This window comes from Schistocerca serialis, chromosome 12 (assembly GCF_023864345.2).
Source record: "Schistocerca serialis cubense isolate TAMUIC-IGC-003099 chromosome 12, iqSchSeri2.2, whole genome shotgun sequence".
Taxonomy (NCBI): Eukaryota; Metazoa; Arthropoda; class Insecta; order Orthoptera; family Acrididae; genus Schistocerca; species Schistocerca serialis.
The window spans coordinates 14147248-14219336 of NC_064649.1; the positions used below are offsets into that span (position 1 = coordinate 14147248).

The window sequence follows — 72089 nt, forward strand, 5'->3', positions numbered from 1 at the left end:
AGGGAACTGTGGCTGTGGCTGTGACACAGCAGACAGTGGTAAAGAGGCGAAAAAAGAGATCATGACAGGAGTTGGGTTGAATGAGTGACTGAGAAAGGGCAAGTGGGAGCGACTTACAGCGGTAGACTAGTGGGTGTAAGCGAGTTACAGTTAGGGGAGTTTGAGGTGAGTTGCATGTTAAAAAATGTACAAATGTGTTCACACGACAAAATTTCTGGGAAAATTTTTAAAGAGGCTAAGGAAGGTGAACTGAGGTAGCTGCTACCCACTTTTCAGGCAGTCTTTTGAATAGGCGGGAAATTTATAATTTTTTGTGCTCCTGTAGGAGCATTTTTCCGCTCGTTCCTTCCTTTTCCCGGCTGCAGCAGGGCGTGTAAGCAATATGAAAACAAATTTATAGGTCAGTAAAAGTTATATCATCTACTTATGTGAAACTGAGATAACGCAAGACTAATTTTTTACATCAAACAGGATATTATGTCAAAAAAACATTCCTCCTTGCTACGTCACTTCGTAAAGAACGTTTCCGTCTCACGCTGCATTTTACGTTTACAAGTAGGGCAAATTTGAAGCTCTGTGTCGCGGGAACGAGTACATACATCAAAAAAATTTTCAAGTTTAATCGAGAACGGAATCTTAGGAATACATCGTAGAAATTACAATCATATGCTGTGCATGCCAGTCTCTGAATCCTCGACTGGGTTTTGGTCCGCTGTTGTAAGTAAAAATAGTATAGTAAGAAATAAAACACATTTTTTCAGTTTTCCGATGAACAGCCCGTGAACTAATGGTGCCTTCATAAGCCCCATCAAACCCACCGCAGACCACATAAAATGCAGAAAGAACCAACAGATTTGCTCCATTTTCCAAAGGAGGAGGAAGTGTGTAGTATTCAAACTTCGACCCTGAACTGTAGGATAGTGACACTGAGGCGATCATTGTTAGTTGTACAAACGGTCCCTGGCCCAAGGACTGTCCAAAACACTTGACTCTCCCTTTTTATCACCAGTAGAACCCGAGGTGTAAGCACCGGAGAAGTCCCGTTTTTATGGATTGCGTTATGAGACACATTACGTACGCGTGCTTACACATGCATACCGATTAATATACTTCACTGCTCGGTTTCGGGCATGTCGCACGCATTTCAAAGCTAGCGACATTTTGTAGGAAGCATCTCCCATAGACGGAAAAACCTGTAAGTGCTCCATTTTCAAAACATAGGCTTGGATGAAATGTCAAGCCAGGCATTTTCCAGGTGTGTCCAGCCTGCCTATCTTCAGATGCTGGACCATCCACAAAGAGACCAGAAGAAAAAAAATGAGCACGTTGGAGGTAGCAGAATGGCAGGAAAGCATCAAGATTGGTGCATCCAGCTATAATGAGGATTTAAAAAGGCTTTGATACTGCAGCGTTCAGGAATTGAAAGATAAAGTTAATTCAATATCTTTACAGAAGAACTGGGTAAAAACAGTGAAAGAAGACTATATTGTTACTATGTGTATAGATCTGTGTGTGCAGTGCATTACTTAGTGCATGTCGTGACGGATAATGATTTTAAACTGGAGGTCTATTCAAAAGGAATTCCATTAAAAAAATTCAAGTCACTCAATTTGTTCTCCAAGTTATGCCGGAACCAGAAAATTGTGTGAATATAACCGACTGCGATGTGCGTGATTCAGTGTTTGTGAACAAAAATATTACTTGGAAATCTGTGCATGCTTTACTAGAGAACTAGTGTACATTTGAAAATGCACCAGGTGTCCCTAGCAGTTCACACGCAAGAAAACAACCTATTTTTTCAAAGACGTCAGCAGCTATGTTTACTAATGTTCTGGTGATGATGTACACTACTGGCCATTAAAATTGCTACAACAAGAAGAAATGCAGATGATAAACGGGTATTCATTGGACAAATATATTATACTAGAACTGACATGTGATTACATTTTCACGCAATTTGGGTGCATAGATCCTGAGAAATCAGTACCCAGAACAACCACCTCTGGCCGTAATAACGGCCTTGATACGCCTGGGCATTGAGTCAAACAGAGCTCGGATGGCGTGTACAGGTACAGCTGCCCATGCAGCTTCAACACGATACCACAGTTCATCAAGAGTAGTGACTGGCGTATTGTGACTAGCCAGTAGCTCAACCACCATTGACCAGACGTTTTCAATTGGAGAGAGATCTGGAGCATGTGCTGGCCAGGGCAGCAGTCGAACATTTTCTGTATCCAGAAAGGCCCGTACACGACCTGCAACATGCGGTCGTGCATTATCCTGCTGAAATGTAGGGTTTCGCAGGGATCGAATGAAGGTTAGAGCCACATCTGAAATGTAACGTCCACTGTTCAGAGTGCCGTCAATGCGAACAAGAGGTGACCGAGACCTGTAACGAATGGCACCCCATACCATCAAGCCGGGTGATACGCCAATATGGTGATGACGAATACACGCTTCCAATGTGCGTTCACCGCGATGTCGGCAAACACGGATGCGACCATCATGATGCTGTAAACAGAACCTGGATTCATCCGAAAAAATGACGTTTTGCCATTCGTGCACCCAGGTTCATCGTCGAGTACACCGTCGCAGGCGCTCCTGTCTGTGATGCAGCGTCAAGGGTAACCACAGCCACGGTCTCCGAGCTGATAGTCCATGCTGCTGCGAACGTCGTCGAACTGTTCGTGCACATGGTTGTTGTCTTGCAAACGTCCCCATTTGTTGACTCAGCGATCGATACGTGGCTGCACGATCCGTTACAGCCGTGCGGATAAGATGCCTGTCACCTCGACTGCTAGTGATACGAGGCCGTTGGGATCCAGCACGGCGTTCCGTATTACCCTCCTGAACCCACCGATTCTATATTCTGCTAACAGTCATTGGATCTCGACCAACGCGAGCAGCAATGTCGCGATACGATAAACCGCAATCGCGATAGGCTACAATCCGACCTTTATCAAAGTCGGAAACGTGATGGTACGCATTTCTCCTCCTTACACGAGGCATCACAACAACGTTTGACCAGGCAACGCCGGTCAACTGCTGCTTGTGTATGAGAAATCGGTGGGAAACTTTCCTCATTTCAGCACGTTGTAGGTGTCGCCACCGGCGTCAGCCTTGCGTGAATGCTCTGAAAAGCTAACCATTTGCATATCACAGCATCTTCTTCCTGTCGGTTAAATTTCGCGTTTGTAGCACGTCATATTCGTGTTGTAGCAATTTTAATGGACAGTAGCGCATAATTAATCGCAGTTACGCGTTCTTAATCGTTTTTGCCTCATTTCCACATACAGAACTATGTATGTCTTGTCTGTTAATCTCGTTCACGTATCAACTCAAAAATCAGTAATTTTACCAGGCACACAGTTTGTTGTGCTGTTGGCTGCTTTGCTGTCTGGGCCGGGGCCGCTGCCGGTCGTGTCGATGCTTGTTTGTTTCGCTGCGAACCAACCCACTTCCAAAGTCGAGCTGCTGCCGGTACGTCCTGCACGGCCGAGTGAACAACGTGGCCGTCCTCTCGGGGGCTAGTCACGTGGGGCTGTTAAGATCCTGCTCCGTGTCGACTGCCGTTCTACCGAACCCACAGATTCCGTACTCCAACGACAGTGGTGCGGCAGCGACAGCATCGCAGTGTGACTACGCCGCCGTCCTTCCGCTCTGGAATTCCGCAACGTCGGACGATTCCCCTCCTCACACGACGCGCAACGCTAGCTTCTCACAAACAAGCGACGTTCAAAAATGAGGAACCTGACGTACGATATTTCGTTATGTACAGGACGTAGGTTTACTTTTTGCCTTGGCACAGAAATAAATCTTTAGTGTGTTAGAGCACGTGGTACATTTAACACCAACCTGACGTCTGTTGCACGCCGCCTTCGTCATGTCACAATTTTAAACGTTGGCAGTGCTTCTATGCGTGACGTCTAGACGTGCACACTAACTCGTTTATTGTAATCGAAAGGGAGAAATAGCGTTGCAACAACTAATAAACATCAACAAAAGTTCTGGCCGCCGCAGGCAGCGCGGGGACGCCCCGCCGCAGCTGGGCGCTCCGGGAAACCCCGCCGTGTCTCGCTACTTCGGCGGTTTCGCATCGTTTTTACCCAGCGCCACTTCCCTCTCCTCTTCATCACCGCTGCACTTCTCTTCTTTACCTTCGTCTCCTGGAAAGCTGGAATCACAAGTCATACTTTAAGACTCTGCATTTCTGCTTTGCACGTGATCACAATACAAATGATTTACACGCTAACCGTGCTCGCACCATTCCAGTAAACACCAATACTCATCTAGAATAGAGCTAACGAACCAAATATAGCTACGAAACTAGATCAAAACTCTGTAATGGTGTACCGCTGGAAGGAATGTCTATATTGCAATAGCCAGCCTACTTAGCAAAAACTATTTTTCAAAAGTTTCAAAAGTTAAAATGTCAATAACGGATTAGGCTAACAATCTTTGCAATAGCCCGCAGCGGAAGTACGCCGTTACTGCACCCTCCCCAAACCGTCATTTATATTAAAATTTTTTTTAAAAAAAACGAATTTTCGATTTTTAACCATAGTAACTGAACCAAGCGCCCAATTGGGTTCATTTTTGCGCCAAATTAAGAATTTACACACTGCTATGGTCCAAACGATAAAATGATCTACTTTAGTCCAGTTTTACTTTTCAAGAAACAGAAATATGTATTCAGCTACGCTTGAAAAAATTGACCTAATATTTTGCAACTTTTGATCGTATGTTACTCTTTGTAAAAAAATTACGAGTAATGTAGCAACGTACAACAAACGCGAAATGCAATGTAAATAATTTACACAAGACTGGAAAAACAGCAACAAAAATACATTGTTTTTCATGAAATTTGACAAAGCTGTTTTAAGCTCGAATTATTCGCCGAAATGATGTTCACTCACTGACTGAAAATTAATTACAGGAAGACATTACCTGCAAAAACTAGCATTAGAAGTACTTCTATAAAAATGAACAATAACAACGGAAAGGATGTTTTATGTCGTACGTTTATTTACCATTTTTATGTAAACACGTCAGTCAAAGTTTCGTCCTCGTCTTCGATGTAAGTCTGGGAAGTGTATCCCATCTGTGTAGGCACGTCTGGAACCGCGCGACCGCTACGGTCGCAGGTTCGAATCCTGTCTCGGGCATGGATGTGTGCGATGTCCTTAGGTTAGTTAGGTTTAAGTAGTTCTAAGTCCTAGGGGCCTGATGGCCTCAGAAGTTAAGTCCCATAATGCTCAGAGCCATTTTTTTGTGTAGACACGGCTAGCGCAGTGGCCGAACATACTTGCACAACTTAACGCCGATAGTCCTTGTTTCCGCAACATACAGCGTTCGATCGTCTTCAATCGGAATTGCTTCAAATGGCTCTTAGCACTATGGGACTTAACATCTGAGGTCATCAGTCCCCTAGAACTTAGAACTACTTAAACCCAACTAACCTAAGGACATCACACACATCCATACCCGAGGCAGGATTCGAACCTGCGCCGTAGCGGTCGCGCAGTTCCGGACTCAAGCGCCCAGAACTGCTCGGCCACAGCGGCCGGCGATCGGAATTGGCTAAAGGGGGAACGACAGGGTGACGGTCCAAAAAACTCGAATTTTTTTTATTACGGAATTCGAATGTAAATACATTGAAGAATTATTGCCCAAAATATTATGCGCGTACTTCAAAAGGCAACGATTCTGTGAACGTTTGAAGCCGAGCGTGGACAGCTTGCCTCGGCGTTAGAGAACGGGTTCCGCGCTCACACTCCCTTCGTTGCGTCAACCAGATGTTTAGGACCGATTCTTATGGTACAAACGTTTATCAGTGTCTCGAACACGTAGTAGAGTTACACTTTTCTTATGTTGACACCTGGCAGACGCTGTCAGCTGTACAGGGTGATTCAAAAAGAATACCACAACTTTAAAAATGTGTATTTAATGAAAGAAACATAATATAACCTTCTGTTATACATCATTACAAAGAGTATTTAAAAAGGTTTTTTTTTTTTCACTCAAAAACAAGTTCTGAGATGTTCAATATGGCCTCCTCCAGACACACGAGCAATATCAACCCGATACTCCAACTCGTTCCACACTCTCTGTAGCATATCAGGCGTAACAGTTTGGATAGCTGCTGTTATTTCTCGTTTCAAATCATCAATGGTGGCTGGGAGAGGTGGCCGAAACACCACATCCTTAACATACCCCCATAAGAAAAAATCGCAGGGGGTAAGATCAGGGCTTCTTGGAGGCCAGTGATGACGTGCTCTGTTACGGGCTGCCTGGCGGCCGATCCATCGCCTCGGGTAGTTGACGTTCAGGTAATTACGGACAGATAAGTGCCAATGTGGTGGCGCTCCATCCTGCTGAAATATGAATTATTGTGCTTCTTGTTCGAGCTGAGGGAACAGCCAATTCTCTAACATCTCCAGATACTGTAGTCCAGTTACAGTAGCACCTTCGAAGAAAAAGGGACCAAAAACTTTATTGGCTGAAATGGCGAACAAATGTACAACTAAATGAAACTTTATAGCTCCCTTAATTCGCCGACAGATAGTGCTTAGCTCTGCCTTTTGTCGTTGCAGAGGTTTAAATTCCTAAAGTTGTGGTATTCTTTTTGAATCTCCCTGTATATGGCAAGGCCGGCCGCGGTCGCCGTGCGGCTCTAGGCGCTTCAGTCCGGAACGGAGCGACCCCTACGGTCGCAGGTTCGAATCCTGTCTCGGGCATGGATGTGCGTGATGTCCTTAGGTTAGTCAGGTTTAAGTAGTTCTAAGTTCTAGGGGACTGATGACCTCAGATGTTAAGTCCCATAGTCTTTAGAGCCATTTGGACCATTTTTGTATATGGCAAAGCTGTTCGTGTTAACGTCGACTCTGCTGAGAATACGTACAATGCTATTTGCGCCACACTACCTTACAAGAGTTCATCGGATGGTAATCCTCAACATCACTTCCGCGCTGCTGGCGAGCAATCCTTGTCCAGTTAGCAGCGCGCTAAAGCAAACGGTGAACTGGAAAGTTATAAACACAAAACGACATTGCCACAAGTCGTTACCGATGCCATCAGTCCTATTTATACCGATTTGAGTAAACCTCATTTGCTGGATCGTTGCTTGGGCGGTTTTATTCAAAATGTGAACGAAAGTTTCAATAGTCTCATTTGTAGATACGCTCCAAAATTAACATCCAGCCGAACCGAAATTGTCAACATTGCCTCAAATTTGGCCTTATGTCCATTCAGTGTAGTCCACACTGCGTTAGTGAACTTGTCAAATGTCCTTCAAATCAAAATCGGCGATGAAATGCCGTCCACTAGCCAGGGCGGTAGTCATTATGGACCATGGGTGACTGGAATTCGTCAGTAGGAAAAGGGAGAGAAGGAAACATAGTAAGTGAATATGGATTGGGGGGAAGGAATGAAAGAGGAAGCCGCCTTGTAGAATTTTGCACAGAGCATAACTTAATCATAGCTAACACTTGGTTCAAGAATCATAAAAGAAGGTTGTATACCTGGAAGAATCCTGGAGATACTAAAAGGTATCAGATAGATTATATAATGGTAAGACAGAGATTTAGGAACCAGGTTTTAAATTGTAAGACATTTCCTGGGGCAGATGTGGATTCTGACCACAATCTATTGCTTATGAACTGCAGATTGAAACTGAAGAAACTGCAAAAAGGGGGGAATTTAAGGAGATGGGACCTGGATAAACTGAAAGAACCAGATGTTGTAGAGAGTTTCAGGGAGAGCATAAGGGAACAATTGACAGGAATGGGGAAAGGAAATACAATAGAAGAAGAATGGGTAGCTCTGAGGGATGAAGTAGTGAAGGGAGCAGAGGATCAAGTAGGTAAAAAGACAAGGGCTAATAGAAATCCTTGGGTAACAGAAGAAATATTGAATTTAATTGATGAAAGGAGAAAATATAAAAATGCAGTAAATGAAGCAGGCAAAAAGGAATACAAACGTCTCAAAAATGATATCGGCAGGAAGTGCAAAATGGCTAAGCAGGGATGGCTAGAGGACAAATGTAAGGATGTAGAGGCTTATCTCACTAGGGGTAAGATAGATACTGCCTACAGGAAAATTAAAGAGACCTTTGGACAGAATAGAACCACTTGTATGAATATCAAGAGCTCAGATGGCAACCCAGTTCTAAGCAAAGAAGGGAAGGCAGAAAGATGGAAGGAGTATATAGAGGGTTTATACAAGGGCGATGTACTTGAGGACAATATTATGGAAATGGAAGAGGATGTAGATGAAGACGAAATGGGAGATAAGATACTGCGTGAAGAGTTTGACAGAGCACTGAAAGACCTGAGTCAAAACAAGGCCCCGGGAGTAGACAACATTCCATTAGAACTACTGATGGCCTCGGGAGAGCCAGTCATGACAAAACTCTACCATCTGGTGAGCAAGATGTATGAAACAGGCAAAATACCCTCAGACTTCAAGAAGAATATAATAATTCCAATCCCAAAGAAAGCAGGTGTTGACAGATGTGAAAATTACCGAACTATCAGTTTAATAAGTCACAGCTGCAAAATACTAACGCGAATTCTTTACAGACGAATGGAAAAACTGGTAGAAGCGGACCTCGGGGAAGATCAGTTTGGATTCCGTAGAAATGTTGGAACACGTGAGGCAATACTGACCTTACGACTTATCTTAGAAGAAAGATTAAGAAAAGGCAAACCTACATTTCTAGCATTTGTAGACTTAGACAAAGCTTTTGACAATGTTAACTGGAATACTCTCTTTCAAATTCTGAAGGTGTCAGGGGTAAAATACAGGGAGCGAAAGGCTATTTACAATTTGTACAGAAACTAGATGGCAGTTATAAGAGTCGAGGGGCATGAAAGGGAAGCAGTGGTTGCGAAAGGAGTGAGACAGGGTTGTAGCCTCTCCCCGAAGTTATTCAATCTGTATATTGAGCAAGCAGTAAAGGAAACAAAAGAAAAATTCGGAGTAGGTATTAAAATTCATGGAGAAGAAGTAAAAACTTTGAGGTTCGCCGATGACATTGTAATTCTGTCAGAGACAGCAAAGGACTTGGAAGAGCAGTTGAACGGAATGGACAGTGTCTTGAAAGGAGGATATAAGATGAACATCAACAAAAGCAAAACGAGGATAATGGAATGTAGTCAAATTAAGTCGGGTGATGCTGAGGGAATTAGATTAGGAAATGAGACACTTAAAGTAGTAAAGGAGTTTTGCTATTTATGGAGTAAAATAACCGATGATGGTCGAAGTAGAGAGGATATAAAATGTAGACTGGCAATGGCAAGGAAAGCGTTTCTCAAGAAGAGAAATTTGTTAACATCGAGTATAGATTTAAGTGTCAGGAAGTCGTTTCTGAAAGTATTTGTATGGAGTGTAGCCATGTATGGAAGTGAAACATGGACGATAACTAGTTTGGACAAGAAGAGAATAGAAGCTTTCGAAATGTGGTGCTACAGAAGAATGCTGAAGATAAGGTGGGTAGATCACGTAACTAATGAGGAGCTATTGAATAGGATTGGGGAGAAGAGAAGTTTGTGGCACAACTTGACTAGAAGAAGGGATCGGTTGGTAGGACATGTTTTGTGGCATCAAGGGATCACAAATTTAGCATTGGAGGGCAGCGTGGAGGGTAAAAATCGTAGAGGGAGACCAAGAGATGAATACACTAAGCAGATTCAGAAGGATGTAGGTTGCAGGATGTAGGTTGCAGTAGGTACTGGGAGATGAAGAAGCTTGCACAGGATAGAGTAGCATGGAGAGCTGCATCAAACCAGTCTCAGGACTGAAGACCACAACAACAACATCGATGATTTCCCGAAGTTTCAAGTTTTGTTGAAGCTAATTGAATTCTCTTCAGTTCACCGTAGCCGATATTTTTTATGTTAATATTTAGGATTTTTTCAGCAAAGTGAAGGTTCCAAAAATGGCCATTTTTTCAAATATCAATAATTTTGCGAATTTTTTCTTGTTTGCAAATCCCTATGATGAAGTGAAATTACATATGTAAGGCTGAAGGACATATGTTGTTTTCATGTTTCAGATAACCACAACGGGAGTTACAGCGACAACCGTCGATCTACCTCCTTTCAGAGCTGCCTCGGGAAAATCCCAGTTACACAGTGAAGATATTAACATTTTTGAATAAAAAATACTAATATAAACTTCTATGTACGCTTTATTCGTTGCAGTAAACCCCATTTGTCTACCGCATTCCAGTACGCATTCCATTCGCCATGCGAGTACGCTATGTACGTTGGTGTCGCCCTTGACCGCATCCTTTCGTGTAAAAGACATCTTGCAAATACCGCTGCCAAGATAAAAACTCGTAACAACATTATTAACACATTTTGTGAAATGACATGGGGAGCATGTCATCCATTGCCCCGGTCTTGTCAGCAGCCAGTACTGTGCCCTGGTGTGGCTGATCAGCTGCCACACCAACCTGATCGACGTCCAGTTGGACCACACTATGCAGTTAAATTACTGGGACAATCCAGCCAGCACCTATTTCTTGACTTTCTCTGCTGAGGAACACATATGAACAAGGAATCCACAGAAGTGAGGCCTCGCTTAGAGAATACTGCAAGCTACAGGAGAATCTGGAACTACCCCAACGACGAAATAGATTCCGTTTAAGAAACCAAGTAGAACAGCTAGATGCCAGAAATATCGAGGTGAGACACCTGTTTGGTCAGAAGCGCCAACTTATTGAAAATCCTGCAAAGCGTGAGTGGTTCCGAAAGTATAGCTGTTGATACTGCTGACACAGAACTCAACAGGAAGCTGTGGGTCTAAGTGAACAGAGCTCGCACTGGGCTCGGTCGGCGCGTGAGATTCACTTTACAAATGGTGTGCTTCACCATCTCCGGTTTGTGACTGTGGAGCTCTGAACCAGACAGTCAAGCACATTAGGGATGAATACCCCTTGCGTTCCTAACAGGGGAGTTGCAGCGACCTCATGAAAGCTGACGATGCAGCTCTTACGCGGCTTAAAAAACTTAGATATTGACATTTAATTAGTTTTGTCCTTCTGTATTATTGTTATATACATACACTAATGTATATTTTACACTACATGTGAGCCTTACGAACTAAATAAATAAATCTGTGAATTGCATTTTCAACTGCTAAGGGACTTTTGGCTGACCCGTCACATGCATGTCAGCATATTGCAATAGATAGTTGTTAAGTTCAAATAAAAAAGGGGCATTGCATGCACAGTGTTAACAGTGAGTCGAAAACTCGCTCCAGTCCTCTTTTAAGGCAGTGCGACCTACACGTCCTCTACGTTCGCAGGTGACTCGCGCCCCCCTGCTACCCCGTGACTGATGTTCCAGTACGTCTGGAGCCCTGGACAGCCGCCCACCTGGCAGGGACGCCGCGCCGCTCCAGCCACTCCGCCTGCCCCTCCTCCGCGCCGTCGCCACCGACACTGACGTCGAAGCCGCCCTCGTTGGCCGACTCCTCTTGCATCGCTTCGATGTCGCCTGCATCCTCTTCCGAGTTCAGCACCAACTGCAAAACAATAAACACCGGCTTTTAGCAGTATTATCGAAATGACTGCTCCCAGCGTGTCCGCAGCGTCAAAACTGGGCCGAGGTTGATAATGCACACCAGCGCGGAAGCAGTGGCCTCAAATCCTGGTGCAGCAATACGTTCTTATCTTCACAATTTACGAGGAGAACACGTGAGGTGCCGTAACCCGATTTCTCAGAAACTTCACTCAGTGGAAGAGGGGTCAAGATAACCAAACTAGTGTCTCGGTTTATCCGTAGATACTCGACCGTTTCTGAGGAAACGACCGTCATCAAAGTTTCCGACGAATTCCAATGCCTTTTAGCGCGCGATAAGCTCAGCCCAGCTAGTCGTAAAGTGGCTAGCGGCGCAGATTTTCACTTTTGCATCCCGAGTTCGAAACCCGATTACTGCATTTTTATGTTATTTTATTTTATTGTTTATTTCATTTATCTACCCAGTCCTTAAAAGATTACTATGCGAATGTTTTCCAGTGCATACTCAAATAAGATTGTTCTTATTCGTTAAGTGACTGTATGTCTGATTAATGAATTTAAAAAAAGGAGGGGGGGGGGAAGTGAATGGAAAATTTATGTCATATTGTTTTCGGTGAAATTTCTCTATTGTGTCTTGATTCTTAATCAATAGGAAGCGTCACTTTTCGGAAAAGTTGTCCGTTATGCGTGGTTTGCCGCGAAATTATTGGCAACGCGTGAAATCTTCAGCAATGTTAACGACGTTTCTTTCCCACGTCAAATCCATACGAAGAAATGTCTCTGTGGCAAACACCCTTGGCGCAGTGCTCGTGCTGTTGAAACTTCTGTTTCGAATGTTTTCACAAACGGTATCATAAAGGGAATGCACCAAATCTTCCTCGAGAGCAGACATAAGAACAAAATATGGCAACTGATACAAGAACGAAATACAAGAATATAAGAATTTCAAAAATGTCGCATCTCCTGAAAATACCGTACACACATGTATCATACAGGGTGTTCAAAAAAAAGTGTTCAAAAAAAAAGTCAGATACTTTGAGAGGTCATCGAAACAAGAAAAATAAGTCCAATAAAGATGGGTCCGGGAAACGCATACTTTCCGAGATAGACACGTGTTTATGGAGGGGCTGCGCGACGCTTGCGTCGGTGCTCCGCCAAATGTGTAGGCAGGGTATTGTGCTGTCATACTCACGGTTCTCTACCTACCATTAGGTGGCATGCAGTCAGTTGTGCGGTTCGATGCTACGTTAGTTTTCGTCGTGTCTATGGCTCTTATTGTATAGTGCTGTCAGCCCTAGGTATGTATCATAGTGTTTTACCATCTTCCACACGCGGATTTACTTAAGTGTTTACTGTTATTGATGTTTGTACGTACGAATAGTGCAGTACATTTACATTTTCTCTCTTCTACCACTTTTAGAAATGGAAGTCTACTACTCGACCAGTGAAATGGCGGATTTGATATTGTGCTATGGTTTAGCAAATGGAGGTAGCCTGTGAGCCGATGCCCCCTACGCTGAAAAAATGTCCACAGCGCAGAGTGCCCTCTGATCAACTGTTTGGCAGACTTTTCCAGCGTCTGAGAGGTGCCCTCGCACCTCGGTAGACTGACTGTGGGAGGCCCCGCCTGACACGGAGGAGCGCCTCCTACGTTCGATGAGGAAACCCCTGGGACCAGTGTGCGACGATCGGCAGCAGCAGAAGGCGTCTCTCACTCTCGTATCTGGGGGTACGTCAGTAACGATTGCTGTACCCATATCACCCACACCTCGTTCAGGCCCTAAGGCCACAGGATCATCACCGCAGGCGGCGGTTCTGTCAACGGCTGTTGCAGAAGTGTGCCGCAGATCCACTGTTTACATCCAACATTTTATTTACTGATGAGGCAGGTTCACGAGAGATGGTGTTGTGAATTTCCATAACCAGCGTGTACGAGCAGGTGTAAATGCGCAAGCAATTCAGGAAAGACGGCACCAAAACCGATTCTCAATCGAGCGTACTTGGCGACAGATTAATAGGGCCATACTACTACCACAAGGTTTAACTGGGACCCATTATCTGGACTTTCTCATTAATGTATCTCCTACTTAGCTAGAGGCTGTGCCACTGCAGCAACAAATACAAATATTGAAAGATTACCGTCAAACCTCCTTGCCTAAGGATGCCAGATGAAAGTTGATGTCATCAAGCCTGCTCGTTCCCCAGACCTCAGTCCCCTAGACATTTGGTTATGGGGAAACTTGAAGGAATTGGTCTACGCCACGACAGTCAACAATGTGTGGACACTACAGGGTCGCGTCTTCGATGTGTGCCAGCTGGCACAACAACAAGCGGGTATACTTCAAAACGTTCGTCATTCCTTGTGCCGGAGAGCAGAGGAGTGCATTGTTATGAATGGACGCCTCGTTGAACACCTGTAAACACGCGTTTATGGCAGAAAGTATGCATTTCCGCATCCATGTTTACTGGACTTGTTTTTCTTGTTTCGATGAGTACTACCTCCTCTCAAAGTATTCTAGACTTTTCTTTTTGAACGCCCTGTATAATATAATATGAATTAGACTTATTGTCAAACCCAGATGTAATTTTACGATTAATATAACGCCCTTGTATCCCCTAACTTGATACGAAATAATCGTGTAGTAACTTGCTGTGGACATAAACGAAAAAAATAAACAAATTAGACAAAAACAGTAACTGGGTTTCGGAAATTGGGCTGCGCTAAAATGCATCTAAATTACGTCGGAATCTCTGACAGTCGTTTCCTCAGAAACGGCCGAGTATCTACGGATAAGCTGAGAGACGTGTTCGCATATTTTGGGTCTACTGAGATCGGGTTACGGCACTTGTGGTGTTTTCGTTAGAGGCAAGGGAAGGAGAAATGGTTCAAATGGCTCTGAGCACTATGGGACTCAACATCTTAGGTCATAAGTCCCCTAGAACTTAGAACTACTTAAACTAACCTAAGGACATCACACACACCCATACCCGAGGCAGGATTCGAACCTGCGACCGTAGCAGTCCGGTGGTTCCGGACTGCAGCGCCAGAACCGCCAAGGGAAGGAGAGGCAGAAGCGTAAGGTTTCTGGTAACCGACAGAGTCAGTGCACTGAGCGAAAAAGCACCGATAGCAGCTCGGATACGTCTACGTCTGCATTCATAATCTACAAGCCACTCTCCAGTGTATGGCAGAGGGTACTTCTCATTGCACCATAGATTTAGATTTCGTGTACGAAGTGCTGGACCGATGACTGCTTAAATGACTCTGTGCGACGTGTAATTATGCTGAACTTGTCTTTCTGGTCCCTATGGATTTGGTACATAGGGAACTGTGTTACACTCTTAGATTCCTCATTTAATAAGGGTTTCCACAAAAAATGAGCACTGTTTTAAGACGGGAAAAAGAAGTGTTCGTAAACAGTCTCCTTTGCAGTCCTACTTGGCACAGGTGCCACACATTTGAGCAATATTCTATGATGAGTCTCACGAGTGTTTTGTAAGCAATCTCCTTTCTAGATCTATCAAGTTCCCTGTTATCCTGCCAATAAAATGAACTCAGCCGCCCGCTTTACCTGCGACTGAACTTAGGTGACCGTTCTATTTCATAACCGCACAAAGTGTTTTATCAGGTATTTGTATGAGTCGACTGGTTGCTAATGTGATTAAATCATATTGTAATTAGGATACAAAGCTTTTCCGTTGTGTGAAGTGCACAATTTTACGATTCTGAACATCTGAAACAAGTTGCCCTTCGAAATCTAAGACCTGACTGAAAATTTGTGCAGCTTTTTCAGATAGTATTTTATTATACATAGTTTCATTGTAATAAAAAAGACACTTGGTTTGAAATTAATGTTATCTGACAGGTTATTAATATACATCACATCAAGCAAGGATGCCAACGCAGTTCCCTGCGGCAGGCCTCGATTTACTTCTACTTCCGTCAGTGACGGGGAACGCGTGGGAACGAGCACCTCGGAAATGACCAATTGGTCAGCTGTTGGCGTGCTGCAGATGTGAGCATCAGTGGAAAGCGGCTGAAGGAGAGTGAGGCCACAAGTGTACGGCAAGGTGTTCGACGTCCGCCCAAGGTCGCGGGGCGGCTGCAGGCTCGAGGCTCGTCTCCTCTGAAAACTGGGACAGGTGGCGGTTGTGGCAGACCTGGAGACAGAGAGCAGCGCTGGAGCGGCCGCCAGTGTTCTGGAAGGCGCCGTCCAACGCGCGGCAGCAGGTGACCCCTGCCCGCTTCCGACTTCACCCAGCGACATCTGCAGTTACGACTGCTGTATTATCTACATATACATCCATAGTCCCCAAGCCACGTTACGGTACGTGGCGGAGAGTACTAGTCACTTCCTTTCCTGTTCTACTCCCAAACAGATGGTTCAAATGGCTCTGAGCACTTTGGGACTTAACTTCTGAGGTCATCAGTCGCCTAGAACTTAGAACTACTTAAACCTAACTAACCTAAGGACATCACACACATCCATACCCGAGGCAGGATTCGAACCTGCGACCGTAGCGGTCGCGCGGTTCCAGACTGTAGCGCCTAGTACAGCTCGGCCACTCTGCCCGGCTACTCCCAAACAGAGGAGGGGAAAAAGACTATGTATATGCCTTCATACGAGCTCTAATTTCTGTTAACTTTCTTGGTGATCCTTCGCGAAATGTACGTTCGCGGCGGTAGAATCGTTCTGCAGTCAGCTTCGAATGCCGGTTGTCTAAAAGTTTCTCGGTAGTGCTCTTCGAAATGAATGTCTTCGTCAGTCCAGCGATTACCAACTGAGCTCCCGAAGAATATCCGTAACACTTGCATGTCGATCGAACCTGCCGGTAGCAAAGCCAGCAGCCCACCCCTGTATTGCTTCGACGTTTTCTTTTAATCCGACCTGGAACGGATGCCATACCCTCGAACAGTGCTCAACAATGGGTAGCACTAGCTTCCTGTACAGATCTACATCTACATCTACGTCCATACTCCGCAAGCCACCTGATGATGTGTGGCGGAGGGTACCTTGAGTACCTCTATCGGTTCTCCCTTCTATTCCAGTCTCGTATCGTTAGTGGAAAGAAGGATTGTCGGTATGCTTCTGCATGGGGTCTAATCTCTCTGATTTCATCCTCACGGTCTCTTCGCGAGATATACGTAGGAGGGAGCAATACACTGTTTCATTCCTCGGTGAAGGTATGTTCTCGAAACTTCAACAAAAGCCTGTACCGAGCTACTGAGCGTCTCTCCTGCAGAGTCTTCCACTGGAGTTTATCATCTCCGTAACGCTTTCGCGATTACTAAATGATCCTGTAACGAAGCGCGCTGCTCTGCGTTGGATCTTCTCTATCTCTTCTATCAACCCTATCTGGTACGGATCCCACACTGCTGAGCAGTATTCAAGCAGTGGGCGAACAAGCGTACTGTAACCAACTTCCTTTGTTTTCGGATTCCATTTGCTTAGGATTCTTCCAATGAATCTCAGTCTGGCATCTGCTTTACCGACGATCAACTTTATATGATCATTCCATTTTAAATCACTCCTAATGCGTAATCCTAGATAATTTATGGAATTAACTGCTTCCAGTTGCTGACCTGCTATTTTGTAGCTAAATGATACGGGATCTATCTTTCTATGTATTCGCAGCACATTACACTTGTCTACATTGAGATTCAATTGCCATTCCCTGCACCATGCGTCAATTCGCTGCAGATCCTCCTGCACCACACTTCCCTAAAAACCTCCCACTGAACCTAAGTCGACGATTCGCCTTCCCTGCTATAATGCTTACACGCTATGCCACGGGGGACAGTCGTGCAGGCTTCAAAAAAAAAATGTTCAAATGTGTGTGAAATCTTACGGGGCTTAATTGCTAAGGTCATCAGTCCCTAAGCTTACACACTACTTAACCTAAATTATCCTAAGGACAAACACACACACCCATGCCCGAGGGAGGGCTCGAACCTCCGCCGGGACCAGCCGCACAGTCCACGACTGCAGCGCTGCAGACCGCTCGGCTAATCCCGCGCGGCGTGCAAGCTTCCATAGGGCCTGTGGTGTTAATCGAAGTCACAGCGACAGCTGTGCACTGTGCGAGCGTTACTGCGAATCACCTGCATCTCTTCACATCGGATGCCTTCCCTGATGGTGATGGCATCTTCCAGCGGGCCAGCTGTCCGTGTCACGAGGCCAGAATCCTGCCACAGTGGTTTGAGGTGCATCGTAGTGAACTGACGTTGATGCCTCGGCGATCAAAGTCGCCTGACGCCAACCCGCTGGAAGACGTCTGGGATGGTATCGGGCAGCACGTGCTCGGCCACAAGCCACTGGCTCTAACCCTGCGGAAACTGCGGGACCCGAGCGCAGCCGTCTGGAGCCACAGAGCCCGAGAAGCCTACCGAGGGCCTGTCGAATCCATGTGAAGCAGAATCGCTGCTGTATTCCGTCTCGAAGGTGAACCGACATGCTGTTAAGGAGGTGGTCATAACGTTTCGGCTCGTCAGCGTACGCAGAGCTTATGTATCACAATCAAAAATGTAACTGTACCCGTCAGAACAGAAAATATAAAACTCTACTACTGGCGTGGAGACAACGTTACCCGGAACTAACTGAAAAGAAAAACATTTTTGGGATAAACAAATGAAGCTAGCAACCCATACTGAAATTTAACTATATAGCTCAAGTAGAACATGCCAACCTGTTACGCTCGTACAAATTATGTTTGTAAATTTCAAGAGTAGGCCGTAAATGTAAACGATTACTACAACATGTTATTACACCTTTTCAAATGGCTCTGAGCACTATGGGACTCAACTGCTGTGGTCATAAGTCCCCTAGAACTTAGAACTACTTAAACCTAACTAACCTAAGGACATCACACACACCCACACCCGAGGCAGGATTCGAACCCGCGACCGTAGCGGTCGTGCGGTTCCAAACTGTAGCGCCTTTAACCGCTCGGTCACTCCGGCCGGCTACACTTTTCCAAGAAGCTAGTGCGCATATCTAAGAGGATGTCCACTAAGGGGGAAGACAGTGTGACGAAATTTTTTTATTGTGGAATTCGAACGTATATACATTGAAGAATTATTCCCCAAAATATTATGCTCGAACTTCAAAAAGTAACGATTCTGTGGGCTAAGGCAAACGGTGAATTGGAAAGTTATAAACACAAAACACCATTGCCACAAGTCGTTACCGATACCATTACCCCTATTTATAACTACTGTATTTGACTAAACCTGATTTCCTGGAGCGTTGTTTGGGCAGTTTTTTTTTTCAAAACTGGAGATACGCTCCAAAAATAACACCCAGCCGAAGTGAAACTGTCTTCTTCAGACTTCGCCGTATGTCTATTCAATGTAGGCCATACCGCATTAATGCACGTGGCAAATGCCCTCCAAGTCAAAATCGGTGACGAAATGCGCCGATGCTGTGAAGATAAGAGAAGATAGCGGCGATGCGATCAGCGAAGAAAAGAGCTTTGAGGACGAAAATGTGGCCTTATCAGGTCAAAGTAGCACAAAGCGACCATCCATTAGCCGGGGCGATAGTTGTTCTGGACCACGCATCGAGGATATCCTAAAAGTTTCAACCTTAGTTCGTTTTTTATATGATAAATGCTTGTCAAATTTTAAACGCGTTTCTATCAAAACCACGTTTTTCGGCATGGTTGTCGTCATATACGCTACAATTTTTATCCAACTTTAATGATTTTTGCTCTCCCTTGAAGCCAATTTTTTTATGTTGATATTTTTTCGGTCAAAGAAGGGAGGTCCAAAAATGGCCAGTTTTTTCAAATATCTATAATTGTGGGGTATTTTTTCCCAAGTCCTTGCGATGAACTGAAATTACAGCTGTAAGGATCAGGGTGATGTGTTAATTGCATATTTCAGATAACCACAACCGTAGTTATAACAACCGTCGACCTAACGCCTTTCGGAGCTGCTTCGGGTAAATACCAGTTACACAGTGAAAATATCAATATTTTTCAATAAAAAAATAGCAATAAAAACGTCAATGTATGTTTTATTCGTTGCAGCAAACCCCATTTGTCTACTACATTCCAGTATGCAGAAAAAAATCCTGAATTTGAGCAATATTTTTGTCCATCACCTTGTAGTTCCCAATTAATTACCTCAGCTCAAAACGGTGGGATTGGAGAGGTGTCTGGCAGAATCTCACCAAATATCATTTAAAGAGGGGAAGGGGAAAATGAAAATCCCAAGTCAACTTCTTAATTCAGAGACCATACATTAGTATAACGGATAAATTTTTTTCAAAGAAAGTTCCGCACTGGCTGTATGAATGATTTTTATTAAATCTGCGACCGGTTTCGCACCACTTATCGGTGCATCCTCAGGCAGTATACGCTATTTATAACATAGTAACGTTGAACATTGCCCCGTAGCCACTCCCCACCATTCATGTCCAATGTACCGTCATATGGTGAAATCAGTAGTTAAAATTAAAAAAAAAAAATTTTTTTAATTTTTTAAATGATGGGAGCGGCAATGACCGTGCAAGTTGAGAGGAGCCGCGCGGCAGAAGAACACGGCCTGACTGACTGGCCGAAATCCAGAAAGCGCTCGCGCAGACAAAACTCATTCATACAGGCAGTGCGGAATTTTCTTTGAAAAAATGTCGAAGTTTGGCTGTGGTTGCCCGCCCTACAAAATAACGGATGACGTTTTGTATAATTAATCCTGAGCGCAGACATCACTGAAGTGCTCATCTGTCTTTATGGCCTCTTCGAAGTGAGGGTTCACGAGTGGGTACAGAGGGTTCTCCGGCCTGAGACAGGCGCCGCGCGAGATGTCGTCTGGCGACTTCCCTGCTGCGCGGCAAGTCCGCCAGCGAGTCAGTCGTGACACTCAGCAAGACGGTCTCACTGTGTTCCACACAAATTTGTATCAAAACTGTTACAGCGCGACAAGTCGAAACACGTGTGCGAGCAAGAAGTGAACCGTTAGTGGCAGGAAGCTAAGCTGAAGTTCACCAAGAATTATCTTAGTGATCACATAAATCAAGAGACTGAAAAGCCACGTAATCATACGGAACAAAGGAAGGTACAAACAATGTTGTATTTCATCTGCAAAGGCAAGTAAAGGTTCTGCGACATTTATATATACACTCCTGGAAATTGAAATAAGAACACCGTGAATTCATTGTCCCAGGAAGGGGAAACTTTATTGACACATTCCTGGGGTCAGATACATCACATGATCACACTGACAGAACCACAGGCACATAGACACAGGCAACAGAGCATGCACAATGTCGGCACTAGTACAGTGTATATCCACCTTTCGCAGCAATGCAGGCTGCTATTCTCCCATGGGGACGATCGTAGAGATGCTGGATGTAGTCCTGTGGAACGGCTTGCCATGCCATTTCCACCTGGCGCCTCAGTTGGACCAGCGTTCGTGCTGGACGTGCAGACCGCGTGAGACGACGCTTCATCCAGTCCCAAACATGCTCAATGGGGGACAGATCCGGAGATCTTACTGGCCAGGATAGTTGACGTACATCTTCTAGAGCACGTTGGGTGGCACGGCATACATGCGGACGTGCATTGTCCTGTTGGAACGGCAAGTTCCCTTGCCGGTCTAGGAATGGTAGAACGATGGGTTCGATGACGGTTTGGATGTACCGTGCACTATTCAGTGTCCCCTCGACGATCACCAGTGGTGTACGGCCAGTGTAGGAGATCGCTCCCCACAGCATGATACCGGGTGTTGGCCCTGTGTGCCTCGGTCGTATGCAGTCCTGATTGTGGCGCTCACCTGCACGGCGCCAAACACGCATACGACCATCATTGGCACCAAGGCAGAAGCGACTCTCATCACTGAAGACGACACGTCTCCATTCGTCCCTCCATTCACGCCTGTCGCGACACCACTGGAGGCGGGCTGCACGATGTTGGGGCGTGAGCGTAAGACGGCCTAACGGTGTGCGGGACCGTAGCCCAGCTTCATGGAGACGGTTGCGAATGGTCCTCGCCGGTACCCCAGGAGCAACAGTGTCCCTAATTTGCTGGGAAGTGGCGGTGCGGTCCCCTACGGCACTGCGTAGGATCCTACGGTCTTGGCGTGCATCCGTGCGTCGCTGCGGTCCGGTCCCACGTCGACGAGCACGTGCACCTTCCGCCGACCACTGGCGACAACATCGATGTACTGTGGAGACCTCACGCCCCACGTGTTGAGCAATTCGGCGGTACGTCCACCCGGCCTCCCGCATGCCCACTATACGCCCTCGCTCAAAGTCCGTCAACTGCACATACGGTTCACGTCCACGCTGTCGCGGCATGCTACCAGTGTTAAAGACTGCGATGGAGCTCCGTATGCCACGGCAAACTGGCTGACACTGACGGCGGCGGTGCACAAATGCTGCGCAGCTAGCGCCATTCGACGGCCAACACCGCGGTTCCTGGTGTGTCCGCTGTGCCGTGCGTGTGATCATTGCTTGTACAGCCCTCTCGCAGTGTCCGGAGCAAGTATGGTGGGTCTGACACACCGGTGTCAATGTGTTCTTTTTTCCATTTCCAGGAGTGTATATACATTGCCATCTCCTATTTCGTACAGAAAGAGATCCATGATGTCCAAGTCCGCAGAGGGGCGAACATTGACTCAGACCACTACTTAACACGCATTAAAGTGAAATTCACCCCAAAAAAATTCTATCCGAAGAAAACACACATGATGAAATTTGACACACGAACAATCAAAGAAACCAATCTGAAGGAGGAGTGGGAAATGGAACCAGCTGACTCTTGGGAAAAATTTCGAACAAAAATTACAAAGAAGGCAAAAGAACTGATCCCATTGAAAAAGAACACAAAACACCCCTGGTGGGACTCTGGATGTGAAAAAGCGCTGGAAGAAAGAAAGAAAGCCTTTCTGAAGTATAACAGTAAAAAATCCCCAGAAAATCTAGATCACTTCCACAACACCAGAAGACAAGTGGCAAAAACAATCAGACAAGTCAAGAGGAAGTACCTCAAGGAACAGTGTGAGTCTATTGAAGAAAATTTCCGTAACTATAATGTACGAGACTTCTATAAGACCTGTGCTGGGAGAATCAATGGATACGGCTCACGAAATCTATGTTTCAGAAAACCAGATGGAAAACTAGCGCTCACAAATCGGGAAAATTGTGAGGAGCTGGCAAGATACTTTTCCGGACTCCTCAATTGCCCTGAACCTTCTTCAAGATTCCCTCAAGAAACTGCTATCTACACAAATCCAGAATCCCCACTACCTACACTAGAGGAGATCCAAAGACATATTCATAGACTGAAAAACAACAAGGCATCCGGAGAAGATAATATCACTGCAGAACTACTTAAAAATCTTGGACCAAATTCCCTCAAAGAACTCACTCAAATCATCACAGACATTTGGCAGACAGAAAAACTACCAGAAGATTGGAAATGCGCCCTAATTCATCCACTGCATAAAAAGGGAGACATGGCAGATATAAACAACTATCGAGGAATCTCCCTTCTCCAAGTCACTTATAAAATCCTCTCAGCTTGTCTTCTTCAACGAACACAAGAACAACTCGAACACAGTATTGGTGAATACCAAGCTGGCTTTCGCCCTCACCGATCCTGTGCAGAACAAATTTTCAATTTGAAGACAACACTAAAATACAAAGCAGTCAGAAACAGTCCGATCATTTGTTCCTTTGTTGATTTCGCAAAGGCTTATGATTCAATCGATAGGCAATCTCTCTTTATTATCCTTGAGGAGCTAGGACTCGGTCCGAAAACCCTAAACCTTATCAAAGAAACGCTCACAAACACAACTTCTAAGATAAAATTGCTGGGTGAAATATCAGAGCCCTTCCTGATCAAAACCGGCGTCAGACAAGGTGACGGCGTGTCTCCACTCCTCTTCAACCTTGTCTTAGACAAAGTCATCCGAGAATGGGAAAAAGAACTGAAGAATCAAAATTACTGGAAGCCTATACAACTAGGAAGATCTAAAGATGGTATTAAAATTTCATGCTTGGCATATGCAGATGACGTGGCCATTCTAGCAGAAAACGAGACCACAACAATTAAACAGATAGACATTCTCAAAGAATGCGCCGAAAAAGTTGGGCTACAAATTTCCTTCCAAAAAACCAAATTCATCTGCTCAAAATTTGAAACTCAAAAACTGACTACAAAATATGGACAAATTGAGAGAGTTCCATTCTTTAAATACTTAGGCGAGGTCCTAGAACGCACAGGGGGAGAGAAAACTGCACAAAAAGTTCGACTGCAAAAACTGAAAAGAGCATACTGGAAAACCCACAACATCTACAATAAAAAGTGTCTCTCCATTCACTCAAAAATACGACACTACAATACAGTAATCAAGCCCGAAGCACTATATGCCAGCGAAACACTCACACTCCATAGAAAAGGCGACCTGGAAGGCATCCTGAAAGAGGAACGCAAAATTATCAGAAAGATTCTTGGCTCAAAAAGAACGGAAGATGGATACGGGTTACAGTCTCGGAAAACTACAGAAAAATTATCTAACCTCGCCGCAGACATCCGGAAAGGAAGACTAAAATTTTACGGTCATATCCACAGACTCCCAACACCCAGACTCTCCCACAAAATTTTAATATACATTGAAAAATTGAAAACCATACCCTGGATACAAGAAACCAAAACAGATCTAGCAAATGCACAAATAAATTCTTCAGAAGTTATAAACAGAAATGTATACAGGCAAAAAATCAATAGTTGGAAAGTACAACCCGAGAATGAAGTTTGCAAGAGACAGGGGACAAAATGGACAGAGGAAAGAAAGAGAATTCATGGGGAAAGAATGAGAGAAGTTTGGAGAATTAAAAAATTGAATCGGAAAAGCTTTGCGTGATCCGTATGGGTCCAATCGCACATAATAATAATAATAATAATATATATATATATATATATATATATATATATATATATATATATATAATAAAATAAAGTGTTTTTAATCAGATGCTAAAAGAGAATGTTTAATGCACTTAGTAAATACAATCCAACATGGTTTTATTAAAGTGTGTCAATCAATGCTTAAAACAAATTTTAAAAAATTAATTTTAACGTATTTTCACCCGGTGATGGGATAAATCTCACATATGGGGGAAAGGGGGAGGGTGGTTCGGACCACATCTCAGCAAGTGGTGGGAGGGGATACAAATTTTGAAGAAAACCCCTCACGTAATCAATCTCCTCAACCGAATTCAGGACAGTGACATGCTTTTGCAGGACGCCACAGCCGACACTTCCGGCATCCCAAAAAACGAGGCAAAATGAGGCGCGCTAGTGGGACTTGCAGCTGGCTTCGTATTTCACAACAGCAATGTGTAATAACTCGACGAAATGTTAAAATTACCGACAAAATAGAAACTACAGCAGAATTTTTTAGGCAGAGCACAATGTTTTTCTGATTCATAGCAGAGCTTAAAAATTTTTTTCAGAACCAGCGAAAATATGAAAACAAATAACGCTGTAGAGCATGGGGCAACACAGTTCAAAATGTGCATCGGCATATCAGAGCAGGCACTACCATCACGTCATCGGTCGAAGCCGACACATCTAGCAGGCTATCGCAAATTCAGATTAGATGAAAATTGCGATACTAGTGACACCTTCCGATGTCAGACGGCACGTTTTGACCAGTGACGGAGTCAACAAGCGTCAGGCGACGTAAAGAACATGGCGACTAACACATCACATCCGTAGCCATATTTTGAAAAATAAACAAAAGAGTCAGTTTTGGTTACGAAACTTACTTTCTTGGGAGAAGAATACTTCCGTATTCACAGATTATTAAGGGACACATTCATCAGAAAGAATACGAATAGAGTAAAGGTATTACAAAATGAATTCTGCAGTGGTAATGGAAACGAAGGAAACTTATTTTAATCTGAAGGTCCGGAAAGAAGAAATGGCTCTGGGCACTATGGGACTTAACATCTGAGGTCACCAGTCCCATAGAACTTAGAACTACTTAAACCTAACTAACCTAAGGACATCACGCACATCCATGCCCGAGGCAGGATTCGAACCCGCGACCGTAGGGGTGGCGGGGTTCCAGACTGTAGCGCCCAGAAAGAAGAAAACCACAGTGTCAAACTACTGGGACTAAAAATAGACTACAGACTCTCATGGGATGATCATATAAGCTCTCTAACAGGCAAACTTGCACGCGTGATATTCCTGCTGTATAAACTAAGATATTCTGCCAGTAAAAGTTGGTTGATGCTCTGCTACTATGCATTTTTTCAGTCTTCAGTCACAGATACAATATTGGACTCTGTTATGGGGTAATTCAACAGGCACAAACTGTGTATTCAAATGGAAAAAAAAGCAATTAGATGTATTCAGGGATTGATTGGGTCCTAGAGAAACCTGTAAGAAGAACTTCAGCCTATTAAACATAATGACCCTCCCAAGTCTCTATATGTATAACTGCTTAATATACGTAAAAGAAAATATACAACAATTTATACAGAGAGTCAATTTACATTTGCACAGCTCTAGAAACAACTGCATGCTTGATATACTGTACTCTATGTTGGCACAGACACACAACAATCGCAAACACATAAGTCTAAAGTTATATAACAAACTCGCACAATCAGTCAAAACCCTCACCCACTTTAAATTTAAGGAGGTATTAGACACATGGTTAAAAATAGAGCATGCTACTCAATTGAGGAATATCTTGGAAGTAATTTGGAAGGAATGTATAAAGAATGAAATAATGTAACTATCATTAAGTAAATGTGTAAAACTGTATAATTAATTCTTGAATGTAAACTACATAATGATTATTACTGAAATCTTCTGATTAATGAGAAGTTTATGTATTTATGTGTATATGTAAAATGTAAAAATTACTATCTACTAAAAATGAGTAGTAACAACTATACTTACATGAATATGTAAAATGTATTTTGATCATCGAAACCGGTAGGGCATAAGCATACAACTGTCTAGCTGACAGGACAAATATGCTTTTCTCAAAAAGTTTCTACGAGGGTTGGAACTTAAATAGTGGCCACTATTTATTCACAACCTGTACAAAAGAGTTACATGTTTGCACCTGTTACTGTCCTTCAAAGTACTCACCAGCGTTGTGTAGAACCCGTTGCCAGCGATGTGAAAGGCGTAGTATACCTTAGCAGAGCCTGTTCTGTTGATGGTGCGAATGGAGCAGTCTACTGCCTGTCGAATCTCTGGAACAGTTCTGAAGCGACTGCCACGAAGTGGTTCCTTCATCTTTGGAATCAAATCAAAGTCGCAAGGACTTAAGTAAGGGGAGTATGGTGGATGGTGCAGTACTTCCCAGTCCCATCGACCGACCAAAGCAGTCACAGCTTGCGCTGTACGCGCCCGAGCACTGCCGTGCAAAATGATGGGTGGCTTGCGTAGAAAGTGTCGCCGCTTCTTTCGGAAAGCTGCTCGCAGGTGATGCTCCAAAAACGAACAGTAATACGACTTAAGTCCTTGTGACTTCGATTTGATTCCGAAGATGAAGGAACCACTTCGTGGCATTCGCTTCAGAACTGTTCCAGAGATTCGACAGAGCCGGCCGTTGTGGCCGAGCGGTTCTAGGCGCTTCAGTCTGCAACCGCGCAGCCGCTACGGCAGGCTCGAATCCTGACTCGGGCATGGCTGTGTATGATATGCTTAGGTTATTTAGGTTTATGTAGTTCTAAGTTTAGGGGGCTGGTGACCTCAGATGTTAAGTCCCATAATGCTGAGAGCTATTTGAAGATTCGACAGGCAGTAGACCGCTCCATTCGCACCATCAATGGAACATGGTCTGCTAACGGTATACTACGCCTTCCACATCGCTGGCAACGGGTTCTACATAAGGCTGGTGACTATTTTGAAGGACAGAAACAGGTGCAAAAATGGTTCAAATGGCTCTGAACACTATGGGACTTAACATCTGAGGTCATCAGTCCCCTGGAACTTAGAACTACTTAAATCTAACTAACCTAAGGACATCACACACATCCATGCCCGAGGCAGGATTCGAACCTGCGACCGTAGCGGTGGCGCGGTTCTAGACTGAAGCGCCTAGAACCGCTTGGCCACACCGGCCGGCGTAACAGGTGCAAACATGTAACTCTTTCGATTGTGAATAAATAGTTGACACTATTTAAGTTCCAACCTTCGTATTTGGCTCGCAAATTTAAGCATAATTTTAATCCTTTTTTTAACTTTTCTCACTTACATGCTTACCGTCAAGAAAAACGGAATTACAGCGCTATTATGATTGTTGCAGTGTACTGGGAAGAGGTCTCGACCGGCCTCGGACGGCGCTTTATAGTGGTACCACATAAAAAATAGGCGCGTCCGATTATTTCACGCTTACTTCTCCACGTTTTAATGCGATTGATTTTTAAATTTTTAATTAGGAAAGAATTTATAACAATAATATGGTTCATAAAATTATGTAGAGAAACAACTTCGTTATTTGCTTACCTTGGAAGACCTAAAAATGGAATGCATCATCACATCATCCTCTTCCTCCTGTAAAGGGTTAGGAACATAAGAACTGAAAATGGATGGCCGTGAATGTAACTGCGTTTTCTTCATGCTACTGAGCATCAGCAGTTTTTTTTTTTTTTTTTTTTTTTTTTTTTTGCATGAGCTGCTGCTCCTCACACACTGGCTAGCAAGCAAACATCCATTCAATGTGGAAGTAGCGAACCTATTCGTATTTTTCACTTTTATAAGATTCATCATACTAAAAACTCCTTCGCAGTCAGCACTTGAATATGTAATGGATAAACACGATAGTGCGAACTCTGGTGGGGCTAGGAACTCTCTCTGCCGGCCGGAGTGGCCGTGCGGTTCTAGGCGCTACAGTCTGGAGCCGAGCGACCGCTACGGTCGCAGGTTCGAATCCTGCCTCGGGCATGGATGTGTGTGATGTCCCTAGGTTAGTTAGGTTTAATTAGTTCTAAGTTCTAGGCGACTGATGACCTCAGAAGTTAAGTCGCATAGTGCTCAGAGCCATTTGAACCATTTTTGAACTCTCTCTCGCCAAATAAAGTTCTCATGTTGAGTACGATCCCCCAAAATACGTCAACTTCTGAAAAGTTCTTAACATTTTCGTCTATTTTTACGATAGGAAGTTTCTTCCAGTCATCATCGATTTGTTGTATATGCTTATTATCATCTCTACTTTTGACATAACAGGTATAAGACAGGGAGCTTTTCTCTTTCTTTGTTTGAAAGAGTCCTTTTAGGCGTCAAAACTGCAAGCAGTGGCAATAAATCATCATCATTTCAGTTCTGGACATCCCACCTGCATGAAATCCCTACATTTGCGATAAAAGTATTTCACGGAATCCCATTGATTATACAGCGTCTATCAAAAAGAACCATCCGATTTTTAAAAAATTGTAGCTATTGTGTTATTTGAGATATGTGCGTGAACAACGTACTGTTGAAAAGAGCAAACTCTCGAGTTTTACATGGCTCCCGCTAGGCAGCATCAGTGAGCGCCCACTTCAGCTCTAGTAAAAATGGTGTCGGGACAACAGAAAGCGTTTTGTGCGCTACGTTTTGCGCATTGCGGGTCAGTAATAACTGTTGAGCGTGACTTTCGTACTAGGTACGGTGTGGATCCTCCTACAGACGATAGCATGAGCAATTCCGGGAAACAGGTTGTTTGTGTAAAGGCAAATCGCCGGGCCGTCCCCGAGTGTCTGCCACAGACGAACTCATCCGCCATAGTTTCACAAGGAGTCCGCAGAAATCCGTTCGCCGTGCAACTCGACAGCTTAACATGTCCGTCTGGCGTGTGTTGCGTCGACGTTTACACATGAAACCATACAAAATTCAGCTACTGCAAGCTCTTCGTGAAGGTGCCAAACAACAACGTGTGGAGTTCTGTGATGCTGATCTTGGCCAGATGGAGAATGACAGTTTTCTTCCACGCTTAGTGTTTAAGTGACGAGGCAACATTCCAATTAAATGGAAGGGTGAACCCTCATAATATGAGAATATGGGGTACAGAACAACCACATGAAGTTGTACAACACGAGTGGTAATCTGTTTTGTGCAGCTTCACGGGAAACGGTGTATGGTCCATTTTTCTTTACCGAGAACACTGTTACAGGAAGCACATATCTCGATATTCTTGAGAACTTCCTTTTCCCGCAGTTGGAGACTGATTCGAACGACGCCATTTACCCACAGGATGGGGCAGCGCCACACTGGCGTCTGGAAGTGCGAGAATTTTTAAATCAAAGGATTACTGAACGATGGATCGGTCGCACTGGACCAAATGATTCAGCCTTACATTACTGGCCTCCAAGGTCACCTGACCTGACTGTATGTGATTATTATTTGTGGGGGTTTATAAAAGACTGTTTCTGTGCCTCCGTTACCGACAGCAGTGAATGAACTGAGACATCACATAACAGCAGCTGTGGAAGATGTAACTCAAGACATGATCGTTGTAGTGTAGGAACAGCTTGAAGTATACCGTGCATCTCAAGGGGGCCATACTGAACAATTTGAAAAGGTACGAAAAAAATCTTTTTGAGTTTACCGTTCATTGGTTTCTGAATTGATCTTCAATTCCTAAATTCATTTGGCTGTCAGGAAGAAACTTTGCCCTGCTGTTAGGGGTCAGTGTCAGTTTATTGGTTAGAGCATACGCCCCACCCATGTAGCAAAGCAACATTTCCTTGTACCCTTCTACCATCTGTTCATGTAAGTCAATAATAACAACTTTACCACTCTGGAAATACTTGTTTAAATCTGTGAATTTCGGTAAAATGTCGGCCAAAACTAATAAAATATTTTTTTAAAAATTGTCACTGAGTGATCGGTGAGTTTCTTCTGCCGCAGTCAGCCTCTCCTCTAGTTCTTTAAAATCAAAACTTATTGTTCTAAAATTATGACTACAAAGGCCCGCAAAGATAGCCATCTTGTCTGTGATGGATGCAACAATTTATGAATTTTGATATCTAGAATCCTTGAACTTCATGCAGTTGTGTCTCTCTACTTGCACTTGCCTTAAAATGGTTGTGAATGTTCCTAGCTAGGTCATCACAAAGTCAGGAAAGACATTTACAAGCTTCACTGGCACACATGTGAAGCGAGTGACACATACATTTGAGAATAATTAGTCCTTGATGTTTTTCAGGTTACCTAGTAGCAACAGAGTTCCTTGACCGCATCATAGAATTATAACCATCAGATGCAAACCATGTAACATTGTTTGCAGCAACATTGCACTCATAAAATGAAAGTATTGAATTAGAATAAACTGTTTACTTGTTGCACCTTCATTTACCTTATCATATTTTCCCTGCTTAAAAATTTCACAAAGACTGAAAAATTTACTCTCAATTTTATTTGTGTCTTTATCAAAATATCTAACTACGACACACGGCGTCTGTTGACTCATCAGTAAAAACGCTGAATGTTTTATGTCCCAGTTTTTCTGCAAGTTCATTCTTATGGCTCTCTACTATCACATTCTTTACGATGTTGGAACATCTGGTGCAACGCAAATGTATAGCGTCGGCGGGTTTAGAATCAGGAAAGCAACTTTTAACTATGCCCTCCAGTTGATCTACAACAATAAAACGATGATTGTGTTCTGCCACGAATTCTGCCGATTTCTTTTTCAGTAATGTGAGCCTGATTATTTAAAGACGCATCAGTTGTAGCTCATTTCACAAATGTTCTCAAAATTTTATGGCTCTTAGATGGCACCACCTTCACTTTTTTGAGAATATTTTCACTTTTAGGATTTTTTTTAACACATTCCAATCCAGACACTAAAGTTACATTACGGATTCTACATTTAACCCTTTCAGAGTTCGATTCATCAGTAAACATGAAACTTTAAATTCAGGATTAGTTTCCCAGATTTTTTTATATTTTTGTTTTCGCCTCTTACATTTAAACATGCCCGCTGTAGATTACTTTGGAGTACTAGGACCACTATCACTGTCTTCTGTTCCCACTGATAAAATTTTGCACTACTTAAACCTTATAAATCACTCATTATCATAACCTGAGCCAACAAGTTAACTGTAATCGTTTTCTCTTACGCATGAGCATTGCGCAGGATGCAAAGCAGTCGGTACGGTGAATTCCTGACTAATGAAGCTGCTGCGTGATAAGATTGGGGAATCCCCCGGATGGATATTGGGGAATCCTCCAGCTGGGCAGAATGGTATGTAGCCTGATAAAAATCGTATTTGTGAAATAAACTGTAAAAAATTTTAAAAAACATAAAAAATAAAATAATAAAAAAGATGAAATCTGAACAATAGTAAGCGTTTCAAAAGATCGTACAACAGACGCCCGAGCAGAAGGGTGGATCGTGTGTTCGTGCACGACCTTAAATTATCGTCGTATACGTACGATCGAGACCTTAGTTCTACGCAGCCGGTGACAGCAGCGGACAGACGACATGTTTCGAAAGAATATTGTCACAACGTCCAAAATCATAACAAATGGTTCAAATGGCTCTGAGCACTATGGGACTCAACTGCTGTGGTCATAAGTCCCCTAGAACTTAGAACTACTTAAACCTAACTACCTAAGGACATCACACACATTCATGCCCGAGGCAGGATTCGAACCTGCGACCGTAGTGGTCGTGCGGTTCCAGACTGTAGCGCCTTAAACCGCTCGGCCATCCCGGCCGGCAAAATCATAACAGGTATGAAAGAAACAGTCAAATATTTCGTCGATCAAGATTATAAATTTAATTGAACTTGTGCTAACAATAACCTCGTAATTCGCGACACATTCGCAAGAAAACATGACATTCGGGAAAAAAACAGTAAAATGTTTGTGACAAGATTATAAATTCAATTATTGCTCGTTTCGCTAGTAGCAATTGAAGCCACAACTTCGTAATTCGCGACATATTTGGAAAAAACAGTTAAATATATGCGGCAACAAAGATTATTAATGTAATTTTTGCGAATGCAGCTCACATTCCAACATAACATTGGCGTCGAGCTTAAGGCACAGATCAGTCTCTCACCAGAACCTGGTATTTTAGCTTTCACATTCGATGACATAACCAACTCACAAACTTTCACATGTCAACCTAACCGAGACCTTGCGCTATGCTACATAGCAATCTGCCACCACAACTACGTCTTTTGGCTTTCTACATCTTCATCTACATCTACATTGATACTCCGCAAGCCACCCAACGGTGTGTGGCGGAGGGCACTTTACGTGCCACTGTCATTACCTCCCTTTCCTGTTCCAGTCGCGTATGGTTCGCGGGAAGAACGACTGTCTGAAAGCCTCCGTGCGCGCTCTAATCTCTCTAATTTTACATTCGTGATCTCCTCGGGAGGTATAAGTAGGGGGAAGCAATATATTCGATACCTCATCCAGAAACGCACCCTCTCGAAACCTGGCGAGCAAGCTACACCGCGATGCAGAGCGCCTCTCTTGCAGAGTCTGCCACTTGAGTTTATTAAACATCTCCGTAACGCTATCACGGTTACCAAATAACCCGGTGACAAAACGCGCCGCTCTTCTTTGGATCTTCTCTATCTTCTGTGTCAACCCGACCTGGTACGGATCCCACACTGATGAGCAATACTCAAGTATAGGTCGAACGAGTGTTTTGTAAGCCGCCTCCTTTGTTGATGGACTACATTTTCTAAGCACTCTCCCAATGAATCTCAACCTGGTACCCGCCTTACCAACAATTAATTTTACATGATCATTCCACTTCAAATCGTTCCGTACGCACACTCCCAGATATTTTACAGAAGTAACTGCTACCAGTGTTTGTCCCGCTATCATATAATCATACAATAAAGGATCCTTCTTTCTATGTATTCGCAATACATTACATTTGCCTATGTTAAGGGTCAGTTGCCACTCCCTGCACCAAGTGCCTATCCGCTGCAGATCTTCCTGCATTTCGCTACAATTTTCTAATGCAGCAACTTCTCTGTATACTACAGCATCATCCGCGAAAAGCCGCATGGAACTTCCGACACTATCTACTAGGTCATTTATATATATTGTGAAAAGCAATGGTCCCATAACACTCCCCTGTGGCACGCCAGAGGTTACTTTAACGTCTGTAGACGTCTCTCCATTGATAACAACATGCTGTGTTCTGTTTGCTAAAAACTCTTCAATCCAGCCACACAGCTGGTCTGATATTCCGTAGGCTCTTACTTTGTTTATCAGGCGACAGTGCGGAACTGTATCGAACGCCTTCCGGAAGTCAAGAAAAATAGCATCTACTTGGGAGCCTGTATCTAATATTTTCTGGGTCTCATGAACAAATAAGGCCAGTTGGGTCTCAGACGATCGCTGTTTCCGGAATCCATGTTGATTCCTACATAGTAGATTCTGGGTTTCCAGAAATGACATGATACGCGAGCAAAAAACATGTTCTAAAATTCTACAAGAGATCGACGTAAGAGATATAGGTCTATAGTTTTGCGCATCTGCTCGACGACCCTTCTTGAAGACTGGGACTATCTGTGCTCTTTTCCAATCATTTGGAACCCTCCGTTCCTCTAGAGACTTGCGGTACACGGCTGTTAGAAGGGGGGCAAGTTCTTTCGCGTACTCTGTGTAGAATCGAATTGGTATCCCGTCAGGTCCAGTGGACTTTCCTCTATTGAGTGATTCCAGTTGCTTTTCTATTCCTTGGACACTTATTTCGATGTCAGCCATTTTTTCGTTTCTGCGAGGATTTAGAGAAGGAACTGCAGTGCGGTCTTCCTCTGTGAAACAGCTTTGGAAAAAGGTGTTTAGTATTTCAGCTTTACGCGTGTCATCCTCTGTTTCAATGCCATCATCATCCCGTAGTGTCTGGATATGCTGTTTCGAGCCACTTACTGATTTAACGTAAGACCAGAACTTCCTAGGATTTTCTGTCAAGTCGGTACATAGAATTTTACTTTCGAATTCAATGAACGCTTCACGCATAGCCCTCCTTACGCTAACTTTGACATCGTTTAGCTTCTGTTTGTCTGAGAGGCTTTGGCTGCGTTTAAACTTGGAGTGGAGCTCTCTTTGCTTTCGCAGTAGTTTCCTAACTTTGTTGTTGTACCACGGTGGATTTTTCCCGTCCCTCACAGTTTTACTCGGCACGTACCTGTCTAAAACGCATTTTACGATTGCCTTGAACTTTTTCCATAAGTCAAGTCAAAGACAAGTCAATGATAAACTCCCATGTGGCATAAGATAAGAACCCTCACCAGAGATAATAATCTCTGAAACAGGTATAGTACGGTAAGCCAAGATTTCACGAGTCTCAAAGGACTCCAAACCAGCTCTCCCTGCACTGTTACATGCAACAAAAGCAACAGTAATCCAACCATTACCCAAGCTGGAAGAGGTAGTACTTTTCATCAAAGAAAAATTAAATCTCGCGCCACAAAATAAGGTAGGCCCATTTAAAAGAACAAATTGAGCAGTTTTACCTACGCCCCTAACAACATTCTTCCCCTTACCTGTAGATGCAGCAGCACCAAGAGTGCCGTCCACATTTACAAGTGTTTTGTATACGAGCAATCTTCGCCAACTTTACATCCAAACTGCCCCATTCGAACCTAAACACAACATTGTAATTCGTGACGTACTCGGGGAAACAATCAAAAATTCGTGACAATCAAGACCGTAAATTTAATTACAGCTCATTTCACTCGCAGCAATTGAAGCTATGCCATTAGGTCGCAACAAAAAAATACCGTCAAATTTTAATGACAATAACGAAAGAACGGAATTGTTTAAATTTCACCTCTATTTGGTTACCTGAAAGTACCATCGCACTGGTTACGCGAAGCTGACGCGTGACCAGTCTATGACCAGTAGAGAAACACTGCCACTCTGTAAAGTATCGGACAGGGTGGCGGCAGAAATGAGAAAACTGAGTTTGATAAACGTCGTACGGAGTACAAGAAATTATGTGGCGGCATAATGGAATATGCTGTAAAGAACGTCATATGAAATAGAATGTTCCTTAAAATGGAAATTGTGCTCTGAGGAATCTGCGTAACCACAATCTTGGAAACTGGGACTTTTGTAAAATGCAAGACAAAGTTTTCGGAACCAACACTAGGCCACGCTACAGACCAGTCCGTCACCACAACCAGTTTTCCTGTTGTCAGATTCATTGGCATCGCTTACTCACAACCAAACTATAATACTGTAATATGACACAACATCCCCAGAAATCTTGTCACATTCCGAGCCGAGAAACATACAAACAAGAAATGAATACGAAAACTGTAATCAACTTATAATCCATAATAGCCAGATCAATAATTGCCTCTCTCGTGCTACCCATGTCGAAAACAAAAGTTACCAATTCATATATTGCGGCGAAACAAATCATTAGATTCAGCAATTCTCATTGGCTGCTTTATACTACCAACCGACTGGTTACGGCCAAGGGAAAGGAACTGTCAACAACAGCACACAGCATCGATAAGGGGCTCCGGAGAGGGTGGAAAATTTATTCATGTAACAGGCACTTTTTATCAAAACTATTGGGAATAAAAATTTGAAAAAAAAAATTACTTACATTTCTAGCTACTTCAAGCAATGGATTTCTAAAAGTATTGGTCAGTTTTAAGATTATAATTATTTTTGTAAAAAGTTGACATAAGGAAACTATCCACACTTTTCTATGTACGTAAGGCTCTAATTTCTCTGGGATTTAAAAACTAAGAAAATCCTTGTGTTAAAAGAAGCACAATACCCCAGTGAGTATATCCTATAATTTTGAACGAATTCTGGCTAGTAGAAAAAAACAGCATCGGCGGACAACGCAGCTGATGCCGCAAGTAAAATTTAACCGTACACGGTCATGCCCGCAAAGTGTTTTGTTTAAATGGATGAATAAACCAGACATAAGGCAGTAATATGTGTGTGTTATACAATGAGGTGACAGAAGTCACGTCGTAGCGAAATGCACGTAATCACATGGCGATAATATCGCGTACACAAGGTGCACTGGCGGTGCGGTGATTTGTATTGAGCCGATCCACGTGAAAAGGTTTGCGACGTGATTATGCACCCACGACGGGAATTAACAGACTTTGAACGCGGAATGGTACCAGGAGACCTATAAGACGTTCCATTTCGTAGATTTGTCATTGGCTAAAAGACAAGGAGCTCTGGCTGAAATAACCGCAGAAATCAATGTGGGACGTACGATGAAAGTATCTGTTAGGCCAGTGTGGCAAAATTTAGCTTTAACCTTCACGCGCTCGCGCGGGCGGTGAAGTGACCGCCTTTTTGCAATTTCGCGCCATACCTACTCCACAAAGGTAACGAGGCGGCGGGAGGGACATGTATTCTCTAGTTGAACCTTTTTCCGACAGAAGCTGCTCAAAGTTGGCCCAAGTCGCACCTCTCTGCCTCTCAGGACAAGTTCAAATAGGTCCGAACACGTTCGGGGGTCAGTTTACCGCCTTGCGAGCGCTTACGAGACTTTGTTCTACTCGTCTACTTCGGAATGTAAGTATTTCTTTTTGTAATTCCCCTATAATTCCTAAATTTTATAGACTCTTCCAATTCTCTAGTGAATGTGCATGTGCTCCAGAATTTCAACATCAAGAAGAACACAAAGGCGGCCTGCATGTATATTTTTCCGCTTACTTGACTTGGCAGCAATAAATTCGTTACGCATTTTTTATTTCAACACAGGTAATATGAAAGAAAAAACGAGAAGACAATTCTTACATGCGTTATCTTTGGAACTGATGAGCGAAAACCTGAAAGAAAGAGCTAAATTGAAGCATTTACCAAAAGATTTGTTAGTATTTTTGGAAAATTACAGAGAGAGTGACGTAGTTTATCCAGCTGTATCAACCCCTACAAGGAGAGGAATATGTTATTTGTATGGCTCAAAAAAGAATATAAAAGCGAGAATGTGGAAGAAACGTCTCTCTACGACATTCAACCACGACAGTTACGTGCAATAATTGTCAGCCTCAAAACTGAAATGAAATGGATACAGACTGATCAGCATTTTTCATCTGACAGAAATGTTTGTGACGTTTTCAATCAAAAATTCTTTTTTCAAAGCAAAATTAGCTTTTCTTGTGACGAGTTAAGACAGTGAATAATTTAGTCTTAAGTATTACATTATATAGTCCCAAAATATTACAACTAAAAAAAAATGTTCTTATATTTCATTTGGGTATTTGGCTTCCTTTTTGTATTCCATTGTATATTTTTTGTTAAATAAATAATTTTGATTACAAATGTGTTTGCAATATTGTGTGAGATATCCTATGTCGATATTTTGTGGAAATATGACCTTTAAAAGGGGAAAACCTCAAGAGATCGATGAAAACTCTCGGGGGTCTGCCGACCGCCCGCGCGAGCGGTCGCGTGACTATTTCTAGCGCGACCGCATGAAGGTTAACGGGCTACGGCAACAGGCGACCGGCGCGAGTGCCTTTGCTAACAACACGACACCGCCTGCAGCGCCTCTCCTGTGGTCGGCCGCCAGGACAACTGGAAAACGTAGCCTGGTCAGCTGAGTTCCGATTTCAGTCGGTGAGAGCTGATGGTGGGGTTCGAGTGTGGCGCAGACACCACGAAAGCACGGATGCAAGTTGTCAACGAGGCACTGTGCAAGCTGGTGGTGGCTCCATAATGATGTGGGTTGTGTTTACACGGTATGGACTGGGTCCTCTGGTCCAGCTGAACTAGTCATTAACTAGAAATGTTTATGTTCGGCTACTTGGAGACCAACAACGATTATGAATGACAAAGTGCCGTGTCACCAGCCCCAATTGTTCACGATTGGTTTGAAGAACCTTCTGGACAATTTGATCCTCGAGGCCGCCTAGGATGAATACCGTAGAACATTTATGAGACATAATGGAGGAGCCAGTGCGTGCACACTTTCGCAATTATGGTCGGCTGTAAAGGTAGCACTGCTCAGTATTTCTGCAGGGGACTTCCAACGACTTGTCGAGTAGTGCAGCACACGACACGATGTTACAAGCAGCAGGTATTTTCTGTGATTTGTCAAAGGCATTCGATTGTGTGAACCACAACATCCTTTTAAATAATTAGAATTCTATGGTGTCACGGGCAGTGCTGCAAAATGGTTCGAAAGTCATACCTCGCTAACAGGAAACAAAGGGTGTCAGTGCAAGGGACTAGTGAATTAAGTCATCAGTCATCATCAGAGTGGGAAGAAATTACATGTGGTATCCCACAAGGATCCATCTTAGGACCATTGCTTTTTCTTGTGTACATTAATGATCTCTCATCAGTTACACTGCCAGAAGCAGAGTTAGTTTTGTTTGCAGATGGCACAAGTATTGCAATAAATAGTATGTCGAGTGTAGTTCTAGAAAGATCTGCTAATGATATTTTTGTGGATATTAATAAATGGTTTAAAGCCAACTCACTGACATTAAATTTCGAAAAGACTCACTATATGCAGTTCAGAACCTGTAAGAGGTCTCCACTCAGCATATACATAAAGTATGAAGAAGAGCAGATAGAAGGGGTTGAGTCTTAAATTCCTGGGATTACAACTTGATAATAAATTTAGTTGGGAGGAGCACACCACAGAACTGCAGAAAGGACTTAACAAATCTGTATTTGCAATTCGAGTGTTAGCAGACATAGGCGACATAAAAATGAAAAAGCTTGCATACTTTGCCTACTTTCATTCCATAATGTCATATAGTATAATATTTTGGGGTAACTCTTCAAGTCAAACAAAAGTTTTCAGAGTCCAAAAGCGTGTAATAAGTATTATTTGTGGAGTAAATTCACGGACGTCCTGTAGAAACCTCTTCAAAGAACTGGGTATACTAACTACTGCCTCTCAGTATATTTACTCCTTAATGAAATTTGTCCTAAATAATATATCTCTTTTTCCAACAAGCAGCTCAGTTCATACATACAATACCACGAACAAAAATGATCTGCACAAGGACTTAAAAGCGCTTACTTTAGTTCAAAAAGGGGTCCACTACTCAGGAACCCTCATCTTCAATAATTTGCCAGCAAACATAAAAAATTTAGTTACAAATAAAGATCAGTTTAAAAGGAGCCTGAAAGACTTACTAGTGGCCAACTCCTTCTACTCCATTGACGAATTTTTTAATAGAAACAAATGATGTATTATATGTATATATTCATACTATCCTACTCCATTGACGAATTTTTTAATAGAAACGAATGATGTATATATATTCATACTATTAGTATTGTTATTTCAGCTTTTTATATAAAAAATACAAAAGTTGACATGTTCCACATCCACGAGGATCTCCTCAGCACGGATCTATGGAACGAAAAACTAATCTAATCTAATGTAATGTAATCTAGGAGGTACCCCGCGACTGACCTGTGCGCGCTTGACGCGGGTCCTGGCCTCGCCGCCGCCCTCCTCGGCCAGCAGCTGCCAGTCCAGGCCGGCCGCCTGCCGCTTGGCGACGCGCGCCTCCCCCTCCGCCCCCGCCTCCGCCTCCAGCTGCAGCTCGCTGTCCGGCACGCCCCCGCCGGCCAGCAGTCCCAGCACGGCGCGCTCGCTGCGGCCTCCGCCCCCGCGCAGCACGCGGGTCGGCGACCACTCCAGGCTGGGGTCCACCTCTTCGGCCGTAGCGTACATCGCGCACACCGCCACCACCAGACAAACGGCTCCAGTAGCCGACATCGTCCTTTCTTTTCCCGTTCTTTTCTACTCGGTCCGAGTCCAGGGAACGTATACGCCAAAGGATAAGCCGAATCTCTGTATTCAACTGTCACCGTTGCTCTTAGACCACAGATATTCGTGGACCGCTCACTCCCTTTATCTCTGCCGAGTCGAACACAGAGGCAGTGAAAAAGCGGGTCAACTAGCAAAGCACTCTACGGACAAGCTTCCCGATACAGAATATGGACAACTTATTCGAAAAAGGGCATTCGAATCCTGGCAGGAAGAATGGGCCAAATTACAGGACTATGCGCAAATACAACCACGAATTCCGAAGCGACCTTGATTTCAGAACGTTTATTGAGCCCGACTAGCAACAACCGCATTGAGTAATGCTCAATCTTGGGACATTCCGAGAGCATTTATAGCGACTGCATATAAACCACACACCAGCCTGTCATTGTGACGATACTACTCGGGGAGATACAAACCGTATATTATTTCAGTGCAGAAAAGATAATGAGGCAAGGAACAAATTCGTAGCATTCGTCATCAAGAATAAAATCCCGCAACCAATGTCAGTGAAGTCATTGCTATATTATCCCAACATTAAAACCTTAAGGAGATAATCGAACTCATGCGTAATTGACGGATTACGACATAAAGATTGATAGTAAACTATAAGGGGCAGTAAAAGCGAAGGAACACCAAAAGAAGTGGTGGATATTTAGTGAGAAAGAAGTCATTATTATTGCGCAGCAATGACTGAATGGTGTCTGACAGAAAAGAAGATAGGAATATTTGCGAGTACTGCGGCTGTCTAATTTATGCCGCCCATCTTCGTAATGGTGTCTTGGAAAATAGCAGTTCTTATTCCACAACCTTAGTCACGGTGCTTCTTATTGATCCTCAGTTCAAGAAGAATTTGCGGTGCAACATAACAGTAATCATAATAGCCGCTGTGACGTCATTTGGTGCGCAGTTTGAGCTGCATTTTGTAGCGTAGTTTGTTGTCATATTATCGTTGGTTTATTTTTGTCTGTGCTGTGTATCAGAAACCAAATACTGTCTCTTCTGTCTCCGAGGAAATTATATTATTTAATGGAGTTATCAGTCTTTCTTTACGACATCTTCCGTTTTATTTTCTTTTTTTTTTTTTTTAATTCTTAGTGTTTAACTTGACCCCCACCGCAGCTATTGTGCTGTATTTTACGACTTTCATTTCCTTCACCATAAATTGTTCAGATTCTTTTCTTTTTGTAGTAACTGTTTTGATTTACTCATGGTACACACGTTATTACTAATTATTCATCACAGTCTGCGCCTAATATGTATGTCTAATAGAATTTTTTCCAACACGAGCTTCGATTTCTTGAGGTAAACAGTTCTTTTTTGATAACTATTTCGATTTACTACTGCAAGTAAATACATATTCGAAACGGCGCATCGCAGTTTCCACCTCGGCTACCATTTACTTACGATAAATAATTTTTTTAGACCGAACTGTGCGTAGCTATGTCTGTTACATCTATAGAACTACTTGTTACAATACGCACTTCTTTATCTTATCCTCTTATTTATACGTTATTGGTCGTAATAGCCGTAGTTCGATTAATTTTCCCACCAATTTACCACATTCTCGAAATCGGAATCGGAACGTTATAGTTTGCGTGTTGTTTAAGACGTTGTCGCATATTCACTATATAGTCACAGGTCAAAGTCGGGTTTTAGTATCGCAATTCCCTCTTCATCCGATTTTCATATAAACTGAATTTAATTTCAGTCACATGTCGATAACAGCGCAAATTAAATGCACCTTATTCTTCAGTTTGTTACGTAGATTTTTCTTGCGTTTTTCTCCGAATTGGTGGCTTCCACTTATTTTACGTGCTAAATCCAGTGGAAAATGAAAGGCTGGTGGCACAGAATCTGGCTTCAATTTCCTTCCGAACCAGAGACGTCCACGTGAAAACATTCAACCAAAAAATAAAAAACGACGCACCATGAAACATATATGCATATGGGACAGAAATTAGTAGATGTGATCTACATGTACAGACAAAAAATGGTTTCAGTTTCAGAAAAATTGGACGATTTATTCAAGAAAAAGAGCTTCACAAACTGATCACGTCAGTAACGCGTTGGCTCACCTCTGGTCCTTATGCTAGCAGCTTGACATTGATTGACAGAGTAGTTGCATGTGTTGCTGATGGACATTGTGCCAAATCCTGCCCAATTGGCGCGTTACATCGTCAAAATCCCAAGCTGGTTGGAGGGCCGTGCCCACAATTCCCCATACGTCTTCAGTTGAGATGAGATCTGGCGACCTCGCTGGCCGAGATAGGGTTTGGCAAGCATGAAGACAAGCAGTAGAAACTCTCGCCGTGTGCAGCCGGGGATTATCTTACTGAAATGTACGCTCAGCACCGCAGTGGGATGCCAACCTGATTGTCGCCCGACATACGGCCCGACAGTGAGGTCTGATGGTCTGGAGCGCCATTTCGTTTCATAGCAGGACCCCTTTGACTGTCATCCGGGGCATTCTTCTGGCACTGCGGTACGTCGACGATTCTGTGGCCCGTTTTGTTGCTCTTCGTGACATCCCGTCCTGGGCTAACATTTCACCAAGATAATTCCCACCCATACACGGCGAGAGTTTCTACTGCTTGCCTTCGTACTTGCAACATCCGACCTTGGCCAGCAAGGTCACCGGATCTCTCCTCAACTGAGAACGTGAGGAGAATTATGGACAGGGCCCTCCAACTAGCTCTGGAATTTGATGATGTAATGCGCCAGTTGGACAGAATTTGGCACGACACCCCTCAGTAGGACATACAGCAACTCTGTCAATCAGTGTCAAGCCGAATAACTGCTTGCATAAGGGCCAGAGGTGAATCAATGTGTTATTGACTTGCTCAGTTTGTGAAACTCTTTCTCTTTAACAAATCGTGCAATTTTTCTGAAACTTTAATCATTTTTTTGTCTTTACATGTAGATAACAGCTACCAATTTCTGTCCCATACGGATAATTTGTTCGTTATGCGTCCTTTTTTTTTCATGTAACTTTGTGGGACTTAAAATTTTTCCTTATCAAGGCAAAGGCCTCGTCCTTCCATCTGTGGCTAATGGCTCTGAGCACTATGGGACTTAACATCTGTGCTACTTCCATCTGTGTGAAAACAGTTACATAAAAATAATTTGAAAGTTCTTCGTACGAACAGATAAAAAGGAAAGAGTATGAAATTAATATCACATCGTCCCCCTTCTCTCCGTCCATCTCCTGTGTCCCTCCATTCTCTGTATGCCTCTTCTTCCACCCTCTCTTTGACCTTGACCCATATTTACATTGTTATTGCAAACAAAACTATGGCTGGGAACTGAAATTGCTTAAAATGAATGGATAAATTGATAAACTGCTTAAAATGAATGTATAAATTGACTAGGATCATTGTATACAGGGTATGAGATAGTCCTCTCCAGCTGTTGCATAGTTTTAGCCTGCAGACAATAGGATTACCAAGTTTTGGACTGTTCAGATTCTCCAGCTGTATTGTAATCATTAGCTGATAAGCCATAAATACAATTTTCGTGTTCTATGTTGAAACCAACTCTGATGAAGGAAACAAAACAATACATTACTGTATATACAATTTTTGTTTAAAATTATGTACAAGCAGACATAATATACGTGGGAGAAACAGTTTGTCTGACGGTTTAAATGCCCTATTATTGTAGGTCACACTGAGAGTGAGAAAGAAAATGAAATTGCATATTTTCAGAGCATAGCATTTCCTTTCTTGCAGTTAGTTTTGACAGAAAATTTGTATATTATTGTTTAAAAATATACATACCCCACGTATGTCTGAATGTTTGGAAACAATGTTTCCTGTTTATATTACTAGTGAATCTGGCAATGCTTTGCAGTTGCTAAATGTCTATGGAAACTCTCCTTTTCCCCCTATCTCTGTCTATCTCCTCCTCCTCCTCCTCCTCCTCCTCCTCCTCCTCCTCCCCTCTCTCTCTCTTTCACCCACCTCCTCCTGCTCATTTCCTCCTTCCCCCCACCTCCTACTCTGCCCCCTCTTTCTGTCAGTCTCCTCCTTCCCACTCTCTATGTCCATTTTAACCCCCGCCCCATCTCCTCCTTCTATTCCCCCTCTCACTGACATTAAGGGATGTTTATTGTGCCAACAAAAAGGCGGTGGCAATTGAAGTCGTTTAAGCTGAGAGATCAAGTTCACGTAGGAAGAATTGCGGCACTGTTTCCATCAGTGGAAAATTTGCACAGAGGATTCTAGGAATAGAGGAGGGAAGTACATTGACAGTGAGGTAACTAAATATGTAAGTTTTTCAAATAAAATATTTTACAGCAATAGTCCTGTTATTTTATAGCCACATCTCATAAAAATCCGTTTCAACTGAACTGTGCTATACACACTCACAGTACAGGAAACAAAAATAATTTTCATATTGACTTTGCCTCCTCGTCCTCATACCAGAACAGAGTTATGTTCTATCATGATGAGTTACGCATCAGGCTCCCAGACAACAGAAAGCAAGAAACCGGGAATCTCCACCAATTAAAAAATAAAAACTTGCCCCATTATCCACTCTTTCTGCAACATATCTGAAATCTGTTGAGGAACTAATAGCTCTGATAGCTACATTGTTCATTATAGAGCAGCATAACAAGTGGCAATGTACTGCGAGCAGAACTCAGCAAACAGGTGGAGTATTCTCTTCAAAAAATAGAATGGTAATTAGTACAGTAAATATTAAGCCTAACTAGTAGGACATAAATAGCATTCATTTAGCAAAACTGAGGAGGTACCACAGCTTTTTTCAAACTGACAACTTTCTTTTTTATTTACTCAATTAAATTTATCTGCCACAGACTCAAATACCATTAAGTGATACTGTATTGTCAGTGTTGCATACTCATTAAATGTCCACAATTTGCTAGTGTCGTGTTAACATATACCTCAACTCGTTCCACATTCCCAAATGTTATCTTTCATAGCAGTACCTATGAGACACAATGATCTGATCAAATGAACATCACTCTTCCAGCTATTGTCAGTTTTCCAACCTCAGAGCTGCTGCTTCACATTCCTCAATGACCTTGTATAATAACATAGTGAGAAGAAATTATTTGAGGATTACTTTGGACAGAAAGCCTCATTATTTACAGTTTAATACTGATTGTTTTGCACAAATAGTTTTGTGGACATTCCATACTGAATGAGAAGGCTGTTAGTGGCACCTAAGTTAGTGTTGAGTGAGTTACCAATGAGACCGGAACTAAAATTGTGGGTCCCAAAACAAATCAGAAATGCTTAACTTCATTTTCAAATGTGCCTTTACAAAGGAAAACCCAAGGGTATTGGCCCAAATCAATTCTCATACCACTGAAAGGTGAACAAAGTAGATTTAGCATCAGGAAACAGCTAAAACAGTGAAAACTGAACAAAGCTCCAGGTAATGATGGAACTCGCAACAGATTGTATACTGAATTTGCAGCTGAGTTATTCCCTATTTCAGCTATAATCTTCCATAGATCCCTTCAACAACAAACATGTGCATAGTAGCTTCAAGAAAGTACAGATGACGCCCATCTACAAGGAGGATAGCAGAAATGATACATAAAACTGTTGTCCATTATTCTTGACATCACTTTGTTGCAGAATCTTACAAAATGTGCCGAGCTGAAACTAATGAGTTATTTCGAACAGAATGACGTGCTGCATGCCGGTCAGCACAGCTTCTGAAAACATCGATTGTGTTAAACTCTCATTTCTAACACAGCATACTGAAAACCTTGTGCCAATATAGCCAGATGGACTCTGTATTATTAGTTTCTGAAAAGCATTTGACTCAATACCACACCTAAATTTATGACCGACAGTACAACTGTATGGAAATCAAGTGAAATTTGTGATGGAAATGAAACTTTTTTTTGTAGGGAGGGTGCAGCATGTTACCTCAGATGGAGAATCATTGACAGATGTAGAAAGAAGTAGCTTCAGATGTGCCCCAGGGAAGTGTGTCGAGACCCTTGCTGTTCATGTCATATATTTGTCAGTTGTCAGTTGTCAGTTCAGCCGGTGGTAGACTTCACTTTATTGGAAGAATACTGGGAAGTGCAATCAGTCTACAAAGGATATTGCATACAAATTACTAGTGCGACCAGTTCTAGAATATTGCTTGAGTGTGTGGGACCTGTACTGAATAGGATTAACGTGAGATATTGAATGTATACAGAGAAGAGCAGCATGAATGGTTACAGATTTGTTTGGTCTGTGAGAGAACGTCACAGATGCATTGAAGGAACTGAACTGGAAGCCTATTGAAAATATACGTAAATTATCCTGAGAAAATCTATTATCAAAGTTACAAGAACTCACCTTAAATGATGGCTCTAGGAATATACTACAACCCTATATGTATTGCTCCTGTAGCTATCGTGAGGACGAGATTAGATTAATCATTGCATGCACGGAGGCATTTAAACAATCATTCCTCCTGCACTCCAAATGTGTATCAAATGGGAGAAAGCCCTATTAAGTGATAAAATGGGATGTACCCTCTGCCATGCTCTTCACAGTGGTTTGAAAAGTATAGAAAGAGATGTAGATGTAGGATACAGTAAACTGGCAGAAGGTTACTGTTTTTGTTTAGTTTCAGCTTACGCTGGACAATGAGAATAGATGCATAAGCTATGTGCTGTATTGCAGTGATTCATGTATTTCAGGAAATTATAGAAAACTTATTAAAACATAAAAAAATTTTAATGCAAAATACTTTTTTATGCCTAGACCACAATTTTCATTATACAATTACATCATGATGACTAGTTTCAGTTGTTTACTTCAATCATCCTCGGATCATTCAGGCTGTAAAATAGCGGTGCATGTGCACTGTAGGACATCATTAACTGGAATTGTGCATCCATATTGTGGGCCAACAAGATTATGACAGAATGTAGTTAAAAAGTTCTTTGTGAGGGAACCAGGTTTTAAACCATAATCCTGCAAGATGAAGATATAAAGAAAGAAAATTGCCAGTAGCATTAGTAAAACTTTATTTGCAATTTCACAGAAGGTATTATAGTGAGAACAGTATATGCAATGGTACAAGTACTGTCAGCTGTTCCATAGCCTGGCCTACAAAGGAATAACACAACATAGCTTATAAAATAGTCATCTGCATAAAATGTGCACAAGTTGAAGGTTAAAAGCAAAATGTCACAAGTCCAACTTGTCTCACAAGACATTCCAAATGTAACTCATAGACAACATCTTGCGAGATTATGGTTTACGACCTGTCTAAGTGGTAAAGAAGTTGTAAACTACATACTGTCATAACCTTGTTGGCCCAAAGTATGAATATATTTCACTGCATGACTGTAGTTAATCATGTTTTTCAATGCACGTGCACTTGTTTTTTGCTTTTTGAACAATCTGAAGGTGGTTGTAGAAAACAACTGACAATCATCATCTTGCCAAACAGAATACCAAGAATTATAATCTAAGCATAAAAAGTATTTTACATTAATTTTTTTAAATTTTTTAGTAAGTCATATTAAGACCATTGTCTCCTCCCTGTAACAGAAAACTAATAAATATGAGGCAGAATGGCTAACCAGAACTTTCTTCAACAGATAAAATGTTCAGTACTGCTGATAGGCAGACACTGAAGTAAAAGTGAAGACATTACCCTACCTTTAGGAATGTCCTCAGGAAGGGTAGAGGGATACAGTGGGAAGGTTAGAAAGGGAGGCCAGCAAACTCAAGCCCCAGGATGTGACCAGTGCTTACCCTTGCCCTCACTGCAGATGGCTCTGAGCCCATTGCACTCCATTTTCATCCTCCCCACTCTAACCCTCTCTCTCCTCTGAGGAAGAAAGTATTGGTTCCAAAAGCTAGGATACGAGGTGAGTGAGGAAAGTAATGAGACTGGCAACACAATGTGTCAACGCTATGTTATTCTACTTATGTAGTCCGGTGTGTTCATCCCTTCTAGATGCTCAGGCCGAATTTCAGCTCCTTACAGCTATCACGTGATTTTTGAGAGTGTCATCAATGGAGTTGTGTTTTTGTTATGTGTTCCAAAAATGGAACAGCAGAATGTAGAGCTACATCATACTGTCAAGTTTTGCACTAAACTTGGGGAATCCACCAGCGTGGCCTTTGAGAAGTCGAGACGAGGCTTCGGGGAACATTCCTTATCGGGAGCACGGGTGTTTGCCGGCACAAATCATTTTTGAAAGGGTGAGAACATGTTGATGGTGAACCTCTCTCGAGGATGTCTTCAGCTTCAAAAACCTATGAAAAATGTCCAACACGTGTATGCTCCTTTGAGATCAGACCAACGTTTAACAATAAGGATGATGGGTACCTGTTAAACTTAAACACTTTCACCACACATCAAATTTTGACTGAAGACTTGCACATAGGAAAGGTTTGTGCTAAAATGATGCTGCGAAACCTCACAACTGGCAGAAGGACAATCGAAGAAACATACGCATTAATCTTCTAGAGAGGACTGCCAATGACCACAGCTGACGAAACAAGGATTTTTGAGTACAATTCTGAGACAAAGCAGGAAAGTGAGGAGTGGCACACTGAGACGTCTCTTCGAACAGAAAAGCTCGAATGAGCAAACTGAAGATCAAAAAAGTGCTGATTTGCTTTTTTGACAGTAGGGGTATAAAGAATTTGTTCGTCTAGGACAAACTGTCAGCCAAGTGTTTGAAAAAGTTGCCCTCGAGAGGCTCTGGAAAAGGCCAAATGGAGTAAGAAAAGACATTGCAGACAAGTGGATGCTGCATCACTACAATGCCCCACGTCACATGGCCACTTACATCATCGAATTTCTGACCTCAAAAGGTGTTCTTGTTGTTCCACAGCCCTCCTGTTCATCTGATCTGAGGCCTTATGACTTTTTTTCTGAGTTGAAGAATGTCTTAAAAGGATTCATTTTGTGACTCCAGAGAACATTCAGAAGAATGTGACCGAATGTCAAATGCTGTACCAGCTGAACTCTTTCCGCACAGCTACCGATACTGGAACAGTGGCTCCACTGATGTATAGCTGCAGAAGGAGACAATATTGTTGTTTGAAAAAATAAAAACTTTGGTAGATAAAAATACCAGTCTCACTACTTTTCTCACAGACTTTGTAGTGTGCTATCTGTAGACATAACCATTTGCAGTGAGTTCAAAGGCCCCACAACTGCAGAGGTGGCAGCACCGGCACTGTAACACGAGTGCAGTGGCAACAGGCACGAGGTGTCACCAGCACCATCCAGAGCTTAGGAGGGAAGCCGCAGACCGCTGTGATGGAGGTTGTGGCACCTCACGAGGAACCCAGAGGCACCGCTGACCGAGCAGGTCGGATGGACTCGGACGCGTGCCTGGGAAAAAGGGATGGCAGTTATCGCTGAAATGACTGGTTTTCAGTTACGTGGGTTTTTTTGTCTCCAGTTTAATGCACAACTGCTCAACATAGCCAGTTTTTCAAATAACCGATTTTTAGTTTTTTATCACTATTATTTTCTAGCGATAAATGGAGACATCGCACAGAGGTTGAAAAACTCTATCATTCCATCAGACTTTTGCATTATATGTTTCGAGATTTGTAGAATCAGAATATCAGATAAAATAGGTAAATAAAAGAAAATGTAGTCCATCCACCATTCATTGCGTTTCTCTAAAAGTCATGGGGGTTTGAACATTATGAAAAGATCCATCAATATTCTCCAACTGATTCTAATTTTTTAAATCTCTGTTGAAAAATAAATTGTAATCGAGGATCACCCTACTATTTGGGCATACGAACAGCCAGTGGTAAGGGGTGAAAACTCAGATTTGAGAACTCTGTTTTTCGTGTTAAGTTTTCCACTTCTGAGGGATGTAAGCAGATGAAGGGATATTTTGTAGATACAGGCAGTAAATCAGTTATTTCAATTTTCATTATAAATTATGAATAAATTGTTAATTTTTTAAATTTATCACTCTTGCCATAGCTTCCTTTCTCTTTTATAATTTCATAGAAATGGCAGACAAATTATAAGGAAGCACCATCTAGTAGCACGAGTTTGGCGAAACATGTGGGTAGCCACTGTACACTCTCAGTGGCCAGTGGAGAGTGTGTGCTATCTGAGCAGTGGAGCTACAGCTCTTTTTGTTGTAGAGCTGTCTGCCCTGTCTGTTCCTGGAAGGCACAGCTTGGGGTGACACATTGAGCTCAAGTTGCTGTTAATTATCTCCCTGATATGATCGGTAGTGAGCTCGTGCTAGAGATCAGATTTATTTCTGTGTACATACAGCTCCACTTAGTACTTGAGCAACTAATGATTATTGAGTGCATGCTGTCCTGTTATAAAATTATCACTGTTCATCAGTACTGTGTGTTGTTTATTCAGTGCAGTGACATGGTCACAAATGGAACAGTGATCCAAAGAGTGTAGAATAAATTTCTTTTATTTCTGTCTATGATCACAAAATTAGTGAGTCCTTAGACTACCAGTTTCATTCAGCAATGACCGTCTTCAGATCTGCAGTAAAACATGGGGAAAAACACAAATACAGTTAGTCGATTGTCTGCACCTTAAACAACATAAAACGAGTCATGAGAGGGTCTCTGGTGGTTAAATTCCACTGACTATTTCTGGTGGCTGTGTCAGCAATGGGCATCGATTACTTGCTACAGTCTGTTGTTTCATCCATTTGGCTTTTTTCCCTATTTATTTTATCATTTTTGTATTATCCTGTTGGCTCCAAAAGCTTGTTCTTGTGTATGTCATTGTGTCTGTATATGTGTGGATGGATATGTGTGTGTGTGCGAGTGTATACCCATCCCTTTTTCCCCTAAGGTAAGTCTTTCCGCTCCCGGGATTGGAATGACTCCTTACCCTCTCCCTTAAAACCCACATCCTTTCGTCTTTCCCTCTTTCCTGACGAAGCAACCATTGGTTGCAAAAGCTTGAATTTTGTGTGTATGTTTGTGTTTGTTTGTGTGTCTGTCGACCTGCCAGTGCTTTCGTTTGGTAAGTCACATCATCTTTGTTTTTAGATATATTTCATTATATTTTTATCTAAATTCACCACAAGACTTTGTCAGAATTATTGTTGCTTAAGCATATTCTTTTTAAAAATTTAAATTTTACTTCAATCATGTTCATAATTTATTGAATTTTATCTCCGTAATAATTTACACATGTGGTAAGGCCTCTGTAAACTTTACCTGTTGTATTCTTTTCTTTGTACCGTATAATAAAATCATATAATTGACAAATATGTGTACACCTACACTAGTGGCATCTAACGAGCTTACGACACAAACATTTCGTGGCTACAGTACAGCAATTTCTTATGAAGAGTAGCACGTTTAACAACACTGTGGCCTAGTGCATACCACATTTCAAATAGGTGCAATCATACTAAGCACCTTTTGATGGTGCTGCCACTGCTTCATTATACAGGGTGTTTATAAATGAATATTGGGGTTTTAACACTTTATATATTTATTGTATTAAACTTACAGTTATAAATGATATGTAAAAAGAAAGAGCAGCTCAAACAGTTTTACCAAGAACCTTATAAATGTTCAAAGTGAGCACCATTTGTCACACAGCACAAATCAAGTCCATAGCCAGGTTCTTCCCAAACGTTTATAAGTGTGTCTTCAGTGATTGTAGCAACAGCTACTTCAATTCAGTTTCTTCATGTGGGGAGGTCTGTTGGTAGTGGAGGCACATACACGCCATCCTTGATGAAGCCCCAAAGGAAAAAATCGCATGGCGTTAGGTCGGGTGAACATGGAGGCCATGCAAAGCAAGCCTTTTTCATTGGGCCCCTAGTGGCCTAGTTGGGTACAGTGAAGTTCAACCAATCGCGTACTTCGCTACGCCAGTGCTCACATTGAACATTTATAAGGTTCTTGGTAAAACTGTTTGAGTTGCTCTTTCATTTGACACATCATTTATAACTATAAGTTTAATGTAATAAATATTACAAAGTGTTAAAACCCCAATATTCATTTATAATCACCCTGTATTACAACATGTTTTAAAACAGTTATGCCCCATCATATTTAAAGTACATATTTTTCACATGTATGCCAGTAATCTTTCATTACGACATGTTTTATTGTTTTAAGATGCAGACAACACACTAGTTGTATTTGTGTTATTTCCCATGTTTTGCTGCAGATCTGAGGAAAATCATCACTGAATGAACTGGAAATCCAAGGAGGTAAAATTTGTGATCATAGTCAGAAATAAAAGAAATGTAGTCTACATTGTACCTGTTGCCTCGTGATGTGATTGCTTATAATCGAAACAAACTGTGGCATATTTTCTGCTCGAGAGCTTGTGTCTCAATCTGGCTTCCTCTTGCAGTGATTTTGTTTGAAGCCTTGCCTTTTGTGGTTAATGTTGTCGCCATAAATCTGTTCTGAGTGCATAGTCCAAATTATTTTGAGAATTTGTGAAAGTGTTTGGTAATTTTTCACATTTCCAAATTGCTTCGATATTGGTTATGTGTGGTGATATTTGCCGGTAAGTTATAACTGTCATATTGGCAAGAGCAGATTTGTGTGCCATTATTTAGAGCAAGTTTTCATGTAAAATTTTCATCATTATACCAAGATTGTATGTGGTGATCTGGCTTAGATGCAACATTGTATTTTGAGTCTTTTATGCATTTTAAAATATTTGGCTATTATACTTAATTTGGAGGACAGCCTTCTGTAATTTTATTATTCAAGTTGTTTCAACATTTTGTGGGTATAATTGGGGGTTTGTTATCTGCTTTTGAACATTTTTAATGTGCCATTTTTAAAATTGTGGAAATTAATTGTAAAATTGTTTTTGATGTTTCATTAAATGAAAATTTTGAAGAGTATGGAGCACTCACAGCTCAACCCATTCCTGCCACTCCCTCTAACTGTACAGATAATATCTTCACTTTTATTTCTGTGTGTGTTCATAGGCAATACTGTAATTTGCGTCCAACAAGAAACAAGTCAGAGGCTGTCAAATGAAAACCATTGAAGGGACCGTAATTCCATCGCCTACAGAAGAAGATATGATCCCTATAAGAGTGCTAAGGCCCCAAACTGCTCTTTAGAGTGTAGTTCACCAAACTGTGTTGCTCTGAACACTAGTGTTCCACGGGAAGTGAGTAACTGCTTTGCAAAAACTATTAATAATGTGGTGATCTTTTTTATGTTTTGACAATACTAATTCATTTTTAAAATTTTATTGTTATTTCTGTGTTATCAGTTATTATTTAAAATTGACGTAATTGATGAATAAAACAAGTTTCCTCATTTTTTTAAAAAGAATTTATACAGAGAGTCAATTTACATTTGCATTTGCATTTACATTTGCATTTCCAAGGTTCATATCGTGATACACAAAATACAAATATTAACAAATTAAATACAAATATTAACAGAAAACAGTGTCATCTAAGTTTTGGTCAAATGTTTGAGTGGATCAGAAACAAGACTCCCTAGAAACTACACAACAGATTTTGTCCAAATTTTCATGGCTAAATGAGGAGTGAGAAGTGGAAATATCAAGTTGACCAGAATGGCATCTAGTTTAATTGAAACTCGCTCTGCTGACTGAGGTATCCACACACAATCCACACAAGTCACCCTCACAACTTTACTTCTGCCAGTACCTCATCTCCTACCTTCCAAACTTAGCAAAATGTTCTTGTGCATACCTTGTGGGACCAGCACTCATGAAAGGCAAAGGTCCTAGGTTCAAGTCTCGTTCCAGCACAGTTTTATTCTGCCAGGAAGGATCAAATGAGTGCACAAAAGAGTTCATATTTATTCTGTAACCATTCAATTGCTTGAAATTAATGAGAGTAATTAAGAAGAACTTAATTAGTGATCTGAGATTAAAGTTTTGTCCATATTTGCATAGCCAAATGAAGAGCGGGAAATGGATAAATAGCATTTTAAATTGAACAGCGTGATGTCTAGTTTTGGAGAAAAGAGAAAACATGGCAATTACAAAACCTAATTACTGCTTTGAAGGAAATTTTAAATACTTCACAAACTGTTGGCAGAGCTATGTTAATTTTTTTGGAAAAAAGGGTTGAACATTTTATGAAATGATTTGTCTAAAAGCAAGAAATAAAACAGATGAGAAACATTTGGTACATTTTTGAATGACGCCTAAAACAACATACAACAAGTTCACCTGTACACTATTTTGAGCATCATTGAAAAGCGTGTTAGATGTTTCCCCAATTTATTTTATTTTCTATTTTTAGGCATATCATTTCACAAAAACACATTATAGAACAAATGTGTAAATTGTGGGTTCCTTTTATCACCTGATATCAAACTCATAAATTATATGAAAACATATGTTCATGTTGTGGAAGTAAAACAAATCAATGTTGTATAAAAACATGAGAGTTGTAACTAAATTTTGAACTCATAATTAAATTATTTAGGTAAGACAAATGCCAACAGTCTTGCTGCAGTGATAACACCAGGTCCTGTCAGCTCACCAAATTTAACCACTGTCGGTCTTGGCTAGCACTTGTATAGGTGACTGCCCAAGCTGCCAAGTTGGCAAGTGGGGCGCACTCAGCGGTTGTGAGGCAAACTGATTGAGAAGTAGTGGCTTCGGTCACAAAAAGTGACAATGACTAGGAGAGAGGTGTGCTGACCACATGCCCCTCCATCCAGTGACGCCTATAGGCTGAGGATGACATGGCGATCGGTCAGTACTGTTAGCCTTCCGAGTCCTGTTCTGATGAAGTTTTAATATAAGACAGACATAGATCTACGCTCTTCATGTTCTCACGGTGTACTGCTTGACCTAAAAAATTGCAAGCATCTTATTGTTACCAAACTTCGTGTGCTGCTATTAGTTTAGCTGTAAACTTACTGTGGGCCGCAGGGGTACATCTTTCTTATGGACCTAAGGAAGCCCGTATAATCCTTGTGGAACAGTGCTTTGCATTTTTAAACTACTCACAGCTTCTTTATGTAAGGAGGACAATGACAGAAATGCCACTGTTTTAATATCACATGATGTCTACAGTTGCAGTACTTACAATTCACTGGATGTGTCTACACATCGCAGTGTCAATAATGATCCTACAAACTCATTGGTTCACGAGACAGCCCAGGTCCTGAAACGGCTATAATGTTTTGCACATTAGAAGTTTTGTTGAATAAGATGACTGAACATGCTTGAGTAGAGTAAATTTCTTAACAATTGTACTTGCATCACAGAAGAAAGGACACAATTTGAGTACCTATTTCAAAGAAGGAGATGCAAGAAAGCGCTCACAGTAAGTATTGCAGTGGCACTATGGATAATTTTCTGCGATATTGTCAACAATATAAGGAAACGCCGAGTGGAAGCACTTCATAATTTTTAGCACTTAGAACTAGACTTCAGTAAAATCAAAAAAGTTAATATTTTCAGAGAAACTCTCAGAAAAATTATTCTGTCGAGAGGATTTGTTTGCTGAAAATCTTTCCAAATGACAATTTCATGTACTACATCTCATGTGAAATTTAAAATTTTCCCTGCAAATTAAATATTTGAAGACTTTTGGGATTGCAGTCAATTGCAGTCACAAAATCTCTTCAAACTGCATCTGATGTAAGCCTTTTTTTTCTTTTTTGAAAAAGCAAAACATCCAATATTTGAATGAAAATGTCACCAACATTAATTTTTACATACACACGTAGTGGTAGGTGTTTCATTCAGTGGAGGTTGCCAATATTCTCTTAAAAAAAATACTGAAGTATCATTCAAATATGACTAAAAATATTTAAAAAAAGCATTTGGATTCATCTTATGCCAGCAATATTAATCTGAAGTATAGTGATCTTCACAAATGCTCCATACCACAAGCAACACAATAATCCACCCATTATTTATTTAAAAACTTGCCTTGACAGTCACTGTATACAGCATGAGCTGGATTCAAGAGAATCTCTGTTACTTACGGAGCATCAGCTTCATACTATATGCCATACAAAATAAGGTGCAAGAAAATTTGTTATTCCTGTCTGCTACCATAATAATATAACTGAGGAAACAGTAGGTTTCTTCAAAGCAGCCATTTTCCTTCTACTTATGAGATTACATTTGGCACAAATAGTAATAGTATGGTGCGAATACAATTGTACAGATTAAGTTTATATGATTTGCTAGCATTTTATAAATGTATACCTCAACTCACTCCACTTCCCTAAAGGTTCCCTTTCTCGGTTAGAGCTGCGGAATGCAAAGACTGAATGCTCAAATTGAAGTGTTGAATTCATTATGTCTGTGATGGGCCATGCATTAAAGGTGCATCCTAAAAGAAGCAAGAAAATCAGAAAATGCTGTTCCCAATATTCTGCTAAAATACTCATTCACAGTCTGATTTATCATTTCTTGGCTGCTCTCAGGTATGTGAATAAGTAAAAATTGTTGTGGACCAACATAAAAGTGCTTTTCTTTTTGTGATATCTGTCATATTCTGTAAAGTAGTTGTGGAGATTTCAATGAATGTAATGGAAAATGGTGGTACATAAATTCTGGAAGGAAGAAATGAAATGTCATGGTGAATGAATTTGAATAGTAAGTGCAGAGATAAAGAAAAAATAAAAGAATTAAAAAACCACTACTCATTCATACTATTTTACACACACTAATGGCCCAAAACATGGACACCTGCTTACTAGTGTCTTGGTCCACTTTTGGAGGACAATACAGCAGTAATTCTGCTTGACACTGGTCCGATATGTCCTGGGTACATTTCCAGAGGTATGTGGAACCAGGTTTCCACACAACAGTGAAACTATTTCCATAAATTAAAGACCAGTGTAAACCTTAGGTGAAAATTCGGGAGAAAATAACTGTTTTTATTTTATATCACACTAGCCTGGAAAAAAATACCTATTTATCCCCATAGTGGTTGTAAATCTGATCTGTTTATATTACTATTAGTCACAGGTGCATGAAATCCATAGTCATTAATTTTTTTCAATGACATATCTTCATTACTCGGAGGAAATCTTTCTGTCTTGTTCTCCATCATCAGACAGTGAATAAATGTTTAATAGTGGCAAGATATTATTTAATAGTCACTGACTCAGTCAGAAATGCTAGAGAATACTGCTGTAAACAATGTTGCACTCTTACTTTGTCGTACTGAAAGCAGCAACCCTGAACAGTGAGCTCTCCTACACTAAACCCCAGCGAAACATTATTTCTATTCAGTTACACGTTTCTTTGCAGTTAGCACAACTGTCAAACTCAAATCTTGATAAGAATGACTTAAACAATGACTAAACATACTAAGTGCCTGATACAAAGATTCAAGTTGGTATATCAACGTTGTAGATAAATATGATGAATGTACGTGGGGCATACAATGTGTAATGCAGCGAACTTTTTTTCTCAGACAATTTCAGCTGAAAAATGCAGACTTTTTTGTAGGACATCATCGAATATTACTGTTTCAGCCCCTATAGTTTAATGAAGTTGCATTAGGTGGCAGCACTATGTGTATCCTTTGAAACGGTGTCTGTAATGGAGGTGCATTCCAAGCAGAGAGCTGTCATTGGGTGTCTTTTACTAGAAAACCGGAGCAATCATAGGCACTTGTGGAATGTCTACGGAGACCTGGCAGTGAACAAAAGCACGGTGAGTCATTGAACGAGGCACCTGTCGTCATCGCAACGAGGCTACACAAACCTGTCCCGTCTCCTGCATACTGATCGGCTGCACACAGCTGTGACTCCTGTAGCATTGGAATCTGCAGACACTCTCGTTTGATGTGATTAATGGATGACAATCAAACAGCTCACTGTTCAACTGGACGTCTCTGTTGGTAGCACTGACACACTCACCCACCAGGTGGGGTACTCAAAGGTGTGTGCCCCCTGGGTTCCTTGCCACTTAACAGGAGACCGTAAAGAAGAACGAAGGGTCTTCTGCGCAGAACTCCTTGCACATTAAGAGGCTGGTCGTGACAATTAATGTCGATTATCGTCACATGTAATGAAACACGGGTTCGTCACTTCCAAATGGAAACAATTAGGCAATGCACAGAGAGGCAGCACACCACCTCTCCTCAAAAAAAAAAAAATGTTCAAAGCTGCAGCCTTAGCTGGTAAAGTCATGCTGACAGTCTTTTTGGATTCTGGAGAGGTTATTCTGTTTGATGTCCTCCCTCATGTGCAATGATCAACTCTAGAGTGTATTGTGCTAGCTTCAGGAAATGAAAGAAACAACTTCACCCTGTTCAGTGCCACAAAAATGTAGACTAACTTCTCCTTCTCCGACACAATGCGAGGCCTCACCTAAGTCTGTGCAGTTGAGAGGAGCTCACAAAACTTATTGGACTGTTCTTCCTCATCCACTGTACAGACCAGATCTCAGGCCTTCTGACTTCCATCTGTTTTGCCCAATGAAAGATGCAATCCACGGGAAGCAGTACGCGGATGATGGGGAAGTTACTGACGCAGCAAGACGTTGGCTTTGACATTGACCAGTAGGATGGTACCGTGCCAGCAAATAGGGTCTCCCAGTAAGGTGGCATAAGGCATTGCACTGAACAAAGATTATGTTGCAGAACAGTTTTTGTAGCCAAAAGAGTGGAGAACAATATAGTGCACTGGAATCCTGAATAAACCAACCAGCTCTAAGAAAAAAATGTGTTGTATTAATTACTTCTTGAACACTGTTGTTCTTGATGAGTGTGTGTGTGTGTGTGTGTGTGTGTGAGGGGGGGGGGGAGAGAGAGAGAGAGAGAGAGAGAGAGAGAGAGAGAGAGAGAGAGAGAGAGAGAGAGAGAGAGAGAGGCGGGGGGGGGGGGGGGGGGGTGGAATGGGGTGCATGGGGAGGGGGGGTGAGAAAGGTATATCAGACACTGTGGGTTGACTTGGAATTTAACCCATGGCATTGCACAAATTCTTGTGATCAGGGAGTTTACATCATCACCTATGCTTCCCCTGTTCACCAAACATTCGTAATGAAATTTGTTCCCACAAACAGAATATGAACCAGCTATCTCTGAATCAAGCACCACACATTGGCATGCACTCTGAACCCCAGCTACAGTGACTGGTGGTAGTGATATTGCAATACACTGGCCACAATGAAAAGTGCTATACTATGAGGCACCAATCCAATATGTATCCCACTTTGTGGAGATGCTGCTCACATAACAGGTATTGAGTGATTACATTTTCATTCCCTTCAGAACTAATGTCTGCCATCTACAGCTATATATACATCTACATATGAACTCCACAAGCCACTGTATGTTGTGTGGCAGAGGGGTACCCTGTACCACTACTCATCATTTACTTCCCTGTTCCACTCGCAAGTAAAGTGACAGAAAAACAACTGTGTATGTGCCTCTGTAAGTGCCCTAATCTCTCTAATCTTATACTCACAGTCCTTCCACGAAATGTACATTGGCAGCAATAAATCATTCTGCAGTCAGCCTCAGATGCCAGTTCTCAAAATTTTCTCAATAATGCTCCTCAAAAGGAACTTCATTTTCCCTCCAATGGTTCTTGTTTGAGTTCCCACTTATGTAGTGAATTGCTTTGATTTCCTCATTAAATCTGACTCAGTGCAGATTCCAAACACTCGAACAGCACTCAGCAATGAACTGAAACTAGAAACCAATACAATCTGCATCTAGGGAGGAAAAATAAAGTTAAAACTCAGCAGAGCTTGTTGTACAATGCCATTAAATTATATAATAAATTACCACAAAATATAAGAGATATTGACACAATTGGACAGTTCAAAACAAAACTAAAAAAAAATTTATTAAATAAAAGTTATTACGCAGTAACGGACTATCTGAATTAAAACATGTAGTGCAGACACAGTACAATACTTGTTTTCTCACTGCATCAAACAAGTCACATTGGCCACGTTGCTTTAAATGACAGCAGTTACCCATCCACACATCCTGCCTCGCTCCGGTGTACACCCAGTGCAGCATCAAGACTCCATGAGCTGTACCACAGCTTCTGCTGTTAGTTTTTAGTGTCATTCCTCCTCTCCGTACTGACTGTGCCGTGTGCTCCCTGACCGGTTCGACTGCCCATACCTCTGTTTCTCACCTCTGCCCGGCACAGTTCTGGTATGCCAGCACCCAGAGGCTGGCTGCCACTGCCAGATGGCACTGCATTGGGTTTCTGATAGCCGATAGGCTGTGTGGTGAATTTGAAATGTGTGGGCAACTGGCACACAGTACGGGTGACAAAGCAATTGAAACCGTAACAATTTAAATGGAAATCACTTGCAGGAAATAGAAACGAGATGATGTGGGAGTTTTATGCAGCTGGCTGCTGTTGCAAATGTCAGCAACTACTCACAGATAAGCAACGCCAGACAGCTGGCTTAATGGGGCAGCACAGTCAGATAACACAATTCCAGTAACATTAGTACGTAGATTTTTCCTGCGGCTTAAAAAATGTGACACTCGGGATGACCTGTGGGACATTCAGAAATTCCCGTTACAAACTTCTACGACTTGTAGAGGGAGTCAGTACATAATATTCTGAGTAGTAACCAATGTACATTGTGCTGTTTCCATGCTACAGCTGTTTGAAAACGTGTTTTCTAGGTACATGCACAACAGGAAAGTCACAGTTGGGGGTGGTTACATTGGATTGGCTGTTGTCATTTGACGTCTATCCTATAACTCTGACGTGGTTCGAATGTCATTCACATGTCTGTGAATGTTAGAGCAACACGGTCGAGTACACATTTGCAGTATATACCGACTCGATCCTTCTGAATGGCTCACGGTAATGGAAGAGATGCTCGTCACCTTTATCAAAATGTCCAACTCCATCGCATACCCTTTTCGCCACAATTATGTGACAGCTTCGAGAAAAGGTACCTCCACCATCTGCAGGCATGACCGTGATGTTCTCAGGAGATGCCACACACGTGAATTGGAATAGGTCGTACTGTATGATGTAGAACAGAACCCAGCAATGAATACATGAGCAACTTATTTGGCTATTAATGAGTGAAATTGTAAAACAAGTGATGTATTGGGTCACTCTTGATCAATTACTTGTATAAGTGGTCGCGTTACTAACGTGTTCAAATAGTTGTAGCATAGAAACGGACATGGGTTCCAATTCAAAATATTGTCTACTCTTTTCCCTCTAGAAGTCCTAGAAATGTCAATGGGAATTTCCGAACACCCAGTAGAAATTAATGCTCAGGATGTGGTGCAAGACTAGTGACTGGTGACTGCAAGGAATTGCCGAGAAGGAGAATGTGTACACCTGTCCTAGGAGGATGTTGTTATCAGTTCTAAGGCAGAGAATAGAGTGGCTTTGTTGTAGGAAGTAGGATATAGTTGTTTGCTCCAGGAGGGGAAAAATGAGACAGGAGATGGAAGGAGAGAGATTTGTGTGTGGGTGGGTGATGTTGTTTTTTTTGTGTGTGTGTGTGTGTGTGTGTGTGTGTGTGTGTGTGTGTGTGAAAGACTCATATTACGCAACTTCAAACAACCATTTAATACCAGGGGAAGACATAAATAGTCATACACTGAATGAAACACAGTGTATAAAATTCCTTGTGGTCCAGAACAAGTTAAAATGGGGCCAAGATGCAGACAAACTATTCCAGAAACTCAATTAAGCATGTTACACCTATAGAAACATCTTGCTGACTTATTTTGTATCTTTCTTCTACCCATTGTCTTACAAAATTATCCTCTGGGACAGGTAAAGTGTTTGTTTATCAGTAGCATGCACTAAGAATATTGTGTAAAGTAGAAAACTGTGCATCTCACAGGAATCTTTTTAAGTATCTTGAAATTCTTACACTGGTTCCTAATACATATACTGCTTAATGGTTTTTGCTGCTAACAATGAAGGTCAGGTTTCAGCTAAACTGTGACATACACAGTCACAATACAAGACAAAAAAATATTTTTTGTGTAGACTTTGCCTCCTTGGCCAGGGCTCAAAATGGACTTATGTATGTGGTGGTAAGATATGCAACAAGCTGTTATCTACCATAAAACAAGAAATTGTAAATTCTTACCAGTTCAAAACAAAATTAAAAACATATCTCATTAACCACTCTTCCTACAAATCATGTGAGTATCTAGGTTCAGGAAATGAAACATTATTAGCTACATGACAAGTAGAAGTAACGACTTTTGTTATAAAGCTACGGTACAGTTGTAATTAAACTAATGGCATTCAGAGTGCTGCATTGTGGGCTGCATACATCACAGGACGCTGAAGCACCATAGGTACGTCATGGAGAATGCTGAAAAAATAAAAGTTCCACTTTCTGCCACCAGGTGAAAATATAGCACTTTAAGCAGTCATAATGTGAAATATTTCCTGTTCTGAGGTCAGTACACTGTTTGTCGCTCAGTGACGTGTAGATTGGTTTTGTGAACTGCCTGTAGGTGTAAAGGGTTAAGAAGATTGAAGTTCATCGTGTGAAACACATTGGCTGTTGAGAAGAAAGACCTTGCCCTGCCAGTAAAGTTATTTTATGAAATGGCAGTAATAGCAGCACTATATTGTGGTAATGCTGCTGACAGAAACAGCTGCAAAGAGGCCAATGTCAATAAATGCACTAAAGAATATGACTGAGAAATTTGAAGAAACAGTTTAATTAGGTGCAGAGAGAGGGAGGCGGCCCATTCGCGTGGTAGTTGTTGATGAAGTTACAGTAGCTGTAGCTGACTGTGCAGCACATGCCTCAGATTCTGCGGCCAGCGCTCAAGCTGTGTCACAGCCATTGTCTCTCCCCTGGTCCGCAGTTCAGAAGATTTTACAGTGCACTGTACACTCGTATCCCTAGAAGATTCAGAATGTGCACCACATGAAGCCCCAAAATAGGCTACAACTCTGTATCTTTGCCCTTCATTTTTTGGCACCCATGTAAGTGGATGATGTGTTGCCAGGGGATAGTTTTGGTTGGATGAGGCACATTTTCTCTGCATAGTGCTGTGAATGGCCAGAAATGTTGCACATGGGATTCTATTCCACCACATGTTGTGCTGGAAAATCCACTGCTCTCAATTTACGTGACTGTGTGGTGTGGTTTCACAAGCCCCTTCATTCTAGGTCCGTTTTCGTTTGAGGAGATGACAAATTCATCAGCCTGTTAGGCATACGTTATAATGTCCTCCTTGTGTGATGTATGATTGCGGCTTTGCCAGAATGCAACAGAGCCCATACCACTGTTTCCACACAAGATGGGGTGACACTTCACATGTCACTTCCCAGATGAAAGATCGAGAAATCTACGGTAATGACCGTATCCTCTGTAAACAATTTCGAGATGTGTGGCCTTCCAGATCCCCTGATCTAAATCAGTGTGAGATGTGATTGTGGGGATATCTGAAAGATCGTGTTTATCAGGCATGTATTCGGACTCTTCTCAATTTGGAAGATAGTGTACAATGACATATCACTCTAATTGTGGACTGGATATGCTGATAATATATTTGTTCGTTCCTCCCCTTTTTCTGCACTCTCACTGCATTCTGATGGCTTACAGTGCCTTATTGTCACATGATGGTAGAAAGTGGAACTATTATTTTTTCAGCACACTCTGCAAGTGAAAACAATTATAGAACACTTCTACGACATTTCAGCACCCTGCAGTGTATATGGCCCACACTGCAGCACCTGGATCATTGTCAGTTTAATTATAACCACGCAGTATATGACAAGTAATAATGTACTGCAAGCAGAACTCAACATTTACAGATGTAAGAATATACACTGAAGCACTAAAGAAACTGGTGTAGGCATTTGTATTCAAATACAGAAATATGTAAACAGGCAAAATAGGCCGCTGTGGTCAGCAACACATGTATAATGTCTGGCACAGCTGTTAAATTGGTTACTGCTGCTACAATTGCAAGTTATCAAGATTTAAGTGAGTTAGAACATGGTGTTTTAGTTGGCGCACAAACAATGAGACACAGCTCTCTGGGGTAGCGAAGAATTGAGAATTTTCCAGTATGACCATTTCACGAGTGTACCATGAATAACAGGAATATAGCTGTGGCTGGAAAAAGATCCTGCAAGAACGGGACCAAAGATGACTAAAGAGAATCATTTAATGTGACAGAAGTGAAACCGTTTGGCAAATTGCTACAGATTTCAATGCTGGGCCATCAACAAGTGTCAGCGTGCAAACCATTCAATGAAATATCATTCATATGGGCTTTCGGAGCTGAAGGCTCACTCGTGTACCCTTGGTGACGACACAAAGCTTTACACCTTGCCTGGGCCCATCAACACTGACATTGGACTGTTGATGACTGGAAACATGTTGCATGGTTGGACAAATCTCGTTTCAAATTTTATCAAGTGGATGGGTGTGTACGCATATGGAGAGAATCTCACGAATCCATGGACCATTCATGTCAGCAGGGGACTGTTCAAGCTGTTGGAGAACCTTGTAATGATGCAGTGTGTGCAGACTGAGTGATATGGGACCACTGATATGTCTAGAATGAGATTTCATTCTGGAAACATCCCCCAAGCTGTAGCTAAGTAAGCTATGTCTCTGCAATATCCTTTCTTTCAGGAGTGCTAGTTCTGCCAAGGTTCACAGGAGTTTCTGTAAAGTTTGGAAGGTAGGAGACAAGGTACTGGCAGAAATAAAGCTGTGAGGATGGGGCATGAGTCATGCTTGGGTAGCTCAGTTGGTAGAGCACTTGCCCGTGAAAGGCATAGGTCCCGAGTTCGAGTCTTGGTCCGGCACACAGATTTAATCTGTCAGGAAGTTTCATATCAGTGCACACTCCGCTGCAGAGTGAAAATCTCATTCTGGTACCTTCCAATTTCTTTAAGCTATTCATTCAAATCAATTTTTTTTTCAATTATTCAAGCAACAAATATTAATCAGTTTCCATTATGTGCCCACTCACATATGCGACAATTGAATGTGATGTTCAGAAGAGATCTCCACCCTCTCGCACTCTTACAGATTTATGGACAGCCCTGCAGGATTCATGGTGTCAGTTCCCTCCAGCACTACTTCAGATGTTAGTCGAGTCCATACCGTGTCATGTCGCGGCACTTCTGCATGCCCACTGGGGCTCTACATGATTTTAGGCATACCAGGTTTTTTGGTTCTTCAGTGTATTTTCTTTGAAAAACAACATAGTAATCAAGTAAATATTAGGCTACTAATAGCAGATAAATAGCAGTCGATAAACAGAGGTGAGAAGCCAACAGATCTTTTTGAGGTATCATCTTTCTTACTAATTTACTCAATTAAATTCAGATGGCATAGGCGTTAACAGCATTAAGCAGTATAGTGATGGTTTATTATTAATATAGTACAGAGATGAAGTTTCTTTGGTGTGTGTCTCATAATTGTGTATACCTTGGCTCGTTCCAATTCCCTAATAGTTGTCCTTCTTGATGGGCACTATGGAACGTAAAAAATGAATGTGACCCACATAAAAGTAATGTACTTGACCATGTCAGCTGTACTAAACAAATGTGATTGTGTGGGAAACATTGAGGCATTCTGCCACAGGGTGGGATGTGCTGATGGGGAACTCAAGAGCAGAGTGGAAATGGATGTGCTACCATATGTCTCTAGTGATGTGGTGGCATAAATTTGATTACATTTTGCTAAGTGGACATGGAATCCAGTTGTGTTATAGGAAAAAAAGTTTATTTAGAAGTTCTATTTTTATTCTCATTTCCTTTAGTGCAGTTAGTCTGTCCTTTTGATTCCTTCAAATATTTGTTTGTTTTATTGCAACTGAGCTTGTGCAGTCATGATCTCCTTGCTTTTCTGCAATCCTATAAACATGCTACAGATGCTCAAGAATGAAGCAGTCAGGGAGCGTGAGGTAGCCCTAGTCTACGTCTATGCAGCAAAGGTACTTCTGACTGTAGCACATACCAGAGTTTCGTACTGCTCCATTCACATATGAAATGCAGAAAAATAACTGCTTAAATGCCCCTGTAATTAAGCTAATCTCGTCTCCGCAGTCCCTATGGGAGCGATACATGGGAGCACCTATGTATCCCCCGTTTAAATTTCTCTCTCAGAACTTTCGCAAGTAGTCACTGCCTGCCAGCTGTGTTATCCGGCATTTCTGTGATACTCTCCAGTGAATCAAAAACATCTGTGACAAGTTGTGCTGCTCTTTGACTGAGCTCATTTGATTGTTCCATTATGTCTTTGTACAAATTGCTACACCTCCATATTTTTATGAGTTGGCTGAGAGCAATTATGATTCATTCACATTGTAATCATAGGATATTATGTTGCTGCATTTTGTGAGGAGCACAATTTTATCTTTCTGAATATCTGAAACACAAACCAATTTGTGGCACAGAACTTACATCTCGATCCATGGGGTGTGCCATATAAAATCGTTTGTCAAAAGACAAAATCCCCAACAATGTTACTCACACAAGCAGATGGCAGTCACTTTCATTTGGTTGGGTTTATCAGTAAGCAAAATTGGCACATTTGGAGGCCTCAGAATCTGCATTTCATGATCAATAACTCCCTTCATTCTCATTGGGTGGCTCTATGGTGTGCAATGTCCATTCGTGGAATAATCGGTACAATATTCTTTGATGGCAGGGTGACTACAGAATGGTACGTGAAGGTTTTGGAAGATTATTTCATCCCCATGATCCACAGTGACCCTGATTTCAACAAGATGTGGTACGTGCAAGATGGAGCTCGATTCCATTGAAGCAGGAGAGTGTTTGGTATCCTGAAGAAGCTCTTTGGGGACCACATTCTGGCTCTGCAGTACCCAGAGGCCACTATTATGGGCCTCAATTGGCCATTGCACTCGCCTCCTTTCTGTGGGGGTATATTAAAGACAAGGTGTACAGCAATAACCCCAAAACCATTGCTGAGCTAAAAACAGCCATTCAGGAGGTCATCCACAGTATTGACGTTACAAAACTTCAGCGGGCCATGCGGAATTTCACTATTCATCTGTACCAAATTGTCGCCGTGGATGGCAGGCATATAGACTGTGTCATAACCTAAATCCGAATATCTGTAGTGAAGTTTACATGTTGAATAAAGTGTATGCACACTGTAGTTTGTAACCAATTTATGTTTATTTATATAGTTCAATAATTGTCACCCTGGAAATGGCAAAAAGCAAATGTGATAATCTTGAATAGGGGGAAGGATGAGGATCACCTAGCTCCAAAGTCCTACAGACCAATTTGACTTCTCAATACGTTAGGGAAGGTTCAGAAGAGGCTGCTATGCAGAGAAAATATTTCTTGATGGAATAAATTTTCAGCCGTATAGTTTCGGAATTGGGAAGCCAATGTACGATACTGTAAATGAGGTGATAAGACTTGTGAAAAATGATCCGCATAAACATGTTGTGGCTAGAAAAGCTACAGAATAACGAAGAGATTGTAGGAGTAGTAGCATATGCTTATGACCTGATGATCCTTGTGAAGGGAAGTTCCAGATGCGACCTGTAAGATGGATGTAAAATAGTCCTTCAACAATTACATCAGAGATGCCAAGAAGGAAAAATGTCTATTGCACCTGAAAAAATCATGTACATGCTGTTAAAAGGGAATCCTCGAAGAGACCCGATCATGAAATTAAGCGAAAGGTCCATAAAGAGAAAGTCTGTCACCAGACACTTAGGTGCTTCTCAAAAGAATGACAAAATTGTGGTGCACATACTGAAGAAATATGTAAGAGAGGCAGGAACATTATGAACAAAATTATTAGTCTCACCATTTATAATTATAAGATGTCATTGCAAACAATAAGGAGATATCATAACGCTATCTTAACTGTGACCATGGCACACTGTGCAAGTTTTGGGCCCACAGACTTTTGCTCGTAACACCAGTGCAGATAATTAATAGGGTGCAATGTGGAATACTCTTCAGTTGATGGTAGCTTTTGGCACTGTGTCAGTTGAGATGTTGTAAGTAATACTCAGAATGTGTTCAAACGATCTCCAGATACAGAAAAAAGCGATGATGTATTGGCTGAAGAAAGGACAATATCATAAAGTGCTGAATTTAATAGGAATACAAACCCCAAGGAATGCACCAAATTCAAAATTAAATCCTCCACCTACGGTAGAAACAACGAGGCACAAATATTGTTTTCTGCCAAATTTAAAACAGATTAGGACTCAAGCACCTGATTCCCTGAAGACGCTCGACACACTTCTTGACTGGCCACCGGTCCTACGCTGCCTACTGACATCATGTCTCACCACCCGAGGAACCAGAACTGGGGTGATGTGGGCTGGCGCGCGGCTGCACTCGTTGCCAGCAATATGATCTCCATTCAGAACAAGTGAATCCTTCCCTGCAGCCAAGGAGTCGACAAACAGTGGAAGAGACAGATACAACCACAGCGCCCTCCAAGTGTCCAAGGAACCAGCAGGATGTGCCTATGGACCTGGGAGTGCATTGTGGAATGCAGCCGACAAGAACTGAAGTTATCATAACAGTAGTAGACATAGATCTGGTAGTAGATGTAGTTTTTATTGACAGTAGAATTAGCTTTTTAATTATAATAACAATAATAATAATAATTATTATTATTATTATTGTTAATGGGAGAAACAGTTATGGTGACGGGAGGTAGTATTGTGTAGGATAAAATTAAGTATGAATGAATATTGTGTAATTTCTGTAAGAATCGATACAGCCCGGGTTTAAATTGTAGATAACAGACTACAATGGAATGGAATAAATATTTAAAACATGTTGCTGTGGGTTTACCAATTTTAAATCTTATCAAGATCTGAGACGATATTTGCATAATTTTTTCTTTCAGGCAGAACTTCAATATGAGTAACATCAGCTGCAAAAGTCTGAGGTTACTGTTTCATAAATTGTATTCAGCACCCCATACAATATCAGTTTCATTAATATGTCGACTACCACGAGGCCACTGGTGGACACCGCAAGGTCTCACTCCTGATGCCATGTACCTGTAGTTGACCACAAGTTCCGCTATGTTTAGTACTGTATATCTTCAGATGATACATTTCTAATACGATCACAGTCACGTGCAGCTTGTCGATATAGTGTATATACCGAATGCAATCTCCGGTGGGAGCCCTTGTCGCAGTAAGGGCTTCTTACAGTTTTACTTACTGTACATTTCTTGCACTATTGTGCATTAATTCATATTTCTCAATTGAGCTCATGCCACTGTACATGAAATGAGGCACAATATGTCGTTCAACGTTCTCTAGGAGCTGACATATATTACCGCAGTCTCACGGTCTGACATCAAGAAATACAGAATCTACATACATCCGTATTTAAATTGGATGATGGTGGGACATCATCTGGTATAATTTTTATTAAAAATGAAACTCCTCCAGCTGTACTTAAGACTTCACATTTATTTGGCTACTAGTTTTGACATTGTGACAATGCCATCTTCAGGCCCGTACACTTTGATGATATCAATTGTGTGTGGCTTCTAGTACTCAGCCACACACAATTGATATCATCAAAGTGTACGGGCCTGAAGATGGTGTTGACACAACGTCGAAACTAGTAGCCAAATAAATATGAAATCTTAAGTACAGCTGGAGGAGTTTCAGTTTTAATAAAAAGAAATACAGAAGTCCACTGCATGACAGTTATGCAATAAAAAGATAACAGAAAGGGAAAAGTGCAAAATAGATGCCATGAGTGTTACTTGCAGATTTTTGGAAAGTATGAAACTTTGAAATGAGTCAAGAAAGTAATCACACTTTGCTATTCATAGACATATACGTTGCTACATACCTGCCTCCTCTGTTCTACTTGCCTCCTCAGTAAACTGTATACCCGATTGTTCCCCCTTTCTTTTCATTTATAGTTTACCTGTCAATTACAACTAACCTTTCTTTCTAATTCTCACTGAGCTATAACTAATCTGCAGCAGTCAGCGTCCTTATGGCATGCTGAGTTCATATATTACAGTCAGATGCCACAAGTATACAGGTATCCCAGATTTTTTCTTTTTTCAAAATAATTACCTACATGGGACATCTGTTAAATAACTAAGGAGTAAAATAACTTTAGTTTATGAGATTTCCTACCCATCATTGTGTGGGCATGTAATTTTTTAAATTGTGCATTATTTGAGCATAAAATTTGGAAGGGAAAGTGTGACTCAAATTTAAAACATATTGAAGGAGACCTGGAAAAATACCTAAAAAGTAAATCTACTATAGTGCAGGAGATTTCTTGAGCAACAACCATGTAAAAATACTTGCAGACTAAAGAAGTGACACCATACGTATTATAGGTGTTTTTTAAGATACCTATGTAAAATAGTATGTTTCTAAAAGTATGTAGTATAAACTTAGATTACTTTTATTAGTCTGTGTACCATGTTAGAGTTGACAAATCAACTATGTATGAGGTATGTTATGTGATCATCATCATCATCATTAGTGTTCTGCCAAAAGGCAGGTTTTCACATGGTAGTTCTCCAGGCTGTCCGGTCTTCTGCCATCCTCCTCAGGTCCACACAATTTCCTCTTCCCTTTATATCATCTATCATCTTGTATCTCGTTCTTCCTCTCAGGCTTCTCCCACAAACCAGTCCTTCCAAAACGTCTGTTAGCAAACACTCCCTTCTCAATGAATGTCCCAACCAGTTCTTTTTCCTTTCTCTTATAACCTTCAGCAGACATCTTCTCTCACTAACACTTTCCAATACTCTTTCATTACTCACTCTTTCCATCCAGCTTATCCTCTACATTCTCCTCCACATCCACATCTCAAACACCTCTAACCTTTTTTCACCCTCTCGTCTCAGCGTCCATGTTTTTGCCCCATATAGTGCCACACTCCAGACAAAACATTTGCCAAGTCTTTTCCTTAGATCTTTATCTAATTTGCCACATAACAGTCTCCTCTTTCTGTTGAATGCCTCCTTCGCTATGGCAGTTTGAGTTTTCATCTCCTGCTGACATCTCAAGTCTTCAGTTTTTATGCTTCCAAGATATTTAAATGCACTTACTTGGCTAATGGTAGCTTGTCCTATTTTAATACTGGACAGTCTGCGTCTTGTACTGCTGACCATATTCTTTGTTTTTGCTGTGTTTATTTGCATCCCATATTCCACACAAGCTTCATTCAGATATTTCAGCATGTTATTCACTGCCCGCTCACTTTCTGCCACTAATACCATGCCATCAGCAAATCTTATACATTCTATTCTCTTTCCACCAATACATATTCCTCTTTTCCCATCTAAGCCTTTCGCAATATGCGTTAAATAACAGTGGGGAAAGGCAACAACTTTGTCCAACACCTCATCCAATGCTGCTTCCTTCTGACATTTCATTTCCAATTTTACTAAATCTATAAAAACAGGAAAGATTTCTCTACTTTTTTCCATATATCTTTCCCCTATAGTTCTTAACAGGGCAATACCATCTCTTACTCCTTTTCCTCTTCTACATTCGAACTGCTCCTCTTGAATCCCTCTATCCATCTTGCCATATAGCCTTCTATTCAACACTCTCAGCAACACTTTAGCTGCATGAGAAATTAGACTGATGGTCCTATGCTCTTCACATTTTTTTAGTGTTACTCTTTTTCTCTGTTGATATCATAACTGTTTGCAAGGAAGTCCCCAAGCCATTCCCCTTTGTCATATATCTCATTAGAGAGGTAGACTATTCCTTTTCTTGCCTTGTTTCCTGACTCTTCAACAGTTCTGCTGGCAAATCATCAATTCCACATGCCTTCCTATTTTTAATCTCCTTCAGTGCCTTTTCTACTTCTGCTTCCAAGGCAACCCTTTCCATCTTCCAGCACATATTGCTCCTCTTCAACCTTAATTTTGCTTTGTATTTCATCCCCCTTATACTGACATTCAATATATTCTTGCCATCTGTGCAAAACCTCCTGTGATTCTTC

The 72089-nt window shown here is 41.8% G+C and overlaps 1 long non-coding RNA gene across 1 annotated transcript; it reads right to left on the reverse strand.

Moving 5' to 3' along the window:
• Nucleotides 1–3971: 3971 nt before the first annotated feature.
• On the reverse strand, nucleotides 3972–39924 carry LOC126428275 (uncharacterized). The gene is made up of 3 exons (XR_007576808.1): nucleotides 39880–39924; nucleotides 11381–11529; nucleotides 3972–4174 (listed from the first exon to the last, which is right to left on the reverse strand). It is a non-coding gene; the product is annotated as an uncharacterized LOC126428275 (long non-coding RNA).
• Nucleotides 39925–72089: the final 32165 nt, after the last annotated feature.